General features: G+C 39.2%; 1 protein-coding gene across 3 annotated transcripts; it reads right to left on the reverse strand.

Moving 5' to 3' along the window:
- Positions 1-26,055: 26,055 nt before the first annotated feature.
- LOC123594092 (nuclear RNA export factor 2-like) lies at positions 26,056-60,530 on the reverse strand. Of its 3 annotated transcripts, XM_045470704.1 has the most exons (22): positions 60,433-60,530; positions 59,206-59,303; positions 35,527-35,710; positions 35,141-35,294; positions 34,770-34,853; positions 34,542-34,646; positions 34,341-34,421; positions 34,151-34,220; positions 33,915-34,003; positions 33,687-33,794; positions 33,402-33,511; positions 31,484-31,520; positions 31,018-31,086; positions 30,877-30,932; positions 30,644-30,751; positions 30,464-30,522; positions 30,237-30,352; positions 30,102-30,144; positions 29,475-29,547; positions 28,784-28,966; positions 26,460-26,520; positions 26,056-26,320 (listed from the first exon to the last, which is right to left on the reverse strand). In XM_045470704.1, exons 2-22 carry the CDS (start codon positions 59,273-59,275, stop codon positions 26,276-26,278), a joined length of 1,905 nt encoding a protein of 634 aa, XP_045326660.1. In that variant the 5' UTR covers positions 59,276-59,303; positions 60,433-60,530; the 3' UTR covers positions 26,056-26,275. The 3 variants fall into 3 exon arrangements, with proteins under 3 accessions (XP_045326660.1, XP_045326662.1, XP_045326661.1); XM_045470706.1 differs by lacking the exons at positions 59,206-59,303; positions 60,433-60,530 and adding an exon at positions 38,390-38,474; XM_045470705.1 differs by lacking the exons at positions 59,206-59,303; positions 60,433-60,530 and adding an exon at positions 38,307-38,453.
- Between the last annotated feature and the right edge of the window lie 11,559 nt (positions 60,531-72,089).

Here is a 72,089-nt window from a genome sequence, read left to right on the forward strand (position 1 = left end):
CTCCTCTGCCTCTTCAATCCGAGCTGTGGTGCGTTTCCATTTTGTTTTGCATTTCATTTAAAGCGTTTTTCAGCTCCTCATGACTGTTCCTTAGTCCCTTGATCTCTGTAGCAAGGGATTCTCTGCTGTCCTGTATACTGTTTTCAAGCCCGGGTATTAATTTCATGACTATTATTCTAAATTCACTTTCTGTTATATTATTTAAATCCTTTTTGATCAGCTCATTAGCTGTTGTTATTTCCTGGAGATTCTTCTGAGGGGAATTCTTCCGCTTGGTCATTTTGGATAGTCCCTGGCATGGTGAGGACCTGCAGGGCACTTCCCCTGTGTTGTGGTGTATAACTGGAGTTGGTGGGCGGGGCCGCAGTCCGACCTGATGTCTGCCCCCAGCCCACCACTGGGGCCACAGTCAAACTGGTATGTGCCTTCTCTTCCCCTCTCCTAGGGGCGGGATTCACTGTGGGGTGGCGTGGCCCGTCTGGGCTACTTGCACACTGCCAGGCTTGTGATGCTGGGGATCTGGCGTATTAGCTGGGGTGGGTAGGCAAGGTGCACGGGGGCAGGAGGGGCAGGCTTAGCTCGCTTCTCCTTAGGTGATCCACTTCAGGAGGGGCCCTGTGGCAGCGGGAGGGAGTCAGATCCGCTGCTGCCAGAGGTTTGGCTCCGCAGAAGCACAGAGTTGGGTGTTTGCGCGGAGCAAGCAAGTTCCCTGTCAGGAACTGGTTCTCTTTGGGATTTTGGCTGAGGGATGGGTGGGGGAGATGGCGCTGGCGAGCGCCTTTGTTCCCCACCAAACTGATTTCTGTCGTCCGGGGGCTCAGCAGCTCTCCCTCCCTTTGTCCTCCAGCCTTCCCGCTTTCCGAGCAGAGCTGTTAACTTATGACCTCCCAGACGCTAAGTCGCGCTTGCTGTTGGAACACAGTCCGTCAGGCCCCTCCGCTTTTGCAAGCCAGACTCCGGGGCTCTGCTTGGCTGGGGAGCCGCTCCTCCGCCCCCGCTCCCTCCCGCCAGTCCGTGGAGCGCGCACCGCCTCGCGTCCCTTCCTACCCTCTTCCGTGGGCCTCTCGTCTGCGCTTGGCTCCGGCGACTCCGTTCTGCTAATCCTCTGGCGGTTTTCTGGGTTATTTAGGCAGGTGTAGGTGGAATCTAATTGATCAGCAGGACGCGCGGTGAGCCCAGCGTCCTCCTACGCCGCCATCTTCCCTCCAACTCACCTCTTCCTCTAGTCCTAAGCAACCACTGATGTACTTTCTGTGTATATGGCTAGCCTTATTCTCGACATGTAATATAAATGGAATCATACAATATGTGACTCTTTGTGTCTGGCTTCCTTCACTTAGCATAATGCTTTCAAGGTTCATCCATGTTGTAGTATGTGTCAGTACTTTTTAACATAGAAATAATATTCCATTATATGTATATACCACATTTCATTTCTCTATCCATCCATTGATAGGTTTGTGGATAATTGCCACCTTTTGACTATTATAAATAATGTTGCTCTTAAGATTCAAGTTTCTGTTGAACACTTGATGTAATTCTTTTGTGTATGTACCTAGGAGTAGAATTGCAGGCCATGTGTACATTTTTAAACCAAAGCAGGTATTGCTTGTGCATAATTGACAGAAATAAATGTACAAGTAAATAAACAAATCTGTTTTCATGGCATTACCAAATGGCTGGAAATGAACAAGGACAAGCAGGGAATATGGACAAATAAAATATCTGAAATTTTGAGAGAAGGCATTTAGCAGTTAAGTTAATGCTTTCCCATGGTTCACAAATAAAAGACACAAATGTAGAAAGCAGCAGGAGTTATTTCTGTTACCAACAATCCAAATCCATTAAGTTCATTCCCTAATACTTTAGGCACTTAAAGTTATGTTGAATATTTGCAATACATTTCTTGTAAAGGAATAAGGCAAACCATTCTGAAAACAGGCAAAGCCTGTCTAGGAGTTTCCTAATTCAGACCAATATCTACCTCTAAAAGTGAGCTGACACAATTGAAATGCTATTCCTATATAACTTCATTTGTTAGGTCAGAGGAAAATATCATGGCTAGAGGTAACTTGGTGAAGAATTGAATTTATTTCATATGTATTTTATTCAACTACACCATTGTGATCTGCCAGGAGGAAGAATATAATCCTTTTTCTGATAAAAAAATATGACGGCCCTAAATATGGCAAATGAAAGTTCATTATATCCTATCATTCTTTTTTTTTTTTTTTTTAATTTTTTTTTTTCAACGTTTATTTATTTTTGGGACAGAGAGAGACAGAGCATGAACGGGGGAGGGGCAGAGAGAGAGGGAGACACAGAATCGGAAACAGGCTCCAGGCTCTGAGCCATCAGCCCAGAGCCTGACGCGGGGCTCGAACTCACGGACCGCGAGATCGTGACCTGGCTGAAGTCGGACGCTTAACCGACTGCGCCACCCAGGCGCCCCTATCCTATCATTCTTTTAATCTGTCTTTAAAAAGTCACTTCATTTTTTTTTAATTTTTTTTTTCATTTTTTTATAAAATGAAATTTATTGTCAAATTGGTTTCTAAACCACACCCAGTGCTCATCCCAACAGGTGCTTTCCTCAATGCCCATCACACACTTTCCCCTCCCTCCCACCCTCCATAAACCCTCAGTTTATTCTCAGTTTTTAAGAGTCTATTATTGGGGCGCCTGGGTGGCGCAGTCTGTTAAGCGTCCGACTTCAGCCAGGTCACGATCTCGCGGTCCGTGAGTTCGAGCCCCGCGTCAGGCTCTGGGCTGATGGCTCAGAGCCTGGAGCCTGTTTCCGATTCTGTGTCTCCCTCTCTCTCTGCCCCTCCCCCGTTCATGCTCTGTCTCTCTCTGTCCCAAAAATAAAATAAACGTTGAAAAAAAAATTAAAAAAAAAAAAAAAGAGTCTATTATGGTTTACCTCCCTCACTTTCTAACTTTTTTTTCCTTCACCTCCCCATGGTCTTAAGTTTCTCAGGATTCACACAAGAGTGAAAACATATGGTATCTGTCTTTCTTTGTATGGCTTATTTCACTTAGCATAACACTCTCCAGTTCCATCCACGTTGCTACAAAAGGCCATATTTCACTCTTTCTCATTGCCAAGTAATATTCCATTGTATATATAAACCACAACTTCTTTATTCATTCCTCAGGTGATGGACATTTAGGCTCTTTCCATAATTTGGCTATTGTTGAAAGTGCTTCTATAAACATTGGGATACAAGTGTCCCTGTGCATCAGCATTCCTCTATCCCGTGGGTAAATTCCTAGCAGTGCTTTTCCTTGGTCATAGGGTAGATATATTTTTAATTTTTTGACGAATATCCATACTGTTTTCCAGAGTGGCTGCACCAGTTTGCATACCCACCAACAGTGCAAGAAGTTCCCATTTCTCCACATCCTCTCCAGCATCTATAGTCTCCTGATTTGTTCATTTTACCCACTCTGACTGGTGTGAGGTGGTTTCTCAGTGTGATTTTGACTTGTATTTCCCTGATGAGGAGCGACGTTGAGCATCTTTTCATGTGCCTATTGGCCATCTGGATGTCTTCTTTAGAGAAGTGTCTATTCATGTTTTCTGCCCATTTCTTCACTGGATTATTTGTTTTTTGGGTGTGGAGTTTGGTGAGCTCTTTATAGGTTTTGGATACTAGCCCTTTGTCTGATATGTCATTTGCAAATACCTTTTCCCATTCTGTTGGTTGCCTTTTAGTTTTGTTGATTGTTTCCTTTGCAGTGCAGAAGCTTTTTATCTTCATGAGGTCCCAATGTTCATTTTTGTTTTTAATTCCCTTGTCTTTGGAAATGTGTCGAGTAAGAAATTGCTGAGGCTGAGGTCAGAGAGGTTTTTTCCTGCTTTCTCCTCTAGGGTTTTGATGGTTTCCTGTCTCACATTCAGGTCCTTTATCCGTTTTGAGTTTATTTTTGTGAATGGTGTAAGAAAGTAGTCTAGTTTCATTCTTCTGCATGTTGCTGTCCAGTTCTCCCAGCACCATTTGTTAAAGAGACTGTATTTTTTCCATCGGATATTCTTTCCTGCTTTGTCAAAGATTAGTTGGCCATACTTTTGTGGGTCCAATTCTGGAGTCTGTATTCCATTCCATTGGTCTATGTGTCTGTTTTTGTGCCAATACCATGCTGTCTTGATGATTACAGCTTTGTAGTAGAGGCTAAAGTCTGGGATTGTGATGCCTCCCGCTCTGGTCTTCTTCTTCACTATTACTTTGGCTATTCGGGATCTTTTTTGGTTCCATACAAATTTTAGGATGGCTTGTTCTAGCTTCGAGAAGAATGCTGGTGCAATTTTCATTGGGATTGCATTGTATGTGTTGATTGCTTTGAGCAGTACTGACATTTTAACAATATTTATTCTTCCAATCCATGAGCACGGAATGTTTTTCCATTTCTTTGTATCTTCTTCAATTTCCTTCATAAGCTTTCTATAGTTTTCAGCATACAGATCTTTTACATAACTGGTTAGGTTTATTTGTAGGTATTTTATGATTCTTGGTGCAATTGTGAGTAGGATCAGTTTCTTTATTTATCTTTCTGTTGTTTAATTATTAGTGTATAAAAATGCCATTGATTTCTGTACATTAATTGTGTATCCTGCGACTTTACTGAATTCATGTATCAATTCTAGCAGACTTTTGGTGGAGTCTGTCGGGTTTTCCATGTATAATATCATGTCACCTGCAAAAAGTGAAAGCTTGACTTCATCTTTGCCAATTGTACTTTTGTAGCAATGTGGATAGAACTGTAGAGTGTTATGCTAAGTGAAATAAGTCATACAGAGAAAGACAGATACCATATGTTTTCACTCTTATGTGGATCCTGAGAAACTTGACAGAAGACCATGGGGGAGGGGAAGGAAAAAAAAGTGAGAGAGGAAAAGAGCCAAACCATGAGAGACTCTTAAAAACTGAGAATGAACTGAGGGTTTGTGGGGGTGAGAGGGAGGGGGGTTGGGTGATGGGGATTGAGGAGGGCACCTGTTGGGATGTGCACTGGGTGTTGTATGGATACCAGTTTGACAATTAATTTCATATTAAAAAAAGTTAAAGCTTTACTTCATCTTTGCCAATTTTGATAACTTTGATTTCCTTTTGTTTGATTTCTGGTGCTAGAACTTCCAACACTATGTTAAACAACAGTGGTGAGAGTGGACATGCCTGTAGAGTTCCTGATCTCAGGGGGAAAGCTCTCAGTTTTTCCCCATAGAGGGGTATATTAGCTGTGTGCTTTTCATAAATGGCTTTGATAACGTTTAAGTATGTTCCTTCTATCCCGACTTTCTCGGAGGGGGGTTATTAAGAAAGGATGCTGAATTTCGTCAAATGCTTTTTCTGCATCGATTGACAGGATCATATGGTTATTATCTTTTCTTTTATTAATGTGATGTATCACACTGATTGATTTGCAAATGTTGAACCAGCTATGCACCCCAGGAATGAATCTCACTTGATCATGGTGAATAATTCTTTTTATATGCTGTTGAATTCGATTTGCTAGTATCTTATTGAGAATTTTTGCATCCATATTCATCAGGGATATTGGCCTGTAGTTCTCTTTCTTTGCTGGCTCTCTGTCTGGTTTGGGAATCAAAGGAATGCTGGCTTCATAGAATGAGTCTGGAAGTCTTCCTTCCCTTTCCATTTTTGGGAACAGCTTGAGAAGGATAGGTATTATCTCTGCTTTAAATGTCTGGTAGAATTCCCCAGGGAAGCCATATGGTCCTGAACTCTTATTTGTTAGGAGATTTTTGATAACTGATTCAATTTCTTCACTGGTTATGGGTCTGTCCAATTTTTCTATTTCTTCCTGTTTGAGTTTTGGAAGTGCGTGGGTGCTTAGGAATTTGTCCATTTCTTCCTGGTTGTCCAGTTTGTTGGCATATAATTTTTCATTGTATTCCCTGGTTATTGCTTATATTTCTGAGAGATTGGTTGTAATAATTTCATTTTCATTCACGATTTTATCTTTTTGGGTCCTCTCCCTTTTCTTTTGGAGAAGCCTGGCTAGAGGTGTATCAATTTTGTTTATTTTTTCAAAAACACAATTCTTGGTTTCATTGATCTGCTCTACAGTTTTTTTTAGATTCTATATTGTTTATTTCTGCTCTGATCTTTATTATTTCTCTTCTTCTTCTGGATTTGGGGTGTCTTTGGTGTTCTGCTTCTATTTCCTTTAGGTGTGGTGTTAGATTTTGTATTTGGGATTTTTCTTATTTCTTGAGATAGGCCTGGATTGCAATGTATTTTCCTCTCAGGACTGCCTTTGCTGCATCCCAGAGCGTTTGGATTGTTGCCTTTTCATTTTCATTTGTTTCCATATATTTTTAAAATTCTTCTCTAACTGTCTGGTTGACCCATTCATTCTTTAGTAGGGTGTTCTTTAACCTCCATGCTTTTGGAGGTTTTCCAGACTTTTTCCTGTGGTTGATTTCAAGTTTCATAGCATTGTGATCTGAAAGTGTGCATGGTATGATTTCAATTCTTGTATACTTATGAAGGGCTGTTTTGTGACCCAGTATGTGATCTATCTTGGAGAATGTTCCAGGTGCACTCAAGAAGAAAGTATATTCTGTTGCTTTGGGATGCAGAGTTCTAAATATATCTGTCAAGTCCATCTGGTCCAATGTATCATTCAGGGCTCTTGTTTCTTTATTGATTCTGTGTCTTGATGATCTATCCATTGTTGTTAGTGTAGTATTAAGGTCCCCTGCAATTACCACATTCTTATCAATAAGGTTGCTTATGTTTGTGATTGTTTTTTTATATATGGGGGCTCCAGTATTCGGTGCTTAGACATTTATAATTGTTAGCTCTTCATTATGGACAGACCCTGTAATTATATAATGCCCTTCTTCATCTTTTGTTACAGCCTTTAATTTAAAGTCTAGTTTGTCTGATATAAGTATGGCTACTCCAGCTGTCTTTTGACCTCCAGTATCATGATAGATAGTTCTCCTTGCCCTCACTTTCAATCTGAAAGTGGTCTCAGGTCTAAAATGAGTCTCTTGGGGCACCTGGGTGGCTTGGTTGGTTAAGCGTCTGACTTCGGCTCAGGTCATGATCTCACAGTCCGTGAGTTTGAGCCCCACGTCAGGCTCTGTGCTGACAGCTCAGAGCCTGGAGCCTGTTTCAGATTCTGTGTCTCTCTCTCTGCTCTTCCCCTGTTCATTCTCTGTCTCTCTCTGTCTCAAAAATGAATAAACATTAAAAAAACATTTAAAATGAGTCTCTTGCAGACAGCAAATTGATGGATCTTGTTTTTTATCCATTCTGATACCCTATATCTTTTGGTTGGATCATTTAGTCCATTACATTCAGTGTTATTATTGAAAGATATGGGTTTAGAGTCACTGTGATGTCTGTAGGTTTCATGCTTGTAGTGATGTCTGGTATTCTGTGGTTCTTGCAACATTTCACTCACAAATTCCTCCTTAGGATCTCTTGTAGGGCTGGTTTAATGGTGATGAATTCCTTCAGTTTTTGTTTGGGAAAACCTTTATCTCTTCTTCTATTGTGAATGACAGACTTGCTGGATAAAGGATTCTAGGCTGCATGTTTTTTCTGTTCATCACATTGAAGATTTTCTGCCATTCTTTATGGTTTGCCAAGTTTCAACAGATAGGTCTGCTACTACCCTTATGTATCTACCTTTGTTTGTTAGGGCCCGTTTATCCCTAGCTGCTTTTAGAATTCTCTCTGTATCCTTGTATTTTGCCGGTTTCACTATGATGTGTCGTGCAGAAGACCGATTCAAGTTATGTCTGAAGGGAGTTCTCTGTGCATCCTGGATTACAATGCCTTTTTCCTTCCCCACATCGGGGAAGTTCTCAGCTATGATTTGTTCAAGTACACCTTCAGCCCCTTTCTCTCTCTCTTCCTCTTCTCGAATTCCTATAATATGGATATTGTTTCATTTGATTGCATTGCTTAGTTCTCTAATTTTCCCCTCATACTCCTGGATTTTTTTATGTCTCTTTTTCTCAGCTTCCTCTTTTTCCATAGTTTTATCTTCTAATTCACCTATCCTCTCCTCTGCCTCTTCAATCTGTGCTATGGCTGCATCCATTTTATTTTGCACCTCATTTATAGCATTTTAGCATTTTATTTCTTAGTCTTTTGATCTCTATACCAATAGATTCTCTGCTGTCCTGTATGCTTTTTTCAAGACCAGCGATTAATTTTATGACTATTATTCTAAATTATTTTTCTGTTATATTGCTTAAAACGGTTTTGATCAATTCGTTAGCTCTGTCTACTTCCTGGAATTTCTTTTGAGGAGAATTCTTCCGTTTCGTCATTTTGGTTAGTCCCTGCAGTAGCTCCAAACTGCAGGGCACTTCCCCTGTGCTGTCTGGAGTAACATGTGTTGGTGGGTGGGGCCACAGTCAGACCTGATGTCTGACCCCAGCCCACCGCTGGGGCCACAGTCAGACTGGTGTGTACCTTATCTTCCCCTCTCCCATGAGCAGGACTCACTGTGGAGTGGTGTGGCCCCTGTCTGGGCTGCTTGCACACTGCCAGGCTTGACGTGCTGCTTCGAAGGGATCTGGCCAAGGGCATATAGACGGGGTGGATCCGCAAGGTGCACAGGGGTGGGAGGGGCGGGCTTAGTCAGCTTTGCCATCAGTGGTCCCCTGTGGGAGGGTTCTGCAGCACTGGGAGGGAGACAAACCCATCAGAAGGATGGATCCGCAGAAGCACAGCATTGGGCATTTGCGCAGTGCAAGCAAGATTGGTGGCAGGAACTGGTGTCCTTTGGAATTTTGGCTGGGCGATGGGAGAGCTAAGTGGTGCTGGCCAGCACCTTTGTTCCCCTGCTGAGCTTTCTCTTTCTGGGGCTCAAAAACTCTTCCTCCCGGCCTCCTCTCGCCTTCCCCGTTATCTGATAGCAGAGCTGTTAACTATTAACATTCCAGCTGTTAAGTTCTGGTGGCTGTCAGAACTCACCCAGTCCAGCCACTCTGCTTTTGCAAGCCAGACTTTGGAGTCTCCACTTTGCCCGTGGGCCACCCCTCCACTCCCCCGGCTCCCTACTTTCAGTCCGTGTTGCAGGCACCGCCTCTCCGCCCTTCCTACCCTCTTCTGTGGGCCTCTTGTCTACACTTGGCTCTGGAGAATCTGTTCTGCTAGTCTTCTGGCGGTTTTCTGGGTTATTTAGTCAGGTGTGGGTGGAATCTAAGTGATCAGCAAGACGAGGTGAGTCCAGCGTCTTCCTACGCCACCATCTTCCCCTGTTTCTAAGAAGTCACTTCAAATATGCTTGTCCTTTAAGTGTTAAAATATTCTAGAATGTGCATATATATCATATTCTCCTCAGAAGAGTTGTATGGCGCATTAGTGTTGTGATGTGGAAAACTTTTAACTCCACGAAGGCTAAATTCAAAGCCTATGTTGACCATGTTGGTAACATAAATAATGAAAGTTGGTGTATATAAAAATCAAGGGAAGAACCTTTGTTTCTACAGGTAAATGCCTTCCCTCCAGTTTTCTTGAAATAAACAACACTGTCAATCTTTTACTTCCCCACTTTTCATTAAATAAAGACAAGAAATATTTCAGTTTTCTCTTCACTGTTAAGAAGTAATAGCATTCATAGTAAAATAAAAAATGAACATTCTGTGTCAGTGTGGGAAGTCATGCAATAAGGAGTGATAAATGTTATGATGAACTACTAGTGAGGGAACTGCTATCAGCTCCAGCCAGTTGTTTTCCTAAGGGAATGTAAAAATGTAGGCTCCATGTGGCCGAATCTTATTTTTCAAGATAAGCCAGAAAGCTGTACTTATATATGAAATCTCCCAATTTTCAGATGTTGACAACTATTTAAATAGTAAACATTATATGCAAAAATTGTGGTCTTTAGGTCACCAATTTTTATCCTCTGTTGTAAACTATACTAATTAAAGGAATATGAGACATCTAAAACCAGATAAGCTAAAGTCAAAAGATGTGTTTGATTAATATTTCACAATTATTTTTGAATAAAGAGAGTCAGAAAATCAGAAGTAAAAAAATAAATGGAATGAAATTAAAGGCAGAAACATGAAAAAGTTAGCATTACATACTTCATCTGGATATCGAAGAGAAGTTTTTTCATTGCTTGGGTTATTATGGAGGTTAATGAAAATGTTTGCCAAAATTTCAGAACTATCAAGGATAAATATAATATTCAATGAGAAAAATGGTGACACTACAACCATCCCTCAAAGACCCTTCCTAAAATAAGAATGCTTCTCATTTTTGACATGTCATGAGTAGTATAAATATGGCTTTCTTGTATTGTGCAGGGATTCTCAATTTATAGGCTCTTGTATAATGACCACAGTCTCTTTTTTGGCAAGGAGTGATAATATATATTTCATAGATCAGGAAATCAAGGGCATAAACCTTGTTAGAGATAAAGGACTAGGAATAAATAACCTTTTATTCATGCAAATCTCAGTCACAAGTTCACATAGTGAAAGCAGAAATGTCAACCGGATGTCTAGAAATCAGAAAAGTCAGCAACAGTCTTTGCTGAGCTTTGAGTACTATTTTTAAAATCTTATTAATGTGAAAGATTCAGGACACCTTTTAACCTCATTTCTAAAGTTTTATCTTCTAGTACATGGACAATATTTACAGAGAAAGAAACCTATTGATCATTTGACTCTGAAAAAAAAAACCCACCAGTTCAAAAATCTCACTGTCGAAACTAAGCAAGAAGCATACAAAAACAGAATTTCCTACTAAATAATTTTTCTCAAATTTAAATATTTTATTTTAATGCACTCACTAATGAAAGATTGAATAACAATATGTTTGCTTGTGGGTAATATAAATACAGACAATGCAACTTGAGAACGAATTTAGGTTTCCTTTATTCTTATTTAAAGGATGTTTGACCCTCACCCTCCCAGAAAACTGTCTAACTATGAATACTTTCTATTAATTTCTCAAAATAACTATGGCTGATACAAAGCATACTTGTTCTTCCATTGAAAGAATTCATTTTCATACACTGGGAACAAAAATGGTTTGGCAAAAGGCATGAGAACAGAGTGTTAGTTTAAAATGAAGAAGTGAATGTCCACAATGAAAAGGCAATAGACTTTCTACTCAAAATATTAACTTACACATTTATCATTAAACTGAGAATTCCAGGGGCGCCTGGGTGGCTCAGTCGGTTAAGCATCCGACTTCAGCTCAGGTTACGATCTCGTGGTCCGTGAGTTCGAGCCCCGCGTTGGGCTCTGGGCTGATGGCTCAGAGCCTGGAGCCTGTTTCCAATTCTGTGTCTCCCTCTCTCTCTGCCCCTCCCCCGTTCATGCTCTGTCTCTTTCTGTCTCAAAAATAAATAAACGTTAAAAAAATTAAAAAAAATAAACTGAGAATTACAATTTGATTCTCTTCTAGCACAATGGTGCCCAAATTTGCCCTCTATACACTTAGATCAACAAAACTACCTAGGGCCTTTATCTCTGTATAACTGCTCTGTTTGTCCTCATTGGTTCTGATTGCACCTGGCTTTTCCTACTCCAGCACTGTCTGTTCCCTCGAAAATATTTACAGTCTCTCAGGTTAGTCTTGCCCTCCACCCAACCACTCTCCATCATGTAGTTTTGTTTATATGAGTGGTTGTGGATGGGTGGGGAGACAATAAGCAGTGGTGGCTTACTTGATCCTATGGCACTAGGTTGCTCCCTGCACTGGTGACTGCTGAGATGTGACAGATTTTGGCTGTGGCTTATTTTTTTGCTTTTCCCCCAGCCCTTTCATCTATGCAGTGTTTTCATAAATAGTTAATTGCATCTCTATTATCATATGTAAATATGAATGGAAAATAATGAAGGAAATAGATATTGCTGAGTAGGAAAATTCCTGCCTAATAGGATTTTGATGAAGAATATCAGATAAGCTATAGAAAGTGTCTGGCATATACTAGGCCTTTAAGAAATGTTAAAAATGTTACTCCCAGAATCCTCCTTTCTATAAAAATGAGATTTTGACATAAAAGAAATAGCATGACTGTAATAAATAACATATAAAAACATACACAAAAAACATGAAGTGTACACACATTTATGAGCTTTGGTACTATTTTTTTTCATTGTAGTATATGTTTCCTGATGGAGTTGGAAAGAGGAAATGATATTTTTCCCATTTATTTTTATTATTTAGTGATTTATCCTGTCTGATTCTTCAGTCTTCAGTTTAACAGCAGAGAAACGCATACACATATACACACTGGCTCTATACACGTAGAAAGGAATTGTAGTCATTTTTCTCCCAGTGACCATGTCCTGTAGGTAGTTGGAAATGAGAGTCTGGGGATCAGAGAGAACAGTGGGATGAACACATGGACTTGAGCCAGCAGTGCCCCACATATATGTGCTGAATAAATGAATAGTTGTGAGAGACTCAGTTCTAGAAGTCATTAACCAATGAAACTGGTATACATATGATTTCAGTCATAAAAATTATATATATATATATATATTCCTCTATATATGTGAATTTAAAAATAAATTTAGGACTATTTATTCCATAGTCTTTGTCTCTTTTTGTAAAAATTGACTTTTCTTTTGCAATAAAGGTAACATATTGAGATAATCACCACCTGCTAGTCAGAGTCACAACTACATTTCTGGATACCTCTGGTGGAGGCTCTACACGGATTTGGGGAGGGAGGGGCCTCTGTTCTGACCACCAAACAGGGCTTGCTCTAGATTTGAATGGCAGAGGCAGGCCGTCCTGCAGAGTCAGATGCTGCCTGGTTCTCTGAACTTCTGACAGGAAGTTTCACCCCTGTTTTATGAAGTGAAAGCTGCCAGTGTGAGTTTCTCTGAGGGGTTGTGTGTGTGTGTGTGTGTGTGTGTGTGTGTGTGAATATGTGGCTATTTTTGGCTATATCCATTTAGACACATTTGTACTTACACATATACATATACGTTTGCACTTTGTTGTATTAGCAACAATAACTGGGATTATACTGTATATACCTCATGTAATCTGCTTTTTTTTAAATTTAGCAATTAACTATGAATTTCCAATAGATTTATATGAGGCCAATAGATTTATATGAAAACAGGGATCAAATCATAACAAGTTGTTTCTTGTTTTCCAAAATTTATCTCATTTACATTTCTCAATTATAAAACTAATATATATTTGTAGTTGATAGAAGTCAAACAGTAAAGATATGTATATGTGGAAAATGAAATGATCGTGTATCTACCTCCTTTCATCCTGCTGAGCTATCTTTTGTTGATGGTGTGGAACACCTTCTGCAGAAGCTTTTCTCAAATGTATATGTACAATGTATATGCATATGCACAATATGTATGACATACATACTTTTTATGTAAGAATGGGATGGCAGCAAACTTTCTCATGAAATTTATATTTTTTGGCTGAGAATAAATTTTCATGACTTTTATTTGTAGGTTTGTTGTTGTTGGATATCTTTTCATAAGTTTAATTGCATTCCTCTAGTTGTCTATGAGATTTTTGGTTTTCATCTATTTATCTCCTTCTGATTCAAGAGGGTTCCTGGTATACAAAGTATTTGTTGCAGTATATTTGGACAATTTCCCCTCTAACTTTTGATATATCTTTTAATCTTTAAATCTCATTGATTTTTATGATGAACTCATTTGATATTGTCAATTCATTACCAAAGTTTTGAAGGAGTGTTTGGAAAATGTTTATTGCTGAATTAAGGAATTAATTATGGTTTTATTTTACATACTGTTTCATAATCTCCATTCAAAGCAGAATTTGTTCATCTTGCCAAATGAATATTTTTTCACTGAAAAATAAAATTTAGTTGGTGCCATCTGGTGACCACATCCAGAATTGCAGTTTGGCTTCACTAGCCAGAAGCCTTAAAAGGAGGGAGAGAGGAAAAGAAAGCTTTCCCAGTGGAAGACCTCTGGAGGAAATTTTATGGGGTTTATATGGCAAAGGAAGTATTAAGTGGTGATGCAGACAGAGCCCATGGTTATTAACTCCTGTGACAGGAAGTTTTCTTTGGCCCTTCTCTCAAATGATGGAATGCATGTATGGGTGTGGTTATACATGCAAAGCTGTGTGCAATCTTTTTATGTTCTAATATATTTAACATATTTAATGTCAAGAAACATATTTTTCAATATTAGTTTTATAAATAAAGACACAACTAGGTTTATCTTATGCTGTCATAATTTTATCTTAGTTATTTTGTTAATTAAAAATCAGTGCATATATTTCCCCAAGTCCCTGGAAACATAGGAGAAATATAGATTTGTGAGAGGAATTATCCTGTATCCCCTTCAACTTCTATTTCCTTCTCAAAATAACCACTCAATATATTTGTTAATATTCCCCATATATGTTTGTGTGGGATTGTTTATAATTTAAAATATGACATATGTATGTTCTTATGAAAATATAAATATTTCAAAAATTAGGTCATGTTGTACATTATGTTCTATATATTTTTATGTATTTATATATCTCAGTGTTTCTATTGCATTTATTTTTCATTTAACTTTTGGTGTGGTTGAGCAATTTTACATATATTTGATTGACATTCATTTTTCTTCCTTGAATTATCTGTTGGTATATGTGAACATGACTCTTTCAGCTAGTCAGATTTCCTTATATGGAAATTAATGGTATATTAATTATATCTGTAAACTATGTTGCAAATGTGTTGTGTTTGGTACAAAACCCTGACCTGATCCCATATCTACCTCTTTTTTCCCCTGCACAGACACTTTATGGATACTCTTCTGGGAAGAGGTGGCCTGGTATCTACCCTGGACTTACACTACTGAGCTGTGACTGGTCCCTTCTGCCTTTAGGGAGGTGAAATATACTGGCACCCAGTTCTTACTTCTGAGATCCAGACCACTGTTCTAAGGGCATTACATCTCTGTACATTATGGCCTCTTTGCTCTGACCCTAAGCAGTTTTGTCCACTGGCCTTCTCAGCACAGGGTTGAAGCCATTTAAATATGGCAGCTTTTACTATGAATTATACATTTTAAAATAAGAAAGAAGAAGGAGGGTGCTTGGGTGGCCCAGTTGGTTAAGTGTCCAACTCTTTATCTCAGCTCAGGTCATGATCTCATGGTTTGTGGGATTGAGCCCTGGGTCAGGCTTAGTGCTGATGGTGTGCAGCCTGCATGGAATTCCCTCTCTCCCTCTCTCCCTGCCCCTCCTCTGCTCTCTCTCTCTCTCTCTCAAAGTAAATAAACTTAAAAAAAAGTTTAGGGGGGGCGCCTGGGTGGCTCAGTCGGTTAAGCGTCCGACTTCGGCGCAGGTCATGATCTCGCGGTCCGCGAGTTCAAGCCCCACGTCGGGCTCTGTGCTGACAGCTCAGAGCCTGGAGCCTGTTTCAGATTCTGTGTCTCCCTCTCTCTCTGACCCTCCCCCGTTCATGCTCTGTCTCTCTCTGTCTCAAAAATAAATAAACGTTAAAAAAAAATTTAAAAAAAAAAAAAAAAAAAAAAAAAAGTTTAGGGGCACCTGGGTGGCTCAGCCGGTTAAGCGGCTGACTTTGGCTCAGGTCATTATCTCACATTTCGAGAGAGAGTTCGAGACCTCTTCAGGCTCTGTGCTGACAGCTCAGAGCCTGGATCCTGCTTCGGATTCTGTGTCTCCCTCCCTCTCTGCCCCTCCCCTGCTCATGCTCTCTCTCTCTCTCTCAAAAATAAACATTTAAAAAAAAGTTTAAAGAAAAAGAAGAAATACAGTCATTTCAGAATAAGGGTTGTTATTTAATTGAAGAGTATTTAATAACGAGTATTTAAAAATAAAATTTTGAGGATTTTATTTATTTTGCCAAATTAGTATATCAGGGTATTAATTCTGTGGCCAGAACTCCCACACCAACCAGAAGATACTCATTATTAATTATGTGATGCATATTCTGTCAATTTTTTTCCAGGATATATGCTAATAAAATGCACAGATATTTATTCAGATATAAAGTGTATATTTTTACAAACTTGTGATCACTATCTACATATTGTGTTGGTATTTACTTGTTTCACTTAGGATGAGAGCATTTCATCAGTTTTTTAAAGGATTTTATGGGGCATTTATGTTTCTTTGAATGAACATTCTCTGTTGTAATCTTTGGTTCATTTTCTTGTTGGTTGGAAGAATGAAGATGTTAACCTCATATCTGCAATATATCTTCCAAATATTTTCTCACCTTTTCATATACATGCTACTTTTAAATTTTGCTATTAAAAACCATCTGTATAGCATATATAGATATATGTATATGCAGTGTATATGTACATATATATAGTATACATCAGACATATACCGCCATCATATATATATTTGAATATATATATATTCAAATATAAAAGTAGTAATGAATTCTTAGAGCAAAACTCTAAATGATACACTTAGCTTCAATGACTCCTTACCCAAATAACAGAGCAGAAAAACACTGGCACTTTGTGTAATTCCAGGTTTTGAGTTCCTGAGCATTAATTTATAAGGTTATTTTCCCTGGGTAAAGTTACCTAATTTCTTATAACTCCTGAACCATAATCTGAATAATGTCAACAATGAACACAAACTGAATAGCCATAAGGATTAAGTTAATGTATAAAGTACCTGTTGACTAAAGTCCTTGTGTAAATGTCAACAACCTTTTCTCAGGTCACCCTCCAAAACAGGCAACAGCTCTGTTGTCACAACAGCCTTGCTTAACACCTCAGAGACCAGCTCATCCATGTGGTTTCTATGTGTGGTCCTCCTGGCACAAGGTTCCATTTCTAAATTAAGTATCACATTGACTACCCATATGGACATAGTTCCAGAAGAGTTTAAAACAATCAGTTCTTAAACTGTGGAAGCCCAACAGCGAAAAGGGAAGCTGATGGGTATATTGTGGGGAGTGAGAGAGAGAGAACCCCATTCTTGTTCCTGACTTGATGTGTAACTCTGGAGATGTATAGTGCTCTGTGAGCCTATCTTTTATCATCTGTATAATGGGAATAACAATACATTCTTCACAGAATGGGGAGAAATGGAAAAAACCTATAGAAACGTCTGGCACATTGTAGGACTTGGACAAACATTAGTACTGCCCAGCCTGCCTCTTTCTGCCCATAAAAGAGTTGACTTTGTAAAAAATTATGTATGTATGTATGTATGTATGTATGTATTTATAATTTACATACAAGTTATCATATAGTGCAATAATGATTTCAGAGTAGATTCCAGTGATTCATCCCCTACATATAACACCCAGTGCTCATCCCAGCAAGTGTCCTCCTTAATGCTCCTTGCCCATTTAGCCCACCCCCCACCCACACCCCTTCCAACAACCCTCAGTTTGTTCTCTATATTTGAGATTCTCTTATGTTTTGTCCTCCTCCCTGTTTTTATATTATTTTTCTTCCCTTCCCTTATGTTCATCTGTTTTGTATCTTAAATTCCACATATGAGTGAAGTCATATATTTGTCTTTCTCTAATTTTGCTTAGCATAATCAACTCTAGTTCCATCCACATTACTGCAAATGGCAAGATTTCATTCTTTTTGATTGCCAAGTAATACTCCATTGTATATATATACTACATCTTTATCCATTCATCTGTTGATGGACATCTGGGCTAAAAGGGCTGACTTTTAAGTAAGCCAAAGAGCATATCTCTCATAGAGAGTATCCAGAAATGTAGCCAAGGGAGATAAATGTACAGACATTTTCCTGGTGTATGAGCTTTGGTGTCATTCCTGTGCTGTCGGATGAATTAACCAACAAACTTTGAGAAAGGTAAGAAAATAGGTTTATTTTATTCCAGGTGATTTCCTGTCCCTTTCTTTTACCTTGTAGTTTGTTACTGGTGGAACAGTTTCCAACTGAGCCTCAGAAAAAGAGAGCATATATGGGAACAAAGTAATAAAATGTCTATTGGACAGAAAAATAGCTTCAGGAGACCTGTGCCCGTGTCAAACCACAGGACCTTGGGTGAATCATTTCTCCTGTGCTGGCTTCAGCCCTAACACAGAAGAAATGTAACATAAAAACATGGTTCAGGGCACGGATTTGACCATGGGCACCTTTAGTTGCAGGATGCATTATTTTTTTCCTGATGTTTATTTATTTCTTAGAGAGAGAGAGAGAGAGAAAGCACAAGCACAGGAGGGGCAGAGAGAGAGGGGGAGAATCGCAAGGAGGCTTCATGTTGTCAGCATAGAACCCAATGTGGGGCTTGATCTCACCAACCACGAGATAATGACCTGAGCCTATATCAAGAGTTGGTCAATTAACCAACTGACTACCTAGGTGCTCCAGGATGCGTGATCTTTAGTGATCAGTTTCCTTTGAGTCCCACCTTTTCTCTTGTATTAAACGGAATCGGGATGGTAGTTGTCCCTTAGAGTTGTAGTTGTAGTGAAGATTAAATGAAACACTACATTGAAAGCAATCAGAGCAATGAGCAATGAAAGCAATCAACACCTTTAGTGTTGAGTACATCTCTGTGTCATTCATTCTAATTACCACTACTCCCAGTCATTCAAAAGGATAATTGTGCGGATGGGCTTCACATTGCCAGGTAATGTGATTGTTCTGTGGTGCTGTAATTTCATCACTGCTGGGAAACAGACTGGTTGACATACAGATTAAGGAAGACTAGAAACCTCATGAGCAGGACCAGGTATTTCCATTATTTAATATGAAACAGGTGTGGCATTTCCAAGCCTAAGGATTAAAGTGCATTGTTCAAGAACTGGAACAGGTACAGTTGTAAAGGTTCAATAAAAATAGAAATTTAAAAAATGGATGCATGTCATCATACATTTGTCCAAACCCATAGAATGTACACCAACAGTGAACCCTAATGTAAACTATGTACTTTGGGTGATTATGACTTGTCATTGTAGGTTCATCAGTGGGAATAAAAGTACCACTCTGGATGTTGATAATGAGGGAAGTTATGCATGTTTGGGAGCAGGTGGTAACTTCCCCTCAATTTTGTTGTGAACTTAAAACCTCTCTAAAACAATAAATAAAGTCTTTAAAAAATCAGAGTTAAATACTTTCCTCATACCCAAGTGACTTTTTTAATGTTTATTTATTGTTGACAGAGAGACAGAGCATGACGGGGGAGAGGGGCAGAGAGAGAGGGAGAGAATCTGAAGCAGGCTTCAGGCTCTGCGTTGTCAGCACAGAGTCCAACCCGGGACTCGAACCCACAGACTGCGAGATCATGACCTGAGCTGAAGTCGGGCGCTAAATGGACTGAACCACCCAGGCGCCCCCAAGTGATTTAATGTTAATTACAAAAATAAAAAAGATGGTAATAACATAAAAACTGCATATATGGTATCACAGTTCTATGAAATGCCAATGTAATGTATATACAATATATTTACATATATGCAAGAAAATTAACGTTAGGGGAATTGAACACAGCAAAGTGTGACTCTTTTTCAGTGATAGTGGGATTGTTGATTATTGATGTTTTCATCTCTGTAGTTAACTGTAGTTTAATTGTTTGGTAAAATGAATATACATTTTTGATAAAAAATTCAGACCTTATAAGTTTGTTACTTATCAAAAATATAAAGTATACTAAATTTTACAAAGAGCTATAAAAACCCACTTGTGTACCCACAACCCAGGTTAAGCAATAAACTAGACAAATGCTTTGAGTCCATCTCCTTGATTGAACCATCCTTCTTTCCCCTCAGATGTAGCTAATAACCAGAATGAGGTGTTTGTACACTCCATAAATTGCTTTATACTTTAGCTGTGAATGAAAGTATCTTTAAAAAATGTACAATAGCCAAATTATGGAAAGAGCCTAAATATCCATCAACTGATGAATGGATAAAAAAATTGTGGTTTAGGGGCGCCTGGGTGGCGCAGTCGGTTGAGCGTCCGACTTCAGCCAGGTCACGATCTCGCGGTCTGTGAGTTTGAGCCCCGCGTCGGGCTCTGGGCTGATGGCTCAGAGCCTGGAGCCTGTTTCCCATTCTGTGTCTCCCTCTCTCTCTGCCCCTCCCCCGTTCATGCTCTGTCTCTCTCTGTCCCAAAAATAAATAAACGTTGAAAAAAAAATTAAAAAAAAATTGTGGTTTATATACACAATGGAGTACTACATGGCAATGAGAAAGAATGTAATATGGCCCTTTGTAGCAACATGGATGGAACTAGAGAGTGTGATGCTAAGTTAAATGAGCCATACAGAGAAAGACAGATACCATATGGTTTCACTCTTATGTGGATCCTGAGAAACTTAACAGAAACCCATGGGGGAGGGAAAGGAAAAAAAAAAAGAGGTTAGAGTGGAAGAGAACCAAAGCATAAGAGACTCTTAAAAACTGAGAACTGAGGGTTGATGGGGGGTGGGAGAGAGGGGAGGGTGGGTGATGGGTATTCAGGAGAGCACCTTTTGGGATGAGCACTGGGTGTTGTATGGAAACCAATTTGACAATAAACTTCATATATTGAAAAAAACAAAACAAAACAAAACAAAAAATAAATAAATAAATAAATAAATAAATAAATAAAAATGTTATATACACATACATACATATACATATATATTAATCTTCCATTTGATAATTTGATACAACATTATATTTTTAAGATGTATATATGGCTTGATTTCTATAGGTCTAAGACATTCATTTTTACCACTATACAATATTACACTGTAAGAATGAATCACAATGCATTTTTTGTACCACTTTTGATGGACATTTTCTTTTTTCCTATAGTTTTCTTTCACAAACAATGCTGAAATGAACATTATTATAAATGAAGCCATGTGCTCACTTGCCAGATATTCTCTAGTTTCTTACTACTCAAAATGTGATCCATGCAGTAGCAGTTTCAGCATTACGTGGTGTATTAGGGTTTTTCAGACAGAGTCAATAGCATATGTGTGTGCATGCATGTGTGTATGAGTATACATTTTTGATTTTATTCTTTCAGTTTGAGACATTATTGACATACAGAACTGTAAAGTTTAAGGTATGCAGCATAATGACTTGACATATATATTGTGAAATGATCACTACAATAAGTTTACTTAACATCCATCCTGTCACACAGATATTGTAAAAAGAAAAAAAATGTTTTTTTTCTTGTAATGAAAACTTTGAGGATTTGCTCTCTTAGCAACTTCCAAATATACCATACAGCAGTGTTAACTATAGTCATCATGTTGTACATTATATGGCCACTACTTTTTAATGTTATAACTTGAAGTTTGTACCTTTTGATCACTTTCATCCAATTCCCCACCCCTTACCCCCACCCCCGGCTTCTGGAAACCACAAATCTGATCTTTTTTCTATGAGTTTGTGTTTTTTTTTCACATATAATTGAAGTCATACAGTATTTGTCTTTGTCTGACTTATTTCACTTAGAATAATGACTTCAAGGTATATCCATGTTGTCTCAAATGGCAGAGTTTCTTCTGTTTTATGGTTATACACACCACCAAGAGTAGACAAGTGTACACTAGCATTTATATTTCTTTGTCTTTTTGATGATAGCTATTCTAACATGTATGAGGTGATATCATATTGTGGTTTTGATTTGGATTTCTCTAAGTTAAGTTCCTTTTCATGTATCTGTTGGCCACTTCTATCTTCTTTGGGAAAATGTCTATTTAGGCCTTTGCTCATTTTTAAATTGGATCGCTTGTTATTGAGTTGCAAATGTATTTTATGTATTTTGGATACCCCTTATCATATATATGATTTGTAAAATTTTCTCCCATTGCATAGGTTGACTTTTTGTTTTGTTATTTATGTGTGTGTGTGTGTGTGTGTGTGTGTGCAGAAGCTTCTTAGTTTGACATAGTTCCACTTGCTTATGTTTTATATTGTTGCTTGCCCTTTAGGTGTCATACCCAAGAAATCATGGCCAAGACTCATGTCAAGGAGCTTTTCTCCCTATGTTTACTTCTAGGAGTTTTATGGTTTTAGGTCTTACAAAACCTATAGTAAAAGATAGAAGTCTAGTTTTATTCTTTTATATGTGAATATCTAATTTTTCCAGCACCATTTATTGAAGAGATACCTTATTCTCCATTGTGTATTCTTGGTTTGCTTGTCAAATATTGGTTGACTGTATATACTTGGGTTTATTTCTGGGCTCTCAATTCTGTTCTATTGGTCTATGTGTCTGTTTTTATGCCAAATACCATGTAGTTTTTATTGCTATAGCTTTGTGCTATAGCTTAAAATCAGGAAATGTATATCTCCCAGTTTGTTCTTCTTTCTTAGGATTGCTTTGGTTATTTAGCATCTTTTGTGGTTCCATATAAAGTTGAGGATTATTTTTTCCATTTCCTTCACAAGAAAATGCCATTAGAATCTTGATAGGGATTGCATTGAATATATGGCTTTGGGTAGTATGGACATTTTTACAATATTCTTTCCATCCATGAAACAGGATACCTTTACAATTATTTGTGTTTTCTTTGATTTCTTAAATCAGTGTTTTGTAGTTTTCAGTGTAATGATCTTTCCCCTCCTTGGTTAAATTTGTTCCTAAGTTTAATTGCTTTTGGTGCTACTGTAAATGGGATTGTTTTATATCTTTTTCAGAGAATTCACTGTTGGTGTATAGAAATGCTACTGAATTTTGTATGTTAATTTTGTATACTACCACTACTGAATTCATTGATTAGATCTAACAACTTTGGGTAAAATCTTTAAGATTATCTCTGTATAAAATAATATCTTCAAATAGAGATAAATTCACTTATTTCTTTCCATTTTATGCCTTTTATTTCTTTTTAACACCTAATTTCTCTGGCAAGGACTTCTGTGCTATGTTGAGTAGAAGTGGTCAAAGTGGTCACTTTTGTGTTATTCTTAATCTTTGAGAAAAAGGTTTTAACCTTTCACCTTTGAGAATTATGTTAGCTGTGGGCTTGTCATATATGGCCTTTGTTATGTTCTTTCTATAACTAATTTGTTGTGAGTTTTTATCATGAATAGATGTTGGATTTTGTTAAATGCTTTTTCTGCATCTATTAAATTATCACATAATTTTTTCTTTTGTTCTACTGATGTGATGTATCACATTTACTGATTTACATATGTTGAACCATCTTTGCATCTCAGCGATAAATCCCATTTGATTATGGTGAATTATCCCTTAATGTGTTGCTGGAATTGGTTTGCTGATATTTTATTGATATTTTTTGCATCCAAATTCATCAAGGATATTGGCCTGCAGTTTTCTCTTCTGGTAGTGTCCTTTTCTAGTTTTGATATAAAAGTAATGCTGTCCTCATAAAATGAATTTGGGAGTGTTCTTTCATCTTCATTTTTTTGGAAGGGTTTGAGAAAGATTGACATTATTTTTTCCATAACTGGTAAAATTCACCAGTGAAACCATTTGGTCCTGAACTTTTCTTCATTGGGAGATTTTTTTTCATGCTCATTCAATCTTCTTACTAGTAATTGGTCTGTTCAATTTTTTTTTTATTTCTTCCTAATTCCATCTTAGTAGGTTGTATGTTTCCAAGAATTTTTCCATTTCTTCTGGGTTGTCCAGTTTGTTGGTGTATAGTTGTTCATTCTTTGTTTTTAGTTAAGGAGTTCGCTGATGGTATTGTGGAACCTGACAAGCCCCAAAACTGCAGGAAAGGCTGGAAGGCTGGAGACCTAGGGAAGAGCTGCAGTTCAAGTTTGAAGGTGGTTCCTTGGCAGAATTCCCTCTTCCTTCAAGAAGGTCAGTCTTTTCTCAGGGCTTTCAAATGATTCGATGTGACCTACCCACATAATGAAGAGTAACCTGCTTTTCTCAAAGCCTACTGATTTAAATATTAATCTAATACCTATCTTCACAGAAAAATCCAGAATAATGTTTGACCAAATATGTGGGTACCACAGTCTAGGTAAGTTGACACATAAAATTAGCCATCACAAGTGGGATCCTGTTAAAACTGCAAAATTTCAGACCCTGACACAGACACTTGCCTTTCCTAACCCCTCCCCCCCCCAAATCATGCCATCTTACCATTACTACCTTTCTTTGATGCAAGTTAGGGTGCTACACACAGCACTTCTCCCTGCTTTATTTTATACTGCTGGGGTGTGGGACAGTGTCTAATTTTGCATGATCTAGGTCTAAGACTTCTGCTCTTGGATATAGTCACTGAAGGGGTGATGTGATCACATCCAATGACTGACTTTATCCAGCACAGAGGTTATAGGGTGATAGAAATAAGGAGCAGTGCCTGAAGATAAATTTTGTGATCATTAAAAAATGGTAACATTAAGGCCTTATACGGAGGCAAATAGAATCCATATTTAGGACGATTAAACAGAAGTTATACACTAGAGCTAGGGGTGGACTTCCCAGGCATGGATCCTAGAGATGAGGGTATTAGTTCAAAGCAAGATCTGGGACAAAGTGTTGGAAGCAGAGTAACAAACTGGCATCAGAAGGATTTTTAGTGAAGGCACAGAAATTACTTGGAGATAGAAAAAGTCATCATCAAGGCTGCTCTTCCTGGAGTTCCTGCAGCTGCTTCTGGGGTTCCTTTGTCACAGAGGCTTCTAGGTCATGATAGGGTACAGTGAGGGGTCCACCAGCCATCTCCAGCAGCAGCCTTTGTGATAAGTGCATCTTGGAGTTGTCCATAAACTTGATGCCTTTGTACCAAGGGACCAAAGGAATTGGGAGGATTGGCAGAAGAATGAGTGACTGGAGGACCATGGCATCTGAGTTAGCTAGGGGATGAGGCCAAGGATGTGGAAACCTCATGATGTATATGTAATGATGTGGAGAAAATAAGTAAAGGGGCCATGAGATAGGTACCATGGTCCCTGCCCATGAGGGAACTCAGACAACTTGGAGAGCCTAATTTGAGCCAGATACTGAAATTTCTTGCTAACATGTGAGGCTGCCTCTGTTCCTCACAATGTGGCTGGAAGGTGTGCACTGCAGTCTCTGTCTTTGCACTTCTTGTCTTTGATCACTGAGACACTACATGGAATAACATGGAATTACTCCTTATGTAATAGCAATTATTCCTAGTTCACATTTCCAAGAAATTCACACACCACTATCTGGGTTCCTCCTGTAAATGTACATAAAGAACTGTAAAGTGGCAAGTGGTAGGAAATAACTTGTGTGAGACCTGATAATAGAGGCATAATTTGTAAACTGGTGGTACCTCACCTGTGTCATCACTTATAGGATGGCAACTTGAAATTTGTTACTGTTATTATTTTAATTTCAAACATTTCAAAAATGCCTGCTGGTGGTCTAAAGTCCAAATGTTACAGAAGCATGGAAAATAAATTGTACAAGTGTCCCTTTCAACTCTTGCCTGCAATTCTGAACTTCTAATTGCCAGTCGTTGAGAAAGGTCCTACAGAACTGGCCATAACGTGAGATTCTATGATACTGTTGTCTGTCTGGAATGAAGCAAAATGTCTGAATCCCTTCCCCACCCCAAGTACATGGATATAGAGCACCCTTGTCAGCTGTCTGAGAAATTAACTGGGGAGACAGTCTGACTCTCCCTCACTCTCAGGTGCTGAAGTGAGATCCCTCCTACAGTGCACTTTCAGAAAGGATGAGGGGGCAGTAGAGTGGATGGATGAGAAGACAAATGCAAGCATGGTGAGAGGTGTGAAAAGGCCCATTTCCCATTCACTTGTGTGCAAATCATAAAACTGTTGATGGTGTGCCTTTGAATGCATTCAAATGATCAGGAATAAGAAGTAAAATAGGTGAGTCCTCATCTTCCTTCCTTCCACAGCCCTCACTAGCCAGTAGGCAACCCTTGCAAAGCCCCTGTTGTTCCAGGTCACATGGCTGCTTCTGCATGCCTCCAGGTAGAGCATCTGATTGAGCCACACTGTTTCCAAAGACCAATCCCTGAAAGCAGTGTGTGTCCCTTCTCATCAGAATTTATTGACACACTACCTATGAAGTCAAGCCTGGTGTACCTGCAAGGGGCCGCCAGTGTGAATAATGTGGAGGAGAGGGCAGGGCTTTTCAGTCCTGGACCCATTGCCTCATGCTTGGGGTAGGGGAAGAGCAATCTAGGACACACATACAACATGCAGCATCAATCACTCTTTATTATGAAGATAAACAGCAATCATGAGTGGGGGAAATACACAGAACAACTAATACTTCAGGTGGTTATGTCACCTGGCCTGCTAGTTAAAGATAACTTTGGTTTCATGGTTAGCCTGGCCTCCATCCCCAGCCATGAACATGACCTTAGGCTGGAGTAAAGACAACCAAGATGATGTGGACATCCAAGGCTTCTTCTAGGCGATTTGCTTGAAGGCGTCCTCTGGGATCTTTCCCTCATTCTGAAGGGAAGGAGTTGGGACGTCAGAAGAGCCAGATCCCAGAGTTTCATTCCCAGGCTACCCAGCCTCCACCTTCTTGGCCTTCCTGAAGGCCCAGAAGCACCCATCTGTAACCAACCTAATGGATCCCAGACCTCACCTTGAGCATAGTGAAGACCTGACCAGCTCTGGTGTAGTTCCACTCATTGTCCTGAAGGCACCTGGAGTGGGAGGACAGATGACTTCCATTAGTACCACAGTACAGAGACGCTGACCATGCGATGCTAAATATATGCCACCTTTTTGCTGGTATTCATGTACCACCAGTATGAGCACTATGTGTAATGGTGAAGAAAGACCTAGTGAAAATGTCTATCACATTGACACAAATTGCCATGCCCACTAGACTTCAAAACAGAAAATTAGAGCTCTCCAAAGAACAAGGGAGTTTAATATATGTTGATAAAGAAAAACATTCAAGTAGATAAATGGAAATTTATTAAAAGTACAAGTTTCCAATCATTTTTTATTGAGATATAATGTACATACCATTGTGTTATTATTTTCGTGTACATACCATTTTAAAGTGCACAAATGTTTTCTTAGTATATCCACAAGATTGCTCAACCATCACCACTATTTAATTCCCAAATAATTTTATCACCTCAAAAAGAAACTCCCTAGACATTAGACATGGCTCCCTATTCCTCCCCTTTCCCCAGGCCCTGGAAACCACTAATCTGCTTTTGGTCCCTGTGGATTTGCCTATGCTGGACATTTCATAGAGATGGAATCATACACTATGTGACCTTTTGAGGCTGGCTTCTTTCTCTTAGCATAATGTTTTCAAGGCTCATCCATGTCATGGCATACATCAGAACTGTATTCTTTTCTATGACTGAATGATATTCTACCATATGAATGTACCAGTTTCGTTTATCCATTTATCAGCTAAAGGGCATTTGGGTTGTTTCCACTTTTTGGCTATTATAGATGCTGCTATTAACGTTCCTGTACAAGTTTTAGAGTGAACATATCTTTATTTCTCTTGGTGTATACTTAACAGTGGGATTCCTGGTTTATATGGTAACTTCATTTAACATTTTAAGGACCTGCCAAAACGTTTTCCCTAACCACTGCTCCATTTTACACTCATACTTGTAATATATGAGAGTTCTAATTTACTCACATCGTCACCTATGCTGATCTTCCATTTAGTGACTAAAGCCATCTTCATGACTGTGAAGTGGTATCTCATTGTTTTTGATTTGCATTCCCTAATGACTAATGATGTTAGGCATGTTTTCATGTACTTGTTGCCCATTTATTCGTATATCTTAAGATAAATGTTCATCAAACAATTTCCCCATTTTTAAATTGGGTCGTCTTCCTATCATTGAATTGTTAGTCTTTCAGGTATGCTCGATAGTAAACCTTATCACATATGAGATTTGCAAATATTTTCTACCATTCTGTAGGTTGTATTTATATTTTCTCAGCAGTGTCCTTTGATGCATGAAGGCTTTTAATTTTGATAAAGTCTAATTTATTTGTCTGTTTTTTATTTGGTTGCTTGTGTTTTCGTGTCATATATGAGACCATTATCTATTTTAAGTTCATGAAGGTTTTACACTTATATTTTATTCTAAGAGTTTTTATAGTTATAGATCTTACATTAGGTCTTTAATCAATTTGAGTTGATATGCGTGGCATGGGTCAAATTTATTTTATTTTTTATTTTTTATTTTTTTTTGCATGTGGATATCCAGGTGTCTCAGCATTATTTGTTGGGAAAATTTTTTTTTCTTCATTAATTTTTTTTGGCACTTAGCTGGAAATCAATTGACTATAAATGTCAGGGTTTATTTCTGGAGTCTTAATTCTATTACATTGACCTATATGTCTACCCAAATTTTAGTACCATGCAATCTTGATTATAATACCTTACCAATGAATTTCAAAATTGTGAGGATTGGGAATTCTGAGTCTTCCAACTTTATTCTTCACTTTAAATATTGTTTTGGCTATTCTGAATTCATTGCATTTTAATGTGAATTTTAGGGTCACTTTATCAATTTCTGGAAAGCAGCAAACTGGGATTTTGATACGAATTATGTTGAATATGTACACCACTTTAAGTAGTATTTCTATCTTAAAAAGGTTTTCAATTCATGAACATAGCATGTCTATTCATTTTTTAGGTCTTCAGTTTATTCCAACATATTTGAATGAACTTGTGTATCGATATTCTAATAGTTTCTTAGTGAATTACCTAGGATTTTCCATATGCAAGGTCTTGTCATAGGAACATTATAATGTTTTAAAAGTTTTTAATATATATCATCATAAAATTAGGATACTTTATTCATAGGCCTTCTTTTTTGGGGAAGCAAAATATCCAAATACTTATTTTTCAAATTGCCTATGCATTCCTATTATTTATTCTCCCAGCTCCCTCTTATTCCCCTGTATACCCAATCTCACTTCTGAGACCACTCGGGTTTCATCCCAGACTGAGTGGAGAAAGCCTGCACCATTTCCTGCTGCTCCTTGGAGAGGATGAACACAGAGCTGGAAGTGGATGAAGACACTGGGATGGAGGACATACTCTGAGTCTCATTTGGGCTGGCATCTCTCACAAACAGCTCGTCATTCACGATGCATAAACTGGAGGAAAAATGGACCCTCAGACAACTGACAAATGGACAATCCCATACCCCTAACAATGACCCTGCTGCCACTGTCTCTCAGCAACCAGATTCCTTCCATACCCCTAACTGTGCCTGTCCCATAGCTTCCCTGGGTGGTAACTCTAGCCCTCCCACAGATACACCTGTGGAGAGTTTGTCTACTAGCTTCACTAGATTTGTAAGTTTAAACCCAACGCATTTATTATGCAAAAACAGTCCAAGGGGCAGGATAGTCTAATACCATTTTCAGAGGAAGATGCTGTTTCACTGAAGGATTATGTGATTTGGCCAAGGTCACTCACCTAGTGAATGTTGGGGTCAGGAAAATAACACAATGCTTTGACTCCAGAGCCCACGCTCTTAACCACTAGGCAAGAATAATACTTTCCACAATACTGACAAAACCTCAAGGACATACAGTGCTACATTCCCAACCCCCTGAATCTCAGCTGAATGGGGTGTTTCTACACACACACAGCACTCACCTGGAATTGTTGGCAGGTGTAGCAATAAAGGTCCGGGTGAAGGCGCGAACAGAACCCTGAGACCTTCCTTCCACTTCAACAACAAACAACAAGCAACTGTTCAGTTCATTAGAACTGAACATGCTTCACATGCTTACATAGCATTCCCCAGAGTTTAACTTGATATTCATGTTGAAGGGTACAATTGTTCTATGAAAGTCAGGATGCCGGGAATGGGGAGGGCAATAGGAACAGTCTGCTCCCAGTGACACAGACCTTTTTATGTGCTAGGCCCTGTGTAAATAACTTTATGAATTCATTTGATGCATTTTCACAGGCACACAAAAGATGGGTGTTATTAGCCCCATTTTGAAAATGAGGAAACTTGGAAGCTTAATTAATGGGCCCTCCTTCTCCGAGTGAGGATCTGGGATGAGAGCCATCAAGCTACATAGCCTGTGTCCCTAATGCCTGAGATCTGCAGGGCAGATGGGCATGGACCCATGTCAGATCAGGATGGTTTGGGAGCTGAGTGGAGGCAAGAGAACACTGCAATATGAAGAGAAGGGGAAAGAAAGTTGAGAGGGATCCCAACCAGAGGGAAGGGAGCAGTGGGGAATCTGCAGAGGGGGTCCAACATATACTCACCTTCCTTGAACACCCCATTGACAGAGAAGCAGAGCATCATCTCCTAAAAAGGAATAACCCAGGTGCTAAGTCACCTAAACTTCCTACCCACCTGTGGCTTTCTAGGGCTGCCCTTGGGAGGAAGCAGGTGCTCACCGTATGGAACCACATGTCCACCACGAAGGAGCTGATGTCATGCTGAGTTTTGGGCAGTGTGCTGAGGGAGCACACAATGTCATGTTTTGTATGCTTCAGCAGCTGAACACGCAGATCTATAGGGGGGAAGAGAAACAAGTGAAGGTCAGGTGCTGCCACACCTTGTGCCTTATGATTACCCCCTCACCCCCCCTTTCTCTGCACAATCTTCCCCATCAAACACGCACAGGGGTCCTTGATTTTCTTCATATTCCTGCTTTCCTTGAAGTACTTGCATAAGCTGCTTCTAAGGAGACAAAGAGGAAGAGGAGGTGATAGTCTGGTCAGTGTGGGTGTTTCCAGGAGCTGTCCTTCATCCACTGGGGAGTCACACAACCCAGGATCAGAGTCTGAGCTTTTCTACTCACGGGGCTGGATCTTTGGGGTTGAAGGGAATAGTCAGGGAGAAGCAGGCCTTGTAGTGGTAAGCACAGAGGAGACCTTGGCGGTCTTCAGAGTCATAGATCAAATAGTACCTGTGGGGAAGCAATGAGGATAGTATATCTCTGGGGTCTGGACCTCAAATGAGACTTGAGAACCCCAATGAACAGACCTTTCTCAGCATCCAGTCCCCATTTCTTGTGGTCTCTAAAGTACTTACTGCTGAAGAAATTGCAGGATTAGACTCTTTATTTTCTCAGATCCTCTGGAGCTTTCCTGTAATTAAAAGACATTTGAGACTATGTAGCTGATAAAGCCTCCCTTGTAATACCCCAAATGTTGTTTGATCCTACTTCCTCACCTTGCTGGACTTTATTAAGTATGGGGCATCAGTGTCAATGATAATTGCAGGGGGTAACGTCTGGCCATCCTGGAGAAGGGAAGAGGAAGTCAGCAGTGGAGACCAGGGAGGTGGCCCTGGATACTTAGGGAAAAGGATGAGCCCAGGAGAGGATGAGGGTCAGAAGACAGGTGTGAAAGGGCACTAGAAATGCCCTTTCTTGCCAGGGGCAAGATTACAATGGGTGTCTTCATCATGGGGTCCTGGAAGTCTCTACTATTATATGCAACAATGTGTGTGTGTGTGTGTGTGTGTGTGTGTGTGTACATTTTTTCCAGGAAGAATATCCTTATCTTTTTCAGGAGTCCATGTTTCCTAGTGCATAAAGGTCATGGATACATGCAATCTAGACAAGACCAATGAGTTTGAGGGCAGATATGGAGATGATCAATGTTAGTAAGAGACAATGATGAGTGTAGGCACTTACCAGATGTAACAACTTGGGGAAACATTCCCTGATGGCACTGTCCAAGACCAAAAATAGAAAGAAGTGGTTGATAGCCTGGGGTTGCAATTCTTCATTTGTGTTAAAACACTGATGCCATAAACAAAGACCAATATGTTCTGCCCATCCAGAAGCCCCTTTTCCCATTTCAGCCTCTGATTTCAAGAGGTTTAGGTCCACTACTCTGCTGAGCACTAAACATCTTCCATATGGACTCTCTGAAGGTATAGCCTCCTTATCTCTCTCCACAGCTTCACATTCATATTCCCTACTGCTCTTCTTCCCTCCATCACTTTCTCTCTCTTTCTCTTGCTCTCTCTCTCCCTCTCTCTCCTCTCTTACCTACCTGCTGGGTATCTCCCACCTACACTGTCCTGACTCCCATCTCCAGTGCCACCAGGAGCAACATTTGGAGCCCAGCCTCTGGGGCTCCCTTCCCCTCCCTGCCTCCCTTCCTTCCTCCAGGTCTCCGCTGAAGACTCCAGACAGAAGAGGGAATGAGGTGGGAACCCATGGCTCTGCTACCTCACTAGGGGCCCAGCATTCTGCAGGACCATGACACCTCCCAGGGATGTCCCAGAATGCCAGGGCAGAGAGGTGAGTGAGGCGAGACCCAGGAGGCAGGGAAGGAGGGGGAGGGGGTGGGGGTTCAAGAAAGAAGAGGGAGTAAGGGGAGGAGGGGAAAGGTGAGAGAGACATAGGGGAGTAGTGACAAAGGAGGAAGAGAAAGCAAAGCAAAGTGAAAGGAAAAAAAGCTCCATTATGTTGGTGGGGGCCAGGGAGGAAGAGAGAAGAAGGGAGGAATGGCTCTGTAGCTGCAGCCCTCTCCTTCATCTGCCCTGACTGGCCCTGGCACCTGAGGTAGGAATGGAAAACATGCAGGTGATAGGCTGGGGGCCCATTGGATGCTGGTTGAAACTTTGTCACCTGTGTGAGCTCAGCTGGAGCTGGGTATGGGAAACGAGGCAGATACAGGGGAAGGAGGCCTTCCCCAGAAGGAGCAGAGGGTCAAGCCCCAGCTCACCATGGGCCTGAGGGTCCATGTCCCCCTCTAATTGTCACTGCCTTCCCTCCTGATGGCCCCTGTGCACCTGTGCCTGTCTCAATAGATTCCTTGCCCGTGGAATTATACCCATGTCAGGCTACCCAGGGCTCTTCTGAACGACCAGATGGGATGATGTGACATATGTGGGAGGTGGATAGGGGGCAGTGCCTCTGAGAGGCCTGTCCTTCTGTCTTCTCAAGCACTTCTGCCCTCTGCCTTCCATTCCTACCTTGGGAAGCCCTCTGTTCACTGGCAGTGGTCCAGTTCTTGCCCCTTGACTCAGGGAACCCTAGTTTCTCCCAAAGAAGGTTCAGCTCCTGGCATATGGCCAGAGAAATAGATGTAACGAGAGAAGCCATCCAGGGCCTTGAGGCACAAAGCCACCATGGAAACCTGGGACAGATGGGGGGACATTTCGTTTAAGAGAAGGAAAGCCCTTCTCAGAACAGTTGAAGAAAGCCCCATACCACCACCGAGGCAGGGAGGCCTGTCTCAGCATGAGGCTCAGGGCTGGAGGACCCTACTTGGTCCAGGTCACCAGCATCTGTTTCAAGGCTGCTTACCCCTGGTCCTGGTGAGGAGGGGGAGACCTGCTTCTTGGAGCACATCATAGGTGGGTATCAGAGAAAGCTAAGTGCAAAGTCAGAAACAGATGCCAGAGCATGTAAAGAGGTGAGCAGGTCAGAGGGATAAAAGATCTTTAAGTGAAGGTGAGGGACACAAACAGAGAAGGCAAGGCTTGTGATACTCCCAGAGGACTAAGGATGCCACCACCAGCAGAGGGGCACTGTCAGGGATAGTTCAGGACCCCATGGGTGAAGTTATCCAAGAAGGGTGACAGAGATTCACACTGACCTTATGTAGGTGGACTGGTCTGGGAAGGTGTCGCACAAAGGGTTCCCTTCTAGCCAAAGCTCTTCAAGCTTCAGCCCTTTCATCTTGTTTAACTCCCACACCAAGGTCAGCTGAGAAATATGGGGAGGAAGCTGGGAAGGAGTCCCAGGGAAAGAGACACGCGGGCCCTTGCACCCCCAGCCCCCACCCTTCTACATAGGTACCTTCTCTTGCCTACTGTCATCACTCGGATGAACACTACCACCCACCGTCACCCCCAACTTTGATCTGGCTCCCTCTTCCCACCTCATTTTTGGAGAGGTTCAGGATCTTGACTGTGGGGACCATCTGTATAATGTCAGACAGGCCATCCAGCTGGTACAGTTTGTTGTTGCTCAAGTTCAAGGACAACAGCTTTTGGTGAAGAAGAGTTAGAGTGACAGTTACTATCTAGGGCCTCAGAGACAAATCTGTCCTCCACCTCATGAGTTCCACCCCCTACTATTGATAACAGCACTGGGACTAAGGCCTTACCTCAGGGAAATTCTCTTCAATGATCTGCAGGGTGGCAGCCATGCAGTTTCTTCGATTCAGGATTATATCAATATCATGGCCCACCAAGTCTTCAGGAAGCCAAGAGGAGGCAAACAGAAGGCTGAGAGGGGTCCAGGGCCAGCATCAACCCCTCCCCACGTTACCATCCCTCAGTCTCCCTCCCAGGCAGATCCCTGTGCCCTCACCTGCCCTAGCATTACTGCTATCAACTGTACCTGGGTCAAAGCGGAGACTCTGGAGGTCAAGAGCTTCATGGGAGACATCATAGCGTTTGTGCATGGTCAGCTGCAGAGAAAGGCAGAGAAAGCCACTCTGAGGCTCTGGTAGGGATAGGGAAATTGGGGGCTGGAGGAAGAGGAGGTGGGTCTGGGTGTGGGCATGCAACGGGCCTTGAGTCTGCATTACCTTTAGCTGCTTCATTTCTTCTGGCTTCAACTTATACCGCACAGAGTAGGGTACATTAGAGGGATTGACAAAGATCGATATCTGCAGGAAGGTGAGGTGCTCGGGTAAGCACCAATAACTCTGCTTCCAAAGAAGACCACCAGCCCCTGGCCTTTCCTCCCACCCCGGGGACTAGGTACAGGTAATGCCCTCAACACATACCTTTTGGCTCTCCTCATCACATATCTTGTAGCTGACATCTTTCAATGCAGAGGCAATGCTGGCATCCTGGACAAAGAACCGAGCCTGGTTTTTCACGTAGTGAAACTACAGGAGAGGGAGGCAACAATAATTTTGAAGGATAGAGTCTTCCTGCTCAGTGGGCTCCTCCCAGTCCCCCCCCCCCCACTTCCCTTTGTCCACTCATCTGGCTTCACCATCCTCCCTTACATCCACTGGAGTGAAGGGGACACTGCAATGGCTCTGGATTGAATTCACTAGCCATGTCTTGTCATACTTTCCCCCATAGGGAATCTAGAGATGAAAAGAAGGGATGGGAGTGAGGAGAGACAACCTGGAATTAAAGCTGGAAAACAGACCCAACGGTGTTCTTTTCCAACTCTCTACTGAGCTGTACAGGGCTTCTAAAGAAGGGACTACCAGCATTATTTCTTATTTTTGTGCAAAATACGGATTTTCTAAACCCTCTTTCTCTCCATTGGAAAACTCTCCTACAAATAATCGATGTAAAGTTGTTTAAAGTGGTATTCCTTTGATAAAGTTCCAGCATATTCTAATGAAGATCTTGCCAGGACACTCACGGTGATCTTGAACCAGCTCCCTGGGGTTCCATCTTGTGTGTTCTCCCTCATTTCTCTCTTCAGAGGTTTTCTATCTCTCCACACAGTAACATGGATATGGCCTTCATTATGCCATTTCACTCTCCTCTTGTTCTGTTGGTTGCTATAGAAAGTGCTGCAGAAGGGAAGTGGAGAGGAGAATGGTGGCCATAAATGCTAAGAAAGTCTTCATTTATACACCCTTACCTCTCTGCCACCAGGATTACAAGTAGGATTGCTCAACCATTATTCCACTTTGAGCATTCTTCAATTTTCCAGTGAGAGAAGGAAAAGAAGAGCAAGTAGAGTGAAAGAGTTGCATAATCCCAGGGGTTGCTACATGCAAACCAGGCTATATGGTCACTTACTGTCTTACTTGGGGGTACTCCTGGACATTCCTCATCATCACATTTCCATCATCCTCCTGGTGGTGTGAAAGCTGAGGCTCATATCCACCATGTTCATATTGGGGGTTACTCTTGCCAAAATTACCTCGCAAAGAACTCCAAACTCTCTGTCTTCCTTGAGGTGAGTTACCACCATCGTTGGATTCTAAAAGGGGGACAGAAATACAAGTTTGAAGATACACCAGTGGTCCACTTACCATGTACTATGTCTTAGGCTCACACCATAGTAGGGCAAGCAAAATGCCAACCTGCCCTAAGGGTCCAATCCCACAACCCCCAGAAAAGAAACTCCTCTGTTTGTCCAGACAGGAGAACCTTATTTTACAGATGGCACTATCAGGGGAGGAATCTTGGGGGAGGAGAAGGAGGTGACTGAGTAGGAGCAGGGGAAGAGGAAACTATATTGAACCCTTTAAAGAATGAAACAGGATTTATAAAAACAAACAAATAAAAACAATGTGTGATCCATGGGTTAGATTGCAAACCAGCCATACACCAGGAAGGCATCTGAATTGTGCCTTCTCTCAGGCTTAACAACCACACCAATACCACAGAGGCAATCTCTCTCATGCTTCCCAAATATAATCAGCCACCAAACTGATTCCGCTAACAATCAGCAAGCTGTTTCCTTTGCTGGTGTAGTACAAACTTTAACGTCAAGAAAGACTGATGTAAACAGCCTCCTAAGTTGTCCCTCTCCCTCCAGCTTGCTGTCAACAATATTCAGTTTGAAACATCCAGAGTGAGCTTTCTTTTTGCCCAGCATGAAATGCCTTTCAGCTGAGAAGACAACTCTTTCTAAACTCAGCTCCTCTATAACAAGTATCTGAATGATAATGTGGAATAATAAGTCAACTACCATTTCCAAGTGTGTAGGGATTCTTTTTTTTTCTATTATTGATTTCTAATTTAGGTCCATTATAGTCAGATAATGTATTCTGTGTGATTTCAATTCTTATAAAATTTGTGGAGGTTTGTTTGATGGTCTAGGAGATGATCTAGATTGATGAATGTTACATCGACATTGGGGGGAAAATGCACTCTGCTGTCATTGGGTGGAGTGCTCTATTTATGTCATATAGATCCTGTTAATTTATTATGTTATTCAGATGTCCTATATCCTTGCTGGTTTTGTCTCTAGTAATTTTATACCTTGCTGAGTGGCGGGTGTTGAGGCCCCAACTATAATTATGTATGTGGTTATTTCTTCTTTCAGCTTTATCAGGCTTTGCTTCATGTACTTTGAGGCTCTGTTGTTTGGTTCGTACACTTTTAGGATCATGATGACTCCCCAGTGGATTGATCCTTTTATCATTATGTGAAGCCTCTTTCTGTCTCTTATCAATTTTCTTTGCTCTGATGCCTACTTTATCGGACATTGTAGCCACAGGTATACTTAGACCATGTCTTGGTGGTATTTCACCTTGTATTCACCCCTAGTTGTTGTATTGATGTTCACCCCTTCCCCCACAAATACTCCCTGCCAACATATATCATTCACCACGTAAATTATAGATTTGGGAGTTTTCTGGCATCTACAGAAATATCAGTCCCAATTCCCTCTCCCACAGTGGATTCACTAAGGGTATTTTACTTGTACCATGTTAAACTCAAACACTGTACCAGCAGATAATAATACTAGTGGTTTGGGTGGGCAGTAGGGGGAGGATTAAGGTAACCAGACTGGTAGAAACCAGCTTCCTTTTGGATTCTAATATTTAAGGCTCTCTTGGTTTGTGTGTTGTACATTTTGTACCTCAATTACTCCATGCTGTCTCAGGGCACGATTATGAGTAAAAATCTGTTCACTGCTGATTGCTCCCTGATGTAGTGATTACGACCAGGCCTCAGATTTACTCCTCTGGGAAGTCATTGCTTTCACTCTGTGGCCTTGCTGTCAAGACAATCCTGCTACTCACAACCTTTGGGACTTTTCCTGTGTGGCACTGGAAGTGGAATTAAACATGGATAGAGCATTTGACCCAGAAATGCCAATGGCTCAGTCCTCAAAACTTGAAAGCAACCTGGAGTGCTCTCTCTCTCACACTCCATATCTAAGAGATCAGGAAATTCTTTCACCCCCTCTCTCCAGTACATCCAGAATCTAGCCACTTCTTACCACCACCATTATTACCACCACCCTGGCCAAGACACCAACATCTATCTGTCTCCTGGATTATACTGCCTTCCAGGTCCAGGTCACCAGCAGCAGAGCATAAGTCAAATCATTTGACTCCTCTGCTCAAAACAATGTAACAATGGTTTGATGTCATCAACATGTTAAAAGACCATGAGTTCATAATGATACTAAACAATAACAACAACAAAGAGGAACCTTATTAATGACACTTGGAGAATGGCAGGAAACCAACCGGTTTTCCTGAAAATCCACCAATTAAAGGAAAAATTTAAATATTAAAAGGAGGAATAAGGGCCTGTGGTCAACGTATGGTGTATGGGGGCATCAGAGTCATTTTTGAGAAGTGACATTACTTCAGAAATAACATCGACAATGGGAAAGTGTAAAAGTGAGCTAGCTGACAGCTACAGCAATCCCCAGACTGACCAGTTAAGTTGGGTGCCTAAACAGGGACAGAGGCCTCCCTTATCAAGGTGATTCATACCAGAGCAATCTCTGGCATAGCCTTGTTTTGGGAATCTCACAGGAGAGTGGGCACGTGATTAAAAAGCCAGAGGGACCACGTGTACACACACGTGTGTGCACGCGCATATCCACTTACTGAAGGTTTCCATCTCAACACGATCCCTGTCTTGCCGTCGCTCTGTGAGAATCAAAGGCAATAACAGGAGTATCACAAATCACCTGGTATCTCTCACCCAGGCTGCCTGAGTTACCCCTCAAGCTCCACCAAGCACCAACTGATCCTCCCTCCCATGGAGAAATGGTCGCGAGTATCATTTATGACATCATATGTATTCACATGGCTACTTCCTGGGTCAGTTTGGAATTCTGCCTACATCATTGCTAGGCCTCTGAGCACATGGCAATGGCATCCCTGCTATAGTATGTAAAGAACAGGATGAGAAGTAAATCAAAACTTGCCCTGAGGCAGCCAACATTTGCTCAGTGTTGGGCAGACTCATTAGATTTCTTTGACCTCCTCACAGAAACCCCATGATGACTGTATCTACAATTCCTTCTCAGACCACAAATGTTAGGCTCACAGGGGTTAAGTCCATTTCCCAGGATTTCTCAGTCAAGTTAGTGTCAGAACAGAGATTGTATCCTCACATTTTGGTCTGCCTCCTAAGTATTTGGTCGGCATCCTAAGTATTCCTCTAGCTACTATGCTGGTTCTAATTTAATGGTGAACTTTTGGGCCTCAAGGATAGATTTCTTTGAGCAGACAAGGGATGATGTTTTGTGAATAGGATCTAGTAACTCTTGCTTGGGGGTTGGGAGGGGGAGTGTCCAGGTGCCTTGGAACAAGTGGAGATATCTGTCTTGAACTAAATGGACAAATCTTTTTTAGATCACAGTTTTTAGAGATTAGAAGTCACTTTGAGCTGTCAGTGTCTGGTATATAATGGGGCTTAATTAGTATTTGTTAAATGAATGTAGACAACAATGTAGATTTGGGATCAAGAAAGCCACTTTGGAGAATCCATACATCTCAACCATTTCTACCCACATCTATTTATTCCATAAAAAATGGGCTGCAGAACTGTTTCATAACCTGTTTGTATAACTAACATCTTTTGAACTTTTCTTATGCAGAATTAGTATTTTTTCATTAGTGTACAGTTAGAAATAGAGCTAATTACCCCCCTCTTGATTAATGCTAAAACTACTGATTTTCTTAGGAAGGGAGGGTTTTGTAACTGGTGACAGAAATGAGGAGACGTTTCCCTTAAATCCAGCACAGATAGCTTCCTGAGTATGTGGTATGTGTAGTATGATTGTTCTGGACCTACATGCATGTCTGTGTGTGTTAAGCCTTTTGGTACCATTATCGTCCTTGTCTCAGAGAAAAGTAAGAATGTGTGTGTGTGCACGCGTGTACATGGGCATGTGTTAATATTATCTGTTTTAAATTTGCATAATTAGATTACACATACATATATTTCATATCATGTTGGAAAATGCATTGCCACAGAAAACTGGACCCTAATGTACATTTTCTTTTCATGTATTATGCATTATATATGACCAATTTTTCCTTCTTGTTTTTTTTTAAATCTTGTCATTTTAACATTTGAATTGATTTTCAAATTTAAAGTCTTAGATTTCTGTATACAAGGTATTCCTAATGGTGGAGGCCAAATAACCCAGTGTAGCATGGTTTGGGATTTAGGGTGGTTCCAAGATTTGAGTCCATGTTCTACAGCTTCCTAGAAGAAGCACATAAATATCTTAAATTATAAGAGACAATTTCTTACAGATATTTACACCAATATACTTCTCCACTAATAGTGCAGGAGAGTCTGATTTCCTAGAGTATGCTCAACCATTCAAAAGTCATTCTTACACTTTGACCCAGACATTTCACTTTTAAACTTTATCATACAAAATATTCTCTGCTGGAATATATGCTTATAATTATATGGCTGTGCTTTACAGGCTCTTTGACACAGAAAAACAATGGGACCAGAGAGTGGTTGATATTGACAGAAGAGGGGGTAGAAATGATTGCCCCTGGAATCAAGGGCAGATGGGAAGTAAGGGACATGGATACCCTACATGCAGAGCAAAAAAGCCAAGGGATGGATGTATGGGCCAGAAAGGTGAGGGTGATCATTGGTAAGAAAATGAAACACAACTGGAAAAAGGCTCTGAGGACCTGAATTCATCCTGGCAATATGCACCTCTCTGGAAACCTTCCTTTCTCTCCATGTATAACTTGTCTGTTACTTCATCTTCAAGCCAAACAGTTCCCACACAGAGAAATAGTTCCCACACAGACAGAGAAAGGAGAGATGGTACAGGGGAACAGCATGCAGTGATGAGTCTCTTGGACAGAAGGCTGGAGCTCAGGGCATGTTGTTCCCAGACACAACACCCATCATTGCCCACTGGACTTTTTGAGTCCTGTCCCAGTGCTCATTTCAGCCCTAACATGGAGTCACACATTATTGGTTTGGGGCATAGGATCTGAGGTCAGATTAATCAAGATTTGAATTGTGGTGCTAAATTCTATGGTCCAGGGAAAGTAACTTTGACTTCATGGTGACTCACCTTATTTTTTTTCCTCTTACATTCAAAATAGTCACAGTTTTGCCTCATAAGATAATTGTGACAATTGAGTTAATATATGAAAATACATATAAAACACCTGGAGAAATGCCTGTGGCCCAATAAGCATGGTAAGTAAGTTAGTTACTACTATGTCATTACTTAGTACAAAATCTGTTATTTAGTAAAGGATGAATGTGTGTTATTTGCATTTATTGTTATTAGTCTTCTGGGAAATGAGAAAGAAAATGGAAGGGTGTATGGGAAAAGATTGTGGTGCCATCTATTAATGTATTTTACCAAGTAGCAACAGTAAAACGGGATAGCCCTGGTGAGAAATGATCTGACATACTGATTAAGAGAACCAAAGTAAAAAGCTTAGACTCTGAAACAGGCATACAAAAAGTTTTGAAGGGGGATTTACATTCCCAGTTGCTACATTTTTGCTAAAAATGTATTATTATTCAAAAAATGGTTCAGCTTTAAGTGTTAAGCTAAGTAAGTAAGATAGAATACTTCTGGAACCTTATATGACACTATATGAAAGAAAAAATATCAGGATATAAAACTGTATATAACAGAGTGATGTAAGAAACATGGCTGACCAGGAAGCTACAGGTCTTCCTTCTGCCACATAGACATTGAGTTAACAGCAATATACGAACCAGAATACCTCTGCAAGAACTCTGGAGATCAACTGAGAAGATACGGCACTCAGGCCATTATAAAACCAAGAAGGGATTTTTGCTAAAGGAGTAGGAAAATTCATGTTGTTTTGCAGTACTGTTCATGCCCATCTGCCTATGTGATATACCATGAAACGACTGGGAGAAACTCCCCCTTATTCCCTTTCCTTCATTAGTATGGAAACAAAAGTAGACCATGTATCCAACATTCTGGCTTGTTAGGGGGATGATCCAGGACTAATTTCTGCTTTGTTTAGATTAGAAAACTTACTTGACTTGCATCAGAATTTAGAAAGTGCTGAAAACAGAGGTGAGCAGTAAGTTAGAGGTTCAGTTTCACAGGCAGATGATAGGGAGAGTAAAAGGATCAGAAAAGTTATGAAAGGTCTTAGAACTTTCAGCAAGGTTGACTTTAGTGAAGGTCATCCCCTGGATGAAGCCTGTATACAACAACTGGCAGAGATAGTTGTTTTTTCTAATGATCAAGTCTCAGGAAAAATTACAAGGCCTACAAAGAAACAGGGAAACATGGCCCAATTAAAAGAACAAAACTCCAGAAACTGACTCTAAAACAAAAAGCAGATCCATGAGCTGTCTGACAAAGACTTATAAAATAACTGTAAGAAAGATCCTCAATGAACTAACAGTGAAAACAGATAGACAATTTGATGAAACAGGAAAAAAACATCTGAACAAAATGAGATCATCAATAAAGTGATAAAAACTTAAAAAAGCAGAAATTCTAAAGCTGAAAAATAGAAGAACAACTGAAAACTTTTTAAGAGGAGTTCAACAGTAGAATTGGTCAGGCAGATGAGATAATTAGTGAATATGAAGACAGGTCATTTGAAATCAGTGAGTCAGAATAGCAAGAAGAAAAAAGAATAAAGAAAAGTAAGGAGAACACATGGGACTTATGATACATTATAAAGAAGAGCAATATGGGGGCGCCTGGGTGGCGCAGTCGGTTAAGCGTCCAACTTCAGCCAGGTCACGATCTCGCGGTCCGTGAGTTCGAGCCCCGCGTCGGGCTCTGGGCTGATGGCTCAGAGCCTGGAGCCTGTTTCTGATTCTGTGTCTCCCTCTCTCTCTGCCCCTCCCCCGTTCATGCTCTGTCTCTCTCTGTCCCAAAAATAAAAATAAACTTTGAAAAAAAAAAAAAAGAAGAGCAATATGTGTAGGAGGGGAATCCAAGAAAGAAAAGAAAGGGACAGAGATCTCACTTGCAAAAATAATGGCCCCAAACTTCTCAAATCTGAGGAGAGAAAGGGACATGGAGATTCAAGAAGCTGAAGAAACTCAAATTAGGATGAATTAAAAAAGAATTACACTAAGATATATTATCAAATTGTCTAAAGTCAAAGACAATGAGAGAATCTTGTAAGCATCAAGAGAAAAGCAGTTCATCATGTGCAAGTGAACTTTTTAGAATATTATCAGTTGATTTGTCAGCCAAAACTTTGTAAGCTAGAAGGGAATGAGATGATACATTATAAGTACTGAGGTAAATAAGAAAGGAACTGTCAACCAAGAATACTGTACCTGGAAAAATTGTCCTTCACAAGTGAAGGAGAAATTAAGACTTTCCAGATAAATGAAAGCTGAGGGAGTTCATTATCACTAGAATTGCTGTATAAGAAATGCTAAAGGGAGTCCAATTTAAAATGAAAAAAAATAGTAGAAAGAAAATAGTAAGCTGTATGAAAATAATATGTTCTGCAGTAAAGTTTAATACATGCACAAATATAGTAACCTGTACTATTGTAACTTTGGTGTATTTCATGACAATAAGAATTTACATGACAAAAATATTTTTAAAAACCTACAAATCTATGTTAATTAATATACAATATATAAAAATATGATGTGCCATCTCAATAGCATAAAGTAGGGAAGGTGGAGGTGTAAAGCAGTAAAATTTTTGTATGTAATTGAAGTTAAACTGTTACCAACTCAAAACAAATGCTATAACTTTAAGATGTCTTATGTAATTACAATGATAACCACAAGGAAAATACCTACAGAATATACACAAAAGCAAATGAGAAGGTACTCAAAGAATATCACTACAAAACATCAATTAAATACAGAGGAAGACAGTGAGAAATGAAAGTAGGGACAAAAAAGCTACAAGGCATACAGAAAACAATGAAGAAAATGGCAGTAGTAAGCCCTTCCCCATCAGTTATCACTTTAAATTTAAATGTATTTATTTCCCCAATCATAAGACACAGATAGGATGAATGGATTGAAAAAAACATGATCCAACTATATGGTGTCTACAAGAGACTCACTTTGGATCTAAGGACATACATAAGTTGAAAGCAAAAGGATGGAAAAAGATATTCCATGAAAATGGTAACAAAAAGAGGGCAGCAATGACTATTCTAATACCAGAAAAAATATACATTAAGTCAAAAACTGTCAGAAGAGATAAGGAAAACATTATGTAATAATAAAAGGATTAATTCACCAAGAAACTATAACAGTTATAAATACTAAACTACAGACTCTCTAAATACATGAAGCAAACTGATAGAATTGAAGAGGGAAATAGCAACACAATAGTAGGAAACCTTACTACCTACCTTTCAATGATGGATACAACAGTCAGAGAAAAGATCAATAAGGAAATAGAGGACTTGAGCAACAGTATAGATTAATTGGGTCAAACGTATACAAAATGCTCCCCCAACAGCATACGTTCTTCACAAGTGCACATGGAACATTCTCCAGGATAGACTGCATGTAAGGCCATAAAATAAGTCTTAGCAAATTCAAGAAGACTGAAATAATACAAAGCATCTCTTTCAAACACAATGGAATGAAACTAGAGATCAATAGTATGAAGAGAACTGGAAAATACATGATTGTATTGAAATTAACACATTCATAAATAACCAATGGGTCAAATAAGAAGTCACAAAGGAAATTAGAAAGTACTTTGAGACAAATTAAAATGAAAATACAACATTTCAAAGCTTATGGGATGTAGCATGAGCAGTGCTAAAAGGAAAGTTTATAGCTTTAAATGTGTACATTAAAAAGATGAATGATCCCAAATCAACAACATACTTTTATAGTTCAAGAAATTAGAAAAAGGATAAGCTGAACCCAAAACTAGCAGAAAAAAGTAAATAATTAAATAAAAGCAAGTAATAATGAAATAGAGAAAACAAAAACAATAGAGGGAGGAGGAGTTAAGATGGTGGAGATGTAGGGGGACCCTAGACTTGCCTCCTTCCTCAAACAAAGCTGTATTGAGGTCAGATTACTTGAAACACCCAGGAAATTGATCTATTGAGTGGCAGAAGGATCTCTACAGTGGGAGGGAGACAGCTTGGCAAGTGTGAGGTATGTGGATGTAAATTGGGGGAGAGGAAAACAGTGCTGCTGTGGAGTGGAGGGAACCCTTTCTGTAGAGGGACAAAAGGGAGAGAAGAAGGGAGGTGTTGAGATAGTGCTGCATCGAGTTAGCATAACAGGAAAACCTCCTGGGACCATGAAATGGGGAGCAAGAAGTACTGAAGTACAGAGGGTCCCAGTTCTTTTTTGCAAACAGCATCTGGAGCTCAAACAATGAGGTTTGGGAAGCATGTGACTTTCTCCAGAGCAGAGCTGTGGTGCATGCCCCTGGAGAGCAGGGAGCTGGCTCTGGAGTGCATAGCATGGTGTAGAGATCTCCAGGTGGACTGGGAAAGAACAGTCCCCTTCCCAGAGTACTTTTTGGAAGGGGGTTTATTGCCTTCTCAAGGACAAAAGAGCCTGCAGGTGCCAAAGGCCTTTCATCAGAAGGGTGGTGAGGCTCTACTCCAGGGGGGGGAGCAGATCTATGCCATGCCGAGTCCTTTAAGACTTTGGATTTTGAATCCAGGCTGAGTGCCAAAGTAAAAGAACAGGAGAGTTGTGGCGCAGGGCAAGCTAACTGTCCTTGCCATTCTGTGAGGACTGCCTGAACAGCAAGGGTTGAGATCCCCAGTCAGGGGAGAGATTGGGGTGGCACCATTTTCCCCCCAATACCAGCACAGTGGGACTTCAGAGAGCAACACAGCAGCCTCTAATGTAGGCGGAACCCACTTACAACAAACTTTGCTTCTCCATGCCTGGCAACTGCTTATTTATTGGTGCAAGACTGACTGAGCCAATGCAGCTAGCCTCTCCTCTAGACCAGCACAGCCAGCACCTCCCAGGCACCAACAGACAACTCTTTTTTTTCTTTTTATCCTTTTTTTTTCTTTTGGAATCAGGTGCATAGTTCCTTTTCTTTTCTTTTCTTTTCTTTTCTTTTCTTTTCTTTTCTTTTCTTCTCTTCTCTTTTCTTTTCTTTTCTTCTCTTTTCTTTTCTTTTCTTCTTTTCCTTGTCATTTACTTTTCTCTTGTTTTTGGACCAGGCTTTTTTTATTCTTTTCTTTTTCTTTCTTTTCTGCTTTTTTTTTTTTTTTTTTTGCTTTTTGTTGCCTTTTTTTCCTTTGGAATCAGCCTTATAGTTTTTTGATTATCTGTTTTTTTTTGTTCCCTTTATTTTTCTCTTTTTATGGAATCAGGCTTCCTGACTCCTTTTTTTCCAGGTTTAAATCAACAAATGAATCAAAGCACACCTAGTTATTTAACTAGCCAAATAATCCACCACTGGAAGCAAGGAGTAGCTCTGCAAAGAACTGACTCATGGTAAAGAGCAACCAAAATGCAACAGCAGAGGGCACACAGCATAAAAAAGAAACAGTTCCTGAAATGCCAGGCCCTGGAGAACATATGACCATTTTTTAATATAGTTGTGCATTCAGGTACGGGAAACATAACAAGTTTTTAAAATATGAAAAGACGGAAACTTAGCCAAAATGACAAGACAGAGGAATTATCCCCAAAAGAAAGGTCAAGAAGAATTCACAGCCAGGGACTTGCTCAAAACAGATATAAGAAATATATCTGAACAAGAATTTAGAACAGCAGTCATAAGACTACTAGCTAGGCTTGAAAAAAGCATAGAAGACACCAGAGAAACCCTTGCTGCAGAGATCAAAGACCTAATAACTAGTCAGCATGAATTAAAAAATGATATAAGTGAGATGCAAAATAAACTGGATACAGTGACAGTGAGGATTGCAGAAGCAGAGGAGAGAATAGGTGAAATAGAATATAAAATTATGGAAAATAATGAAGGTGAAACAAGAGAGAAAAGAAATTACAAGAGCATGAGGGGAGACTTAGAGAACTAACTGATTCCATGAAATGAAACAATATCCATATCATAGCAGTATCAGAAGAGGAAGAGTGAGAAAAAGGGGCAGAAGGTTTATTTAAAGAAATTATAGCTCAGAACTTCCCTAGTCTGGGGAGGGACACAGGCCTCCAAGTACAAGAGGTACAGAGATCTCCCTTTAAAATCAACAAATAAAGGTCAACACCACAACATACAATAGTGACACTTGCAAAATACAAAGATAAAGAGAATTCTGAAAGCAGCTATGGAGAGAATGTTCTAAGTCTACAAGAGTAGATACGTAAGGTTAGCCACAGACCTGTCCACTGAAACTTGGCAGGCCAGAAAGGAGTGGTAGGAAATATTCAACATGCTGAATGGGAAATATATGCAGCCAAGAATTCTTTATCCAGCAAAGCTGCCATTCAGAATAGAAGTGGAGATAAAGAGTTTCCCAGACAAACAAAAACTATAGGAGTTTGTGACCACTAAACCAGCCCTGAAAGAAATTCTAAGGGGGACTCTCTGAGTGGGGAAAAAAAGAAGACCAAAGCAACAAAGACTACAAAATATCAGAGAACATCATCAGAAATGCCAACTAGAGATAACACAATGGCACTAAATTCCTATATTTTAATAATAACTCTGAATGTAAATGGACTAAATGCTCCAATCAAAAGATATAGGGTAGGGGCACCTGGGTGGTTCAGTTGGTTGAGCGTCTGACTTTGGCTCAGGTCATAATCTTGCAGTTCGTGGGTTTGAGCTCTGTGTCGGGCTCTGTGCTGACAGCTTGGAGCCTGGAACCTGCTTCGGATTCTGTCTCCCTCTCTCTGCCTCTTCCTTGCTCAATGCTCTCTGTCTCTCAGGGAATAAATAAACATTAAAAAAAAGATATAGGGTATCAGAATGGATAAGAAAACAAGACCCATCTATCTGCTGCCTACAAGAGACTCATTTTAGACCTAATGATACCTGCAGATTGCAAGAGAGGGGATGGAGAACTGGAGGTCAAAAGAAAGCCAGAGTAGGAGATGCACCAACATGACGGAGAAGTCATCCCTCAAACACAGCAGTGTTAAGGCCAGAGGACTTTGAATTCCAAGAGTCCAGCTGAAGAGTGACAGAGATGTCTCCAGGGACCCACGGGGACAATCTGACAGGCTATAGGTGTTTGCAAATAGGGAGAGATAAAACGGGCTGCATAGGCATGGAGGGGAGGGATCCCCTTCTGTGAAGAGACAAAGGGAAGAGAAAGGGTGTGGAAGTGTAGGACTGTATTTGGACAAGAGAAAAACCACGGAGAGGGGATCAGAAAAAAAAAACAGAGAAAGATCCAATCTCTAACTGCAGGGCTTTCTTCAGACTGGGGACAGCTGTTCTGTGTGAGCACCTGGGGAGGAGGGGAGCCAGTCCTCGCCCCAGTTACTAGTCCAGAGGCACAGTCCGCAGTGGGAGAAAGCAATCCCCTCCCTTGAGTGCTGTGGGAAGAAGGTATGCAGGTTCAAAGGACAAAGGACCCTACCTGGGCCCTCTAACCAGAGGCCATTTATCAGCTGGGCTAGCGGCACTTCCCTGGAACCGGGTGCGTGCAGAGCGGAACCTGTTAAGACATCTGGGTTTGAATCCCAGATGAACTCCAGGGAGGCACTGGAGACTGTGGGTGGGGAAAAAAAAGAGCCCGCTCTCGCCCCTGAGGAGAGACTGGATTGTTGCCATTTTTCTCCCCATCACCAACAAGGTGGGGCTTCAGGGAAAGGAAAACATGTACATAGTGGAGGCAGGACCTGCCTACACCAAACCGCACCCCTCCACACCTGGTAACTGTGTATCTACATGAATGAGATTGATGCTGACCATCCAGACAACCCCTCCTCCAGATCAGTGCTACCACGGGTTCCAAGGCACCCAGCGGTTTTACATTTTCTGATTTAATTCTTGGGCAATTCTTATTTTATATACTATATATATATTAATATTAATATATATAAGTATATATTAATATATATCTTCCTTTTCTCCTTCTTATTTCTTCCCTTCTCTAGTCGGGTCATTCCAGCTGTTGGTTTGTTTCAGCAGACATTTTTAATCTATTCTCTTTATACCTGTTCTCTATCTCCTTCTTTATTTTCCTCTTTCTCTCTGGATTAAGCTGTATAGTTTCTCTGCCTGATCATTTTTCTTTTCTTTTCTTTTTCCTTCCTCTGTCATTTCTCTCTTTGTATGGGATATGGTCTTTTCCACCACTGCCTCCACCTTTTTTCTTTTGTAAGAAAATATTTTTTCCAAGGATACTTCAATGAACAAATCAAAGAGCACCTGGTGGAGGGTCCAAAACATCACTATGAGTAGGGAGATAAAGCAATCAGAGTCACAACAACAGACAGCATGCAACACACTCCAAAACACAGCTCCTGAAGGGCCAGGCCCTGGACAGCATATGATCTCTCTTTAATACAGTAGTGCTCACAGGTGCAGGACACATAACAAGCTTTTAAAACACATAAGGGACAGAAAACTAGCCAAGATGATGAAATGGAAAAATTCTCCTCAAAAGAAATTCCAGGAAGAAATGACAGCTAAGGAATTTCTCAAAACAGATATAAACAATATATTTGATCAAAATTTAGAAAAATAGTCATAAGATTAATCACTGGGCTTGATAAAAAGCATAGAGTAGAGCAGAGAATCTATTGCTGCAGATATCAAGGAACTAAACAATAGTTATGATGAATTAAGAAATTCCGTAAATGAGGTACAAAATAAACTAGATGTGGTGACAGTGACGATTGAAGAAGCAGAGGGGAAATTAAGTGAAATAGAAGATAAAATTATGGAAAAAGATGGAGCTGAGAAAAAGAGAGATAAAAAAATTCCAGACCACGAGGGAAGAATTAGAGAACTTAGTGATTCAATGAAACATAATAATATCCATCTCATAGGAGTTCCAGAAGAAGAGAAAGAAAGCAGCAAATTATAGCTAAGAACTTCCCCAATCTGGGTAAGGAAACAGAGAGGGAAATCCAGGAGGCACAGAGAACTCCCTTCCGATGTAACAGGAATCAATCTTCAGCATGACATATCATAATGAAACTGGCAAAATACAAAGATAAAGAGAGAATTCTGAAAGCAGCTAGGGACAAATGGGACTTAACCTACAAGGGTAGACACATAAGGGTCGTAGCAGACCCATCTACTGAAACTTGGCAAGCCAGAAGGAAGTGGCAAGAAATATTCAATGTGCTGAATAGGAAAAATATGCAGCCAAGAATCCTTTATCCAGCAAGGTTGTTATTCAGAATAGAAGGAGAGATAAAAGTTTTCTCAGACAAATAAAAACTGAAGGAGTTCATCACCACTAAACCAGACCTACAAGAGATCCTAAGGGTGTATCTGTGAGTGGAATGTTGCAAAGACTACAAAGGAGCAGAGACATCACCACAAGCATGAAACGTACAGATAACACAATACCACTAAATCCATATCTTTCAATAATAACGCTGAGTGTAAATGTACTAAATGCTCCAATCAAAAGATGTAGGGTATCAGGATGGATAAAAACCAAGATCCATCTATTTATTTGCTGCCTACAAGACACCCATTTAAGACCTGAGGACACCTTCAGATTGAAAGTTAGGGTATGCTACTGGAAGTCAAAAGAAAGCTGGAATAGCCATACTTTTATCAGACAAACTAGATTTTAAACTAAATGTTGTAACAAGAGATGAAGAAGGGTATTATATCATAATTACAGGGTCTATCCATCAAGAAGAGCTAACAATTATAAATGTTTATGCATCCAATTTGAAAGCACCCAAATATATAAAACAATCACAAACATAAGCAATATTATTGATAAGAATACGGCAATTGCAGGTGACTTTAATATTCCACTTACAACAATGGACAGATCATCTAAGCAGAAAATAAATAAAGAAACAATGGCCCTGAATGATACACTGGACCAGATGGACTTGACAGATATATTCAGAACTTTTCATCCTAAAGCAGAAGAATACACATTCTTCTCGAGTGCACATGGAACATTCTCCAAGATAGATCACATACTGAGTCACAAAACAGCCCTCAATAAATATAAAAGAATTGAAATCATACTATGCACATTTTCAGATCACAACGGTATGAAACTTGAAGTCAACCACAAGAAAAAATCTGGAAAGCCCTCAAATACATGCAGGTTAAAGAACATCCTACTGAAGAATGAAGGGATTAACCAGAAAATTAAAGGAGAAATTAAAAAATGCATGGAAGCAAATGAAAATGAAAACATGACAGTCCAAACCCTTTAGGATGTTGCAAAGGCAGTCCTAAGAGGAAAGTACATTGCAATTCAGACCTATCTCAAGAAGCAAGAAAGGTCCCAAATACAAAATCTAACCTTACCCCTAAAGGAGCTAGAAAAGGACCAGCAAATAAAGCCCAAATCCAGCAGAAGAAGGGAAATAATAAAGATTATGGCAGAAATAAACAATACCAGAACAAAATTAAAAACCCCAGTAGAACAGATTAATGAACCTAAAAGCTGGTCTTTTGAAAAAACAAACAAAATTGATAAACCCAAAAAAACAAATAATCCAGTGAAGAAATGGGCAGAAGAAATGAACATTCTTCCAAAGAAGACATCCAGATGGCTTAACAGACACATGAAAAGATGCTCAAAATCACTCATCATCAAGGAAATACAAATCAAAACCACAATGACATACCACCTCATATCTGTCAGAATGGCTAAAATTAACAACTCAGGAAACAACAGATGTTGGTGGATGCAGAGAAAGGGGAACACTTTTGCACTGTTGGTGGGAATACAGACTGGTGCAGCCACTGTGGAAAACAGTATGGAGGTTCCTCAAAAAATTAAAAATAGAGCTACCTTACAATCCAGCAATTGCTCGACTAGGTATTTATCTAAAGGATACAAAAATGCTGACTCATAGGAGCACATGCACCCCAATGTTTATAGAAGCATTATCAACAATAAATAGGAAACTATGGAAAGAGTCCAAATGTCCATCAACTGATGACATGGATGTCATGGATGTCTGTGGAGATTATATGTATATATAATCACACACAATGGAATACTACTTGATGAAAAAGAACAAATATTGCCATTTGCAACAATGTGGATGGAAAACCAGAATTATTATGCTAAGTGAAATAAATCAGTCAGAGAAAGACAAATATATGTTTTCATTCATATGTGGAATTTAAGAAACAGAATAGATGAACATAGAGGAAGGGAAAGAAAAATAAGATAAAAACAGAGGGGGAGGCAAACCATAAGAGACTCTTAAATACAGAGAACAAACTGAAGGTTGCTGGATGGGAGGCAGGTGGGGGGGATAGGCTAATGAGTGATGGGCCTTAAGAGGACACTTGTTGGGATGAGCACTGGGTGTGATACATAAGAGATGAATCACTGGGTTCTACTCCTGAAGCAAAGACTACACTGTAGGTTAACTAACTTTAATTTAAATTTAAAAAATCCCCACAACGAGATATTTGTATATACCTATTAAAATGGTGATAATAAAAAATACCATGTGCTCAGAAGTTCCAGAGCAACCAGAACTCTCCTACACTGTTCATGAAATGCAAAATGGTACAGTCACCCTGGAAAACAGTTTAGCAGTTTCCTAGGAAGTTACACATACGCTTACCATATGACACAGCAATCCCACTCCTGAGTGTTTACCTCAGAGAGAAAAAAACTTAGGTACAAATTAAAAGGAGCTACTCATAATCACTAAAACATAAATGTCCTCCAATGAGTAAATAGATAAACTATGGTTACTTTATATAATACATGATAAGTGGGGGAAAAAACTATTGATACATGTAACAATTTGTATAAATCTCAAAGGCGTTTTGCTAAGTGAAAGAAGCCAGTCTCAAAAGGTTAAATGCTATATAATTCCATTTAAATAACATTCTCAAAGAAAATTATAATGATAAAGAATCAGTGGTTGCCAGGCATTGGGGTTTGGGACGGCATGACTATAGACTTACAGCATGAGGGAGGTTTTTGGAGTGACAGAATTGTTTTGTATCCAGTGGAGATGGTTATAAAATCTACACATGGGTTAAAATTTGTAGAACTGTACACCAAAAAAATAAACTCAATGTATTATTCTTTTAAATAATAAAAGAAAAGAAAACAAAAAAATTGATAACTTCTTGCCATACTTCTCAAAAAGAAAAGAAAGAACCCAGATAGATAAAGTTACAAATGAAAGAGGGGAGATCACAACCAACACTACAGAAATACAATTATAAGAGAATACTATGAAGAATTATATGCCAACAAACTGGACAATGCGGAAGAAATGGACAGAGTCCTAGAAACTCACACACTACCAAAACTCAAACAGGAAGAAATAGAAAATTTGAACACGTCCATAACCACCAAAGAAATTGAATCAGTAATCAAAAATCTCCCAACAAACAAGAGTCCTGGGCCAGATGGCTTCCCAGGGGAATTCCACGAGACATTTAAAGGAGACTAAATACCTATTGTTCTCAAACTGTTCCAAAAAATAGAAATGGAAGGAAAGCTTCCAAACTTTCTATGAAGCCAGCATTACCTTGATTCTCAAACCAAAGACCCCACTAAAAAGGAGAATTATAGGCCAATATCCCTGATCAACATAGCAACAAAAATTCTCAACAAGATACTAGCAAATTGAATTCAACAGTACATTAAAAGAATTATTCACCATGATCCTTTCTTGAGAAAAACAATAGAAAAAAATCAATGAAACTAAGTTGTTTTTTGAAAAGATAAAATTGACAAACCTTTAGATAAGACTCACTAAAAAAATAAAGATTCCAATAACTAAAATAAAAAAAGGAAAGGTGGACGTTACAACTGATACTACAGAAATGAAAAGAATTATAACAATATACTATGAACAATTGCATGCGAGTGAATTGGAAAGCTTAGAAGAAATGTATCCCTAGAAAAACACAAAATACCAAGACTGAATCATAACGATCATCTATATCTATATGTATATCTGTATCTATATCTATATACACAATGGAATACTAAGTGGCGATCAAAAAGAATGAAATCTTGCTATTTGCAGCAATATGGATGGAAATAGAGTGTATTATGCTAAGTGAAATAATCAGCCAGACAAAGACAAATATCATATGGTTTCACTCATTTGTGGAATTTAAGAAACAAGAGATGAACATAGGGGAAAGGAAGGAAAAATAAGATAAAAACAGAGGGGAAAGTAAACCATAATAGACTCTTAAATACAGAGAACAAACAAGCAGTTTGCTTGGGAGGTGGGTGGAAGGATGGGCTAAATGGTGATGGGCACTAAGGACGCCACTTGAGATGAGCACTGGATGTTGGAGGAAATGATGGATCACTGGGTTCTACTCCTGGGACCAGTACTACACTGTATGTTAACTTGAATTTAAATTAAAAAAAAGAAAATCTGAACAGATCAATAATGAGCAAAGAGAGTGATTCAATTATCAAAAAATTCCCAATAAGGTAAAGCCCAGGACCAGAGGCCTTCACTAGAGAATTCTCTCAAATATTTAAAGAATGAATGCCAAATTAAACTTTTCAAAAATATTGATGAAGGAACACTTCTAAGTGTACTCTGTAAGACCAGCATTACCCTTATAATAAAGCCAGACTGACACTATAAGAAAACTATAGACCAATAACCCCTGGTGAATACTGGTGCAAAATCTTCAAAAAATATGAACAAACCAAATTCAACAGCACATTAAAAGGTTTATACATTGGGGTCCCTGGGTGGTTCAGTCGGTTTAGCATCTGACTTTGGCTCAGGTCATGATCTTGTGGTTCATGGGTTTGAGCCCTGAATCAGACTCTGTGCTGACAGCTCAGAGCCTGGAGCCTATTTCAGATTCTGTGTCTCCTTCTCTCTCTGCCCCTTCCCCGTTCATGCTCTGTCTCTCAAAAGCTGAATAAATGTTAAAAAAAAAAAAGTAAAAAAAAAGGGGGGGGCACCTGGGTGGCTCAGTCGGTTGGGCGTCCGACTTTGGCTCAGGTCATGATCTCACAGCTCGTGGGTGGGTGCGAGCCCCGCATCAGGCTCTGTGCTGACATCTCGGAGCCTGGAGACTGCTTCGGATTCTGTGTCTCCCTCCCTCTCTGCTCCTCCCCTGCTCACACTCTGTGTCTCTCTTTCTCTCTCAAAAATAAATAATCATTTAAAAAATGTTTAAAAAAGTAAAAAAAAACACATTTGACAAACTAGGAATAGAAGGAAACATCATTAATCAGCAGAGGGATGTAAATAATAAACGCAGTGAAATATCACCCATACCCATTAGGATGGCTACAAAAAAACACACACATAAAGTGTTAGCAAAGTATGTGAAGAAATAGGAACCCTTATGCACTACTGGTGGGAGTGCAAAAACAGTACAGCCTGTATGGAAAATAGTATGGGGATTCCTCAAAAAATTAAAAATAGAACTACAATATGACTCAGCAATCCCAATTCTGGGTGTATATATTCACAGAATTGAAAGCAGAGTCTCAAAGAGATATTTGCACACCCATGTTCATAGCATTATTCAGAAAAAGCCAAGAAGTAGATGGTAAACTGTTCATTGATGGATCAATAGGTAAACAAATTCTGCTGTAAACAAATTCTGCTGTATACATACAGTAGAATATTATTCAGACTTAAAAAGGAAGGAAATCCTGTCACATGCTACAAGATGGATGAAACTTCACAACATTATGCTAAATTAAATAAGATGGTCACAATAAGACAAATACTGTAGGATTCCACTCTTATGAGATATCTAGTCAAATTCATAGAAATGGATAGTAGAATGGTAGTTACCAGGGGCTGGGGGAAGAGGGCAAAGAGTTTCAGTTTTGCAAGATGAAAAAGTTCTGGAGATCGGTTTCACAACAATGTGAGTACACTTAACAGTACTGAACTATACACTTAGAAATGGTTACGATGGTAAATTTTATGTTATGTGTTTTTTTACCAAAATTAAAAAAATGTACATCATATTACTCAGAAGTAAATATTAGTGGGAATTTATATTCTGATTTATAAATAAAAACATAAAGAAGTCAAGGTGAAAGAACATAAGAATGTCAACTGTGTTTATAAATGGGTGGTTGGAATGTGGAATATTTATACTTTCATGTCCACGCTATACTTGTACATAAGGCTGGGTTTGGGTTTTGTCAGGTGCTTGGGGAGAAGCACTACTCCTGTTGACTCATTACACAGCACAATAGAAACATTTTATTATTTATAATCAGATCCCCCTTCCTTCTCTGTGATTAATAAGCTGCAACACTTTGGATGATTCACCCAATTTATCCTGATCCCAAACTACTTATATGTAAAAATCAGCGATTAGAGTTAGCCACCACCTTGATCAAGATATAAAGCATATTCCACACTTTAAGAGGTTCCCAATTAGTCTCTTCATCTCTTAGCTCCATGTAAACCTTGACCTGCATTCTGTCACTATATATTAGTTTTGCCTGCTCTAGAATCTTATATAAATGGAATCATACATCCTGTATGCCTTTGTCTCTGGCTTCTTCAAGTCAGCATAATGTTTTTGAGATTCACCCATGTTTTTGTCTTTTTAATTGCTGAGTAATATCCCATTGTATGTACCTGTTTACCTTTAATATTGTTTTAAAGAGATATCAGGAAGAAGTCAAAGCATTTATATTAAACTAGCAATTTTTCTTGATCAGTTTTCTATTATTTTATAATGATATAATTTCTTCCTTTACCACTCCTTTATCTCTCTAAAAATATTATCTTCAGGTCCTGTTCAGCCTTTTCTATTTTTTTTATTCCCTTAGTGAAAATAATTTAATTTACTGAATTTGTCTCTTCCACCTTTACCTTGGATTGTGACTGTCTCCTGCAAAGAAAGCTTCACTGCCATTCTTCATTGTGCTGGTGGGTGCTTGGCTTTCACCTATACCTTGTTCTGGCCTTGCCACTGGTTTAGCTTCCTTCCTGACCCACCACTGGTGATCCCTGATTTCCCACTGTATTTTCCCATTTCCTTTCTTTTTTTAAAAAAGAGATTCTTCTCTCTTTCTTACATGGGAATTTTTACTTCATATCTCCAGCATAACTATGTATTTATTACTGTTTCCATGATATATGTATTTATTAATGTAACATTATTGTTCCAAAACCACAAGTATATATTTTCAAATTAAATATTTTTAAATACTTGCACTCTCATCATTTAAATCATTCAGATAGTTCTGAACCTTGTTCACATGCTAAAGCCACTAGGGGAGATTGAAAAAACTTACTAGCACCAGGCTACACCTATAACACTTAAAGCAGAATTGGAATCAGACTAGGCAACTACATTTTTAAAACTCTCCACATGACTGCAGTGTGCAACCAAGATTGAAAACCACTGTGTTAAAGTATCAGTTTTTTGGTTTAGGCTTGCCAGAAGATCCTAAGAATGACTTCCATCTCATTTGCTGATCTTTCACTCAGTGATGTTTTGGAGACCTAGTGGTTCCATTAACATAGAGCAGGGAATTGGCAAATTGGTCCATGGACCAAACCTATCCTGTTGCCTGTTTCTGTGGGCCCTGTAAGCTAATAATGGCTTTTACATATTTCAACGGTTGAAAAATCAGTTCCCACAACTAAGCCACACCATAAACAAATGGATTCCTGAGAAAAAAACCCTACAATCTTCCTGGGCTTAGCCAAAGGCACTTCCAACCACTTACCAGTTACTGTGCACTAGCTTTAAGAACACTTGCTCTAAGCCAGAGTTCAAGAAACTTTTCCTGGAAAGGATCAGTTCATAAATATTGAGGCTCTGCAGACTTTTCACTCTTTGATGGAGCTAGTCAAATCTGTTGCTGTTGGCCAAAAGCTGTGTTCTTTTTTTTATTTTATTTTATTATTTTTTTATTTTTTTAATTTTTTTTATTATATGAAATTTATTGTCAAATTGGTTTCCATGCAACACCCAGTGCTCATCCCAAAAGGTGCCCTCCTCAATACCCATCACCCACCCTCTCCTCCCTCCCACCCCCCATCAACCCTCAGTTTGTTCTCAGTTTTTAACAGTCTCTTATGCTTTGGCTCTCTCCCACTCTAACCTCTTTTTTTTTTTTTTTCCTTTTTTCCTCCCCCTCCCCCATGGGTTCCTGTTAAGTTTCTCAGGATCCACATAAGAGTGAAACCATATGGTATCTGTCTTTCTCTGTATGGCTTATTTCACTTAGCATCACACTCTCCAAAAGCTGTGTTCTAATATAACTTTATGTATGCCATGGACATGTAGAATTTCAAATAATTTTCACATGTAATAAAATATTATTTTAAATTGAAGAAATAGAAAATAATAATATAAAGAGTATTCTTTTTTAAATTTCTTTAACGTTTTATCTTATTTCTTTGAGAGACAGAGAGAGACAGAGGACAAGCAGGGGAGGGGCAGACAAAGAGGGAGACACAGAATCCAAAGCAGGCGCTAGGCTCTGAGTTGTCAGCACAGAGCCCGTCACAGGGCTCAAATCCATGAATGGGAGATCATGACCTGAGCCAAAGTCAGACACACAACTGACTGAGCCACCCAGGCATCCCTAAAGGGTATTCTTTTTTAATAGAAAGCAGATTCTTGACAAAAATGCACGAAAAGGCAAAATTACTATTCAATCCTAATTAGCTATAGAAATGCAAAAAATTAGAAATAATAGCAAACCAAATCCAGCAATGGCTAAAACAGATAATACAACATTATAAAGTTGTGTTTACCCCAAGCTTGCAATGTCAGATTAACATTAGGAGATCCATAATATAATCCAACACATTAATAAGATAAAGGAGCAGGAAAAGGATAATCATCACAAAGATTTCAGGAAAAAAGGCATGCCATAAAATCCAATAACCAATCAAGATTAAGCAACAACAATTCTCAGCTAGCCAGGAATAGAGAGATATTTCTTTAAACAAATAAAAGGTTTTTTTTTTAAACTAGAACAAACACCATACATGATAGTGAAACATTAAAAGCATTCCATATTAAATCAAGAGGCAAAGACCACTCATATAATCAGTTCTGTTCAACATCTTACTGAGTCTCCTAGGCAGTGAGTGAGTGCAGTAACCAAAATAAATACATACACACATGTATACATAATTATTAAATAATTTGAAATAATAGTGAAGAAACAAAACCATCTTCATAAAAGACTGAAGAGAATCTACAGAAAATTATAAGAATAGAGATTAACCATGTTATTGGATGTAATACTAATATACACAAAAGAATTATAACAAACAGAAAATAATATTTCATTGTGAATATATCATTTACAATAGCAAAAAGATTTGGTTCTGTAAAATATAGTATGAATTGGCTCACTTTGCAACCCTTCTACTTGTAAACTCCATGATGTTCTGTTATAGCAGCCTGAATGGGCTAACACTACCTCTCTCTTTGATATTCAAATTGCATATTAGCATAGTTATCCTAAAAATATGACAATATAAAAATCTTTTTACCTTCATTTCTGTATGTCTCACATTTCTTTAATGGAAGAACACATTTTTGCTGTTCCTGTCTTTCAGACATAGTGTTTTGTAGATCAAATTTGGAAGTGCTGAAATGAGAGAAAAAGTAAAGTGGATATACTATAATAAAAATATTACACGTGAAGATATTCTTTAACCATCTATCAAACAATACTTAAAAACACCATAAATGTAAATGCAATCCTTTATTTGCTGAATTCAACTCATTAACTAACACCTACATTGTCTTTATGAAATGTCTCACCTGTAATTTTACTTAATATGCTTTTCTAAAATAAATTGCTGTTTCCACATGAAGAAAACGAGGGAGGGAGAAGGTTTTCAAGGAGTCTAACAAGCAATGGATAGAAAATCAGGAGGAATATCAGAAGTTAATAGTGTCTGGTTAGATTAGTTTAAGCCATTTATAAAGTTCTAGCACAAAAATATATGTGCCCAATATGTACTTTGAAAAACTGCTGAACTACAAAATAATATAAGAAATATATTTTAAAACTTCATATAGTGGCTACTTTCACACTTTAAAATATTTTTTATTATACTTGATCTTTCACACTTTTATTCAAAAAATGTCCAATTCTTAAAAGAAGTCTCCTTCCCTCTTTTCTAGAGAATCAAGTAACAGACAGAAATTAAAATCAGATTTGGAATTGTCTATACAAATTAGCATCTAGGAGGTCTCCGGGGTCCTTGATAACAATATGGTCAGATGATGGCAGATGAATCCATTACACTGCACACACAGTTAATATGCAGGGCGATAATCAAGAATATGGCTTTGGTGTGGGGGTGGGAAAGAGGAACGTGAAGGAGGTCCCACCGCGTTTCTAGAGACTAGCCGTTGAGAGCAGTCCATGAACCCCTGCCGCATCCTTTCGTTTCAATTCTCTGAGTAAACATCTAGTACTTGCTGCTGCCCCACCTACCCGAGTACTTTTTGCCACGGCACGGTATACAAGTTGGTGGAAACACTGGGATCTGAACCAGAGTCTCCCGAAAAGTTTCCCATTTGTCAGGGTGCAAACCACAATTTTAAAAGACTTCTGCGTGTATAGGTCTGACTTCTCAGAAAGCTAAGTTGAATAACACTTCAGGAGATTCTCCACACACTTAAAAGCACAGACAGACACTCGCACACGACCGTAGGGGGATCACATGACCGCAGGATCCCTGTAACCCACAGCTGTTGGGGTCTACCTGACTTCCAAGGCCTTGACTGGCAGGGTCCGTTTGTTGGAAAAATCTAAGCTACCTCAGGTTCAGGAGCCCTCGATTTTCGCGTGACTGAGAACGCTGAGCCTCACGTAACCATTGGATATAAGTGACCAACAGTGATTGGATAGCTGGAGTGTCCACGTGACTGCAAGGGTTTGCCTGTCATGTGATGGTAGGAGCAACATGGCTGCTGACTCATAGATCTGAAGAGTTTGGCAGTCCATGAACTTGTGTGATAGAGACAACTAAACCTGACGTGTGACCATAGCATTCCATATGACCATCAGAAGCAGGATACCCACATGACTTCCAGAGCTTAGGCTTCCACATGCCATTAGCTACTCAGGGTCACATGACAGTAAGAATACACGTGATGGGCAGGATTTAGGAGTCCATGATGCTGTAGTGACTTGAAGAGCTGAATCTACCACATGATCATAGTGGCAACTGGTCCAGAGAGACCAGGTAAACTCAGGGTTTAGAAGCCCATGGTATTGACATTAGCAGTAGGTTTGGGCTTGCCACATAATTGTAGTGTCCACATGATGACAATATTTACGTGACCACAGCCTCAGGAACCCACGATGATCACTGCTTCGTGACAGTTGGGCACAATGACAGTAAGCGTCTCCCAATCTGCATGTTTCAGGAGAATATGCTCTTCATGAGACCTGGAGATCTGATTGCCCACATTCTTCGGCTCCCTAGTGATGGTGGTGATGACAAGTGACCTTCCTCAGCACACAAGCTTGGGCTTTTACCTGCCTCATCCTTCTTTAATATGCTAATTCTATGTTATTTTTTTAATATATGAAATTTAACACATAAGTTAATACATAACAATGAAATAGGTCCTCCACAAAGCCATAACAATTGTCATATTGTACAGATTACTTCAAAAGCGTAAGGAGTGGTTACAGGTAAGCATTGGTGACAATTTTATTCAAGTGTAAAGGAAATGAGAGCAAACCAAATAGGTGAGTTTTAGCTGTGAATTTGATAAAAAGGCATAATAATTACTATATGTCAAGGACTTAAATGTTAACTCATTTAATAGTGGTAATTTTATGGAGTAGGTACTATATTATTCCAGTTTTCATTGATGAGGAAGTTGAAGCACAGATGTGTTAAATCACTTGCTTAAGAAATCAGAATTTAGGGGCACCTAGCTGGCTCAGTCAGTTAAGCATCCAATTTCGGCTCAGGTCATGCTCTCCCAATTCATGAGTTCAAGCCCCATGTCAGGCTTTGTGATGATGATAGCTCAGAGCCTGGAGCCTGCTTCAGCTATTGTGTCTCCCCCTCTCTCTCTGCCCCTTCCCTGTTGGTGTGCGCTCTCTCTCTTTCAAAAATAAATAAACATTAAAAAAAATCAGAATTTATATGTGTCAAGACAGGGATTGCTCCCAGGAACTCTCCATCCAGAGTTTGTATTCTGATCACCCACCAGATTCTCAAAAGAAAGTTAATATTAATTCAATCTTTCTTATTCAGACTATCTGGAAAGCCATCCACAGTTTGTCAAAAGTCGAGAAAATGGAGGAAATTCTATTGAAATAATTTCAAGTACTACCAGTTACTAGAACTAATCAAAGAAAGTTGAAGCTAATTAAGACCTTTAGATTTATTTTAATACAGAAATAAAAATGTATTAATATATGAAATATTTGTTTATATAATAGGTGGTATAAAATGATACATGCTAGTTGAAAACATCTTTTTTTTCTTTTTTTTTATTATTTATTTATTTTTTTTAATATATGAAATTTATCGTCAAATTGGTTTCCATACAACACCCAGTGCTCATCCCAAAAGGTGCCCTCCTCAATACCCATCACCCACCCTTCCCACCTCCCACCCCCCATCAACCCCCAGTTCTCAGTTTTTAAGAGTCTCTTATGCTTTTGCTCTCTCCTACTCTAACCTCTTTTTTTTTTCCTTCCCCTCCCCCATGGGTTTCTGTTAAGTTTCTCAGGATCCACATAAGAGTGAAACCATATGGTATCTGTCTTCCTCTGTATGGCTTATTTCACTTAGCATAACACTTTCCAGTTCCATCCACGTTGCTACAAAAGGCCATATTTCATTCTTTCTCATTGCCACGTAGTACTCCATTGTGTATATAAACCACAATTTCTTTATCCATTCATCAGTTGATGGACATTTAGGCTCTTTCCATAATTTGGCTATTGTTGAGAGCGCTTCTATAAACATTGGGGTACGAGTGCCCCTATGCATCAGTACTCCTGTATCCCTTGGGTAAATTCCTAGCAGTGCTATTGCTGGGTCATAGGGTAGGTCTATTTTTAATTTTCTGAGGAACCTCCACACTGCTTTCCAGAGTGGCTGCACCAATTTGCATTCCCACCAACAGTGCAAGAGGGTTCCCATTTCTCCACATCCTCTCCAGCATCTATAGTCTCCTGATTTGTTCATTTTGGCCACTCTGACTGGCGTGAGGTGATATCTCAGTGTGCTTTTGATTTGTATTTCCCTGATGAGGAGCGACGTTGAGCATCTTTTCATGCCTGTTGGCCATCCAGATGTCTTCTTTAGAGAAGTGTCTATTCATGTTTTCTGCCCATTTCTTCACTGGGTTATTTGTTTTTTGGGTGTGGAGTTTGGTGAGCTCTTTATAGATTTTGGATACTAGCCCTTTGTCTGATATGTCATTTGCAAATATCTTTTTCCATTCCGTTGGTTGCCTTTTAGTTTTGTTGGTTGTTTCCTTTGCTGTGCAGAAGCGTTTTATCTTCATAAGGTCCCAGTAGTTCATTTTTGCTTTTAATTCCCTTGCCTTTGGGGATGTGTCAAGTAAGAAATTTCTACGGCTGAGGTCAGAGAGATCTTTTTCTGCTTTCTCCTCTAGGGGTTTGATGGTTTCCTGTCTCACATTCAGGTCCTTTATCCATTTTGAGTTTATTTTTGTGAATGGTGTGAGAAAGTGGTCTAGATTCAACCTTCTGCATGTTGCTGTCCAGCACTCCCAGCACCATTTGTTAAAGAGACTGTCTTTTTTCCATTGGATGATCTTTCCTGCTTTGTCAAAGATTAGTTGGGCATATGTTTGTGGGTCTGGTTCTGGGGTTTCTGTTCTATTCCATTGGTCTATGTGTCTGTTTTTGTGCCAATACCATTCTGTCTTGATGATTACAGCTTTGTAGTAGAGGCTAAAGTCTGGGATTGTGATGCCTCCTGCTTTGGTCTTCTTCAAAATTACTTTGGCTATTCGGGGCCTTTTGTGGTTCCATATGAATTTTAGGATTGCTTGTTCTAGTTTCGAGAAGAATGCTGGTGCAATTTTGATTGGGATTGCATTGAATGTGTAGATAGCTTTGGGTAGTATTGACATTTTGACAAAATTTATTTTTCCAATCCATGAGCATGGAATGTGTTTCCATTTCTTTATATCTTCTTCAATTTCCTTCATAAGATTTCAATAGTTTTCAGCATACAGATCTTTGACTTCTTTGGTTAGATTTATTCCTAGGTATTTTATGCTTCTTGGTGCAATTGTGAATGGGATCAGTTTCTTTATTTGTCTTTCTGTTGCTTCATTATTAGTGTATAAGAATGCAACTGATTTCTGTACATTGATTTTGTATCCTGCACTTTGCTAAATTCATGTATCAGTTCTAGCAGACTTCTGGTGGAGTCTATCGGATTTTCCATGTATAATATCATGTCATCTTCAAAAAGTGAAAGCTTAACTTCATCTTTGCCAATTTGGATGCCTTTGATTTCCTTTTGTTGTCTGATGGCTGATGCTAGAACTTCCAACACTCTGTTAAACAACAGCGGTGAGAGTGGACATCCCTGTCGTGTTCCTGATCTCAGGGAAAAAGCTCTCAGTTTTTCCCCATTGAGGATGATGTTAGCTGTGGGCTTTTCATAAATACCTTTTATGATCTTTAAGTATGTTCCTTCTATCCCGACTTTCTTGAGGGTTTTTGTTAACAAACGTTGCTGAATTTGTCAAATGCCTTTTCTGCATCGATTGACAGGATCCTGTGGTTCTTACCTTTTCTTTTGTTAATGTGATGTATCACGTTGATTGATTTGCGAATGATGAACCAGCCCTGCATCCCAGGAATGAATCCCACTTGATCATGGTGAATAATTCTTTTATATGCTGTTGAATTCGATTTGCTAGTATCTTATTGAGAATTTTTGCATCCACATTCAGCAGGGATATTGGCCTGTAGTTCTCTTTTTTTACTGGGTCTCTGTCTGGTTTAGGAATCAAAGTAACACTGGCTTCATAGAATGAGCCTGGAAGTTTCCTTCCCTTTCTATTTCTTGGAATAGCTTGAGAAGGATAAGTATTATCTCTGCTTTAAACGTCTGGTAGAACTCCCCTGGGAAGCCATCTGGTCCTGGACTCTTATTTGTTGGGAGATTTTTGATGACTGATTCAATTTCTTCGCTGGTTATGGGTCTGTTCAAGCTTTCCATTTCCTCCTGATTGAGTTTTGGAAGAGTGTGGGTGTTTAGGAATTTGTCCATTTCTTCCAGGTTGTCCAGTTTGTTGGCATATAATTTTTCATAGTATTCCCTGATAATTGCTTGTATCTCTGAGGGATTGGTTGTAATATTTCCAGTTTCATTCATGATTTTATCTATTTGGGTCATCTCCCTTTTCTTTTTGAGAAGCCTGCCTAGAGGTTTATCAATTTTGTTTCTTTTTTCAAAATACCAACTCTTGGTTTCGTTGATCTGCTCTACAGTTTTTTTAGATTCTATATTGTTTATTTCTGCTCTGATCTTTATTATTTCTCATCTTCTGCTGGATTAGGCTGTCTTTGCTGTTCTGCTTCTATTTCCTTTAGGTGTGCTGTTAGATTTTGTATTTGGGATTTTTCTTGTTTCTTGAGATAGGCCTGGACTGCAATGTATTTTCCTCTCAGGACTGCCTTCGCTGCATCCCAAAGCGTTTGGATTGTTGTATTTTCATTTTCATTTGTCTCCATATATTTTTTAATTTCTTCTCTAATTGCCTGGCTGACCCATTCATTCTTTAGTAGGGTGTTCTTTAACCACCATGCTTTTGGAAGTTTTCCAGACTTTTTCCTGTGGTTGATTTCAAGTTTCATAGCATTGTGGTCTGAAAGTATGCATGGTATGATTTCAATTCTTGTATACTTAGGAAGGGCTGTTTTGTGACCCAGTGTGTGAACTATCTTGGAGAATGTTCCATGTGCACTAGAGAAGAAAGTATATTCTGTTGCTTTGGGATGCAGAGTTCTAAATATATCTGTCATGTCCATCTGATCCAAAGTATCATTCAGGGCCCTTGTTTCTTTATTGATTCTGTGTCTAGATGATCTATCCATTTCTGTAAGTGGAGTGTTAAAGTCCGCTGCAGTTACCACATTCTTATCAATAAGGTTGCTTATGTTTATGAGTAATTGTTTTATATATTTGGGGGCTTCTGTATTTGGCGCATAGACATTTATAATTGTTAGCTCTTCCTGATGGATAGACCCTGTGATTATTATATAATGCCCTTCTTCATCTCTTGTTACAGCTTTTAATTTAAAGTCTAGTTTTCTGATACAAGTATGACTACTCCAGCTTTCTTTTGACTTCCAGTGGCATGATAAATAGTTCTCCATCCACTCACTTTCAATCAGAAGGTGTCCTCAGGTCTAAAATGAGTCTCTTGTAGACAGCAAATAGATGGGTCTTGGTTTTTTTTATCCATTCTGATACCCTATGTCTTTTGGTTGGTGCATTTAGTCCATTTACATTCAGTGTTATTATAGAAAGATATGGGTTTAGAGTCATTGCGATGTCCATAGGTTTCATGCTTGTAGCAATGTCTCTGGTACTTTGTCTCACAGGCTTCCCCTTAGGATCTCTTGTAGGGCTGGTTTAGTGGTGACGAATTCCTTCAGTTTTTGTTTGTTTGGGAAGACCTTTATCTCTCCTTCTATTCTAAATGACAGACTAGCTGGATAAAGGATTCTCGGCTGAATATTTTTCCTGTTCATCTCATTGAAGATTTCCTGCCATTCCTTTCTGGTCTGCCAAGTTTCAGTAGAGAGATCGGTCACGAGTCTTATAGATCTTCCTTTATATGTTAGAGCATGTTTCTCCCTAGCTGCCTTCAGAATTTTCTCTTTATCCTTGTATTTTGCCAGTTTCACTATGATATGTCGTGCAGAAGATCAGTTCAAGTTACGTCTGAAGGGAGTTCTCTGTGCCTCTTGGATTTCAATGCCTTTTTCCTTCCCCAGATCTGGGAAGTTCTCAGCTATGATTTCTTCAAGTACACCTTCAGCATCTTTCCCTCTTTCTTCCTCCTCTGGAATACGAATTATGCGTATATTATTTCTCTTTAGTGCATCACTTAGTTCTCTAATTTTCCCCTCATACTCCTGGATTTTTTTTATCTCTCTTTTTCTCAGCTTCTTCTTTTTCCATAATTTTATCTTCTAGTTCACCTATTCTCTCCTCTGCCTCTTCAGTCTGAGCTGTGGTCGTCTCCATTTTATTTTGCAGTTCATTTATAGCATTTTTTAGCTCCTCCTGACTGTTCCTTAGTCCCTTGATCTCTGTAGCAATAGATTCTCTGCTGTCCTTTATACTGTTTTCAAGCCCAGTGATTAATTTTATGAATATTATTCTAAATTCACTTTCTGTTATATTGTTTAAATCATTTTTGATCAGTTCATTAGCTGTTGTTATTTCCTGGATGTTTTTTTGAGGGGAATTGTTCCGTTAGGTCATTTTGGATAGTCCCTGGAGTGGTGCGGAACTGCAGGGCAGTTCCCCTGTGCTGTCTTGAATAACTTGCGTTGGTGGGCAGGGTCACAGTCAGACCTGATGTCTGCCCCCAGCCCACCACTGGGGCCACAGTCAGACTGGTGTGTGCCTTCTCTTTCCCTCTCCCAGGGGCAGGATTCACTGTGGGGTGGCGTCGCCCGTCTGGGCTACCTGCACACTGCCAGGCTTGTGGTGCTGAGGATCTGGTGTATTAGCTGGGGTGGATCAGCAAGTTGCACAGGGGCAGGAGGGGCAGGCTCAGCTCGCTTTTCCTTCAGAGATCTGCTTTGGGAGGGGCCCTGTTTGCTCTGGGAGGGAGTCAGACCCGCCAGAGGGATGGATCTTCGGAAGCACAGAGTTGGGTGTTTGCGGGGTGCAAGCAAGTTCCCTGGCAGGAACTGGTTCCTTTTGGGACTTTGGCTGGGGGCTGGGTGGAGGAGATGGTGGTGGCGAGCACCTTTGTTCCCGCCAAGGGGCTCAACAACTCTCCCTCCCATTGTCCTCCAGCCCTCCCGTTCTCCAAGCAGAGCTGTTAGCTTATAACCTTCCAGATGCCAAGTCCTGCTTGCTGTCGGAACACACTCTGTCCGGCCCCTCCGCTTTTGCAAGCCAGACCCGGGGGGGGGGGCTCTTTTTGGCCGGCGGGCCGCCCCTCCACCCTGGCTCCCTCTCGCCAGTCCGTGTAGCGTGCACTGCCTCACCGCCCTTCCTACCCTCTTCCGTGGGCCTCTTGTCTGCACTTGGCTCCGGAGACTCCGTTCTGCTAGTCTTCTGGCAGTTTTCTGGGTTATTTAGGCAGGTGTGGGTGGAATCTAAGTGATCAGCAGGACACGCGGTGAGCCCAGTGTCCTCCTATGCCGCCATCTTCCCAGCTGCCATTTCTTTTATTAAAAACATCAAAAAGTATGTTGACTGTTATAAAATGACTGATTGGCCAGGTTTCTCAGTTGGCTTAGTCAATCATGAGATCAGTAACAAATGAAACAACCAACATGATTATTTTTATTTATTTATTTTGGAAATAACACTTAACATGAGATCTATTTTCTTAACAGATCATGTACCAACACAGTATGGTTATCTGGAGGCACAATGTTGTACATCAGCTCTCTAGAGTTTATTCATCTTACATAATTGAAATTTATACATGTTGATTAGCAGTAAGTCCCCATTTCTCCCTCCTCCTCCCTAGCCCCTGATAACCACCATTCTCTTCTTTGAATATATGAGATTGATTATTTTAGATGCCACATATAAGGGTCATCATGCAATATTTATCTTTCTGTGACTGGCTTATCTCACTTAGCAAAATGTCCTCAGGTTTCCTCCATGTTGTTGCATATGGCAGGATTTTCTTCTTCCCTAAAGTTTCATAATACTCCATTGTATGTATATATCACATTTCTTTATTCATTTATCTTTCTATGCACCTTTTGGTTGTTTCCACATCTTGGCTATTGTGAATAATACTGCAATGAACATGGACTGCTAATATCTCTTCAAGATCCTGATTTTAATTATTTTCAATAAATATTCAGAAGTGAGATCTCTGTATCACATGGTTGTCCTTTTTTTATATTTTAAATTTTTTTCCCATTAAAAATTTATTTACCTTGATTGTAATTTAAACAGATTGCATTTTTCTTATATTGATCATATTATATACAATACATTGGACTGATTATATATATGTACATTATATATGTGTATATGTAATGTATTATATATATACATATGTAATATACATATATATATTTATTACATATTTATTATATATATAATTTATTGTCAAATTGGCTAACATACAGTGTGTAAAGGGTGCTCTTGGTTTTTGGGGTAGACTCCTTTGATGGTTGTCTTGTTTTTAATTTTTGAGCAACCTCCATACTGTTTGCCATAGAGACTGAATTATTTTGCATTCCCAGCAACAGTGTTACAAGGGTTTCAGTCTTTTCACATACTCATTAACATTTGTCTTTTGTTTTTTGTTTTTTTTGATCATAGCCATTATAATATATTTGGTGTGATCTCATTGTGGTTTTAATTTGCATTTCTCTGATGATTAGTGACATTGAGCATCTTTTCAGATACCTGTTGGCCATTTGTGTTTTCTTTGGAGAAATGTTTACTCAAGTTTTTAACACAAAGGAAGATAGCAAAAGAGAAAAATAAGGATAAAAGAACCATAAAACAAACAAAACAGTTTTTCAAATGGCAATAGTAAATCCTTCCCTATAAATAATTACTTTAGATATAAATGAATTAAACTGAAAAGACATAAAGTCGTTGAATGAATAAATTACAGGATCCAACTATATTCTGTCTATAAGTGACTCACTTTATTAATTTTTTAATATAATTTATTGTCAAATTGCCTAACATACAATGTGTAAAGTGTGCTCTTGTTTTTTGGGGTAGATTCCCGTGGTTCATTGCTTACATACAACACCCAGTGCTCATCCCAACAAGTGCCCTCTTCAATGCCCATCACCCATTTTCCCCTCTTCCCCACCACCCCATCAACCTTCAGATTGTTCTTTGTATTTAAGAGTAAGGGACTCACTTTAGATTTAAGGACCCACATAGGTGGAAGTAAAGGCACAGAAAAAAATATTCCATGCAAATGGTAATAAAAAGAGAGCAAAATGGCTATAATTATATCAGACAAAATAGATTTTAAGTCAGTCAATAGCCATCAGGAAAAAAGAATATTATATAATGATAAAAGGATCAATTCACCAGGAAGATATAACAATTATATGTGCATACCACACCAGAGCACTTAAATATATAAAACAGACCTTGGTAGAAAGGATAAATTGAGAGCAAAACACTCATAGTAGGAGACTTCAATACCCAACTTTTAATACTGGATAGATCAAACAGAGAATTTTTAAAAAGTAGTAGATTTGAATAACACCATGGACAAACAGACATACACAGAATTTTTTTTAACTTTACTTTTTATTTTTTAAAATTTACATCCAAGTTAGTTAGCATATAATGAAGCAATGATTTCAGGAGTAGATTCCTTAATGCCCCTTACCCATTTAGCCCATCTCCCCTCCAACAACCCCTCCAGTAACCCTGTTTGTTCTCCATATTTATGAGTCTTTTCTGGTTTGTCCCCCTCCCTGTTTTTATATTATTTTTGCTTCCTTTCCCTTATGTTCATCTGTTTTGTCCCTTAAAGTCCTCATATGAGTGAAGTCATATGATTTTTGTCTTTCTCTGACTAATTTCGCTTAGCATAATACCCTCCAGTTCCATCCACGTAGTTGCAAATGGCAGAATTTCATTCTTTTTGATTGCAGAGTAATACCCCATTGTATATATATACCACATCTTCTTTATCCGTTCATCCATTGATGGACATTTTGGCTCTTTCCATACTTTGGTTATTGTTGATAGTGCTGCTATAAAATGGGGGTGCATGTGTCGCTTTGAAATAGCACACCTGTATCCTGTGGATAAATGCCTAGTAGTGCAATTGCTGGGTCGTAAGGTAGTTCTATTTTTGGTTTTTTGAGAAAACTCCATACTGTTTTCCAGAGTGGCTGCACCAGCTTGCATTCCTACCAACAATGCAAAAGAGATCCTCTTTCTCCACATCCTCACCAACATCTGTTGCCTGAGTTGTTAATGTTAGCCATTCTGACAGGTGTAAGGTGGTATCTCATTGTGGTTTTGATTTGTATTTCCCTGATGATGAGTGATGTTAAGCATTTTTTCATGTGTCGGTTGGCCATCTGGAGACATACCCAGAATTTTTAACTCAACAACAGATTTTACATTCTTCTCAAGTATCCATGGAACGTTATCCAGAATAGATCACATGTTAGGTTACAAAGCAAGTCTTAATGAATTTAAGAACACTGAAATCATACCAATTATCTTTTCAGACCACAATGTAATGAAACTAGAAATCAATTGCAGAAATGGCCAAAGTGTACATAATGAAAATTTTCTTAATTAAAAAATAAAAATAAAAAATAGCACAAAGAAAATTACAAAATTCATAAATAGGTAGAAATTAAACAACACAGTTTTGCACAACCAATTAGCCAAAGAAAGCATTAAAAATGAAATATAAAAGTATCTGGAAAAAAATGAAAACAAAATCGCAACATATTTAAACTTATAGAATATAGCAAAAGCAGTACTACAGGAAAATTTATAGTGAAAATGTCTACATTAAAAAAAAGATCTTAACTAAACAACCTAACTCTACATCTCAAAGAACTATAACAAAGAACAAACTAAAGAGTAAACATGATTAAACTAGTTTGACTGTGTAGATGCAGCCTGAGACAAAATGTGAGCAAAAACCCACAAACAAACAAACAAAATACACCGCACAATTTATCTAAATGATATAAAGCATGTTTATTAAAAGTTTAAATTTTTATCTCTTGGTGTTTGGTTTTCATATCTGTATATTTTCAGATTGGATTGTTATTTTAAATTTTCTTTTACATGCATATTTTGTGTTTAAGACAAATATTCCTATTAACCTACAGGCATACCTCGTTTTATTGCATTTTGCTTTATTGTGCTTCACATACACTGTGATTTTTACGAATTGAATATTTGTGGCAACTTGTGTCACATTTTGGCAGTTTTCCAACATTACTTTCTCACTTCAGGACTCTGTGTTCCATTTTGATAATTCTCACAATTTTATAACTTTTTCATTATTATTTTATTATGGTGATTTGTGATCAGTGATTATGACTCACTGCTCAGATGGTGGTTAACATTTTTTAGCAATAAATTATTTTTAATTTTTTTTGAGAGAGAGGGAGACCGCAAGTGGGGGAGGGGCAGAGGGAGAGGGAGAGAGAATCTCAAGCAGGCTCCATGCCCAGAGT

The sequence above is a fragment of the Leopardus geoffroyi genome, chromosome X, assembly GCF_018350155.1.
Source record: "Leopardus geoffroyi isolate Oge1 chromosome X, O.geoffroyi_Oge1_pat1.0, whole genome shotgun sequence".
NCBI classification, from domain to species: Eukaryota; Metazoa; Chordata; class Mammalia; order Carnivora; family Felidae; genus Leopardus; species Leopardus geoffroyi.

Coding starts and splice junctions, on each gene's coding strand:
- LOC123594092 (XM_045470704.1), bottom strand. CDS start 59,275: ATGTCTGAAAGACAGGAACAGCAAAAATGTGTTCTTCCATTAAAGAAA. Junction 29,548..30,101: donor CAATGGGGTGTTCAAGGAAG/GTGAGTATATGT, acceptor TTGTTGTTGAAG/TGGAAGGAAGGTCTCAGGGT. Junction 26,521..28,783: donor AAACCCGAGTGGTCTCAGAA/GTGAGATTGGGT, acceptor CTCCCACTCCAG/GTGCCTTCAGGACAATGAGT.